Source organism: Microtus pennsylvanicus, chromosome 9, assembly GCF_037038515.1.
Source record: "Microtus pennsylvanicus isolate mMicPen1 chromosome 9, mMicPen1.hap1, whole genome shotgun sequence".
Classification (NCBI taxonomy): Eukaryota; Metazoa; Chordata; class Mammalia; order Rodentia; family Cricetidae; genus Microtus; species Microtus pennsylvanicus.
The window spans coordinates 103,597,882-103,669,970 of record NC_134587.1 but is presented as its reverse complement, the minus strand read 5'-3'; the positions used below and the strand labels follow the sequence as shown (position 1 = coordinate 103,669,970).

General features: G+C 39.6%; 1 protein-coding gene across 1 annotated transcript; it reads right to left on the bottom strand.

The window, feature by feature from the left end:
- Positions 1-35,829: 35,829 nt before the first annotated feature.
- Naf1 (nuclear assembly factor 1 ribonucleoprotein) lies at positions 35,830-67,986 on the bottom strand. Its single transcript, XM_075986898.1, has 8 exons — positions 67,606-67,986; positions 64,684-64,846; positions 50,768-50,861; positions 48,768-48,850; positions 42,414-42,574; positions 40,133-40,184; positions 37,912-38,014; positions 35,830-36,673 (listed from the first exon to the last, which is right to left on the bottom strand). Exons 1-8 carry the CDS (start codon positions 67,893-67,895, stop codon positions 36,228-36,230), a joined length of 1,392 nt encoding a protein of 463 aa, XP_075843013.1. The 5' UTR covers positions 67,896-67,986; the 3' UTR covers positions 35,830-36,227.
- Between the last annotated feature and the right edge of the window lie 4,103 nt (positions 67,987-72,089).

The window sequence follows — 72,089 nt, the reverse complement described above, 5'->3', positions numbered from 1 at the left end:
AACAATAGAAACCCTAAGTCAGTCACTCTTCTTTTACTCATTGATGGGCTCTCTCTCTCTCTCTCTCTCTCTCTCTCTCTCTCTCTCTCTCTCTTCAGGGTCTTTCTGTGTAGCTATGGCTGACCTAGAACTCACTCTGTAGACCAGGCTGGCCTCAAACTGAGAGATCCATTGCCTCTGTTTCCTGAGTGCTGGGATTAAAGGTGTGCACTTCTATGCCTGGCTTGGATTAAATATTTTCTTAAGCATGGTTACATAAGGCCATTCTGATGAGCATATAAGGTGTTTTGAGTATGTCCCCCCTCAATTCCTTCTTGCCCTTCCACCCATTTGTCCTTCACCCCCTAGAGCGTTTTGTTTCCATTTTCTAAAAAAAAAAAAATGTTATAGGGCACTGGAGAGATGGCTCAGTGGTTAAGAGCACTGACTGCTCTTCCAGAGGACCTGGGTTCAATTCCCAGCACCCACATGGCAGCTCACAACTGTCTAAAGATCCAGTTCCAGAAGATCTAACACTTCATACCAATGCACATAAAATAAAAGTTAAATAAACCATAAAAATGTTATAACATTTTCTCTCGATTATTGTGTATGTGGAATGCATATCAAAGTCAGAGAACAATTTTCAGGAGTTGAATCTCTCCTTCCAAAAGTGGGACCCTGGGACCTAGGACTGAACTCAGACCAACAACACCTTTAATGGCTAAACTGTCTTCTGGGTCTTTGCTTCTACTTTCATGTCATCTGTACATATATGATTTTATGTGTGTCCATACAAAGTCTAGGTCACATAAATGAGAGAAAACACTGAATTTTCTTTTTTGAGACTGATTTTATTCAGTTACTGTGATCTGCAGCTACATCTATTTTTCTGCAAATTATGTAACTTCATTAACGTTTGAAAACAATCCCATGGCGTATGCAAGCCCAACCTTTATCCATTCCTCTGTTGAAAGACAATTAAGTTGGTTCCATAACTTAGCTATTGTGAATAATGCCACTCTTACAAAATGATGAAAACACTTTTTAAAAAGATTTTATTCACCTAATAAAACACAAACTTATTATGCCCAAATAGTATTGAATCTGTATGTAATAAGCTGACTGATAGACTTGAGAGAAGACTTTAAAATTAGTATTGCTTCCTTCTAGTGAATCAACAACCAATTTTGAAGAAGTAAATACACGGAAAAGTTTATATTATACAGAGGCAACCACAATTTACTTTTGGTAGTTTGGAAACGTGCAATTCTCTTATGATTAGCTGTACTCCCCATGCTATGAAATAGATAGAACTTAAAGATATTTCTCCCCACTGAAACTTTTTGCCCTTAAATCCCCTTCCCTCCTCCCCAGTTCTCCCTCTGTGTGATTTCCATAACCCCCTCCGTATCTGTCGGTTTGATTATTTTTCTGTACTTCCATCTGTACCGTAACAAATGGCAGGGGCTGGCTTTTTATGTTGACCAGTATTACACATCACGTGCATACTTTTCTTTATCCACTCATGTACTGAAGGACACTTCTGCTGATCCCATAGGCTGGGTGGTGTGAGCGCTTCTAAAATGAACGGAGCACCTGACATGTCCTCAGCAGTCAGTTTGCTTTAAATTTGTTGGGCGAATAATCACCCAAATCAGTAAGTTTGTTTGATCACATAATAACTTGATATTGTTATTTTGCATATTTATTTATTTATTTATGTGTGTGTGTGTGTGTGAGAGAGAGAGAGAGAGAGAGAGAGAGAGAGAGAGAGAGAGAGAGAACTTGAAAACTTGCTGGAGTTGATTCACTCCTTCCACCGTGTGGGTCCCAGAATAGAATTCAAGTCACCAATCTTGGCAATAAGAACTTTTTACCTGCTGAACTTTATTCTGGTCCATTAATCTACTTTTAAAGATTTATTTATTTATTTATTTATTTATTTATTTATTTATTTATTTATTTATTTATTATGTATACAACATTCTGCCTCCATGTATGCCTGCATGCCAGAAGAGGGTGCCAGATCTAGTTACAGATGGTTGTGAGCCACCAGGTGGTTGCTAGGAATTGAATCCAGGACCTCTGGAAGAGCAGCCAGTGCTCTTAACCACTGAGCCCATCTCTCTAGCCCCATTAATCTAATTTTTAAGGCATTGTTGAATCTTACCAACTATTGTACATTTACTTTGTGTCCTGAGACTTTTGTTTTGTTTGTGTATTATTGCTCTCAGATTTACAGTGAGATGCCCAGGGCTTTCTACTCATGAGATTACATTATCAGCTTCACTTTTTCACCTCCTATGTGGATGTCTTTCATTTGTTTCCCTGCCCGGGTGCTGTTGCAGGGACTTCCATTATGACCCATGATAGTCCTACAGATCCTGCGGAAGCACCTTGATCAATAGCAGATGGCACCTCAGATCTCCTAGTGACCTTCTTGCCATCTTTGTGCAGGCACATTCAGTAACAACCACTTGATGATGGAATCCCTCGGTGGCGCTTTTCTGAACACACCGTCATCAGTAGCCTGCACATATCTACACACTGTGCTGAACAAAAAATGCCAGAGATGGGCATCCTTGACCCACCACAGATCTTAGCCTACCTTCAGCTTTTCGGCATTGAGGGTAGAAGACCCCCATACTTGAAAGACCCCCATGCCCATGTTAAACTTCGCTGAAATTCAGCTGGGCCCCTCAGCTCAGGCGATGCTAAAACTGGATATCTATGGGTTGCAGACTCACTGACTAGGCTAAGGAGAGAGACAGAGCGCTATATCTAGCTTTGTGGTTTTTCGGGACTAAGGAGAAGGGATACTCCACCCCCCCCCCCCAAGATATCCTATCTAAACTGTCAACTCGCTGCAGGGTGTTTTATCTGTCTTTATGGTTTTTCGGGGAAATTCGAGAATAGACATGGGGCCATTCCCAGGATGAGCTACGCCCACCAATTTGAGAGCCAATGAAATGCTTGTGCTATACTACCCTCTATGTAATCATTTTTCCCTATAAATATGGCTGTTTGAATTTGCCTGGGGTGTGCAGTTGGCGTAAGCTACTGTTACACCCACAGGCGCCTGTGTAATCAATAAAGACACCTCTTGCTGATTGCATCTGTTGGCCTGAATTATTGTGTCTGGGGGAATTTCTCCCACCGCCCTTGAAAACAAGGGTTTTTCAAGGGTAATGTTAGCCTTGGAGTTCTCATATTTGGCCTCTCTTTTGCTGACACATATTCTTCCTACACACAGTTTTTATGAGAGTTTTCACTGTAAATGGATGCTGAATTTTGCCAAAGGCTTGTTTTTTATTTTGTTTTTTTTTTTTATGTACACAATGAAATGATCCTGTAGGATTTTGTTTTTTGTTGTGTTGAAGGTTAAATCATAGGTAGAAAAAAGCCAGCCTGAGTCCAAGGGACTAGGCTGGAGGGAAGACAAACCAGGGGCCCACCTAATTGCACTGGGTGTATGTGCCCCCAATCCCCCACCCCCTTGGGGGTAAGTAAGGGTGGAGAATTGGGAGAGTTAGAGAAGCAGAATGGTTCATATGCCATGGAAAGACACATAAAGGAAGGTAGATGTAGAGATTGGGCAGATGTTGGGGTCCAGCTTGTCCCCTGGGTCCATGCTGAGAGCAGTAGTCTTCTTGCCACCTGGGACCACAGCGATATCCAGATCAGGTGGCTACCAAGGGCCATATGTGTGTCTTTGGTCCTACTGTAGCCAGGGTCTGTGTTTATATCAATGTCTCCTGTTGCCATTGAGTGCCATGCTGACTCTAGGGGACTGGGCTGTCTCCTGGGGCCAAAATCGGGTTCAAGAGCCATGCTGCCACTAGGGCCTACTGATCTTGGTGGCTTTGGGCGTCAGCTGGGGCCATGATGACAGTCAGGTCGAGGCTGCTGCCGAAGACCATGTCTGTGATCGTGATCCTAACACAGCTGATACCCATGTCCCCACGGTGCCACCAAAGGTCATATGAAATTTGGGGTCTGAGGCACATCCCGTGGCCTTGTTGGTATCCAGGGGCCATTCTGCCATTGGAGCCATCATGATCTGAGTGCAGGGAGCTATCTATCACTCAGAACAAGGATGTTGACCTAGAAAGGTGGCAAGGAAAAGGTCCCAGGGCTAAATGGGAACAGGAGGGAGCCTAGGGGCTAGCATTGCCCTTGAGTTTTAAGGCACAATAGCCGCTTGTTAAGGGAAGGATCACAAGTTCCTTTTGCCAGAGATAAGGAGGGTAACCTTTTTAAGGAGTAAGAACTTTCTTCAAGCCCCCTGAAGGAAGGGGAGCTTTATCCAAATACTTGACTTTGGAAAAAGAACTTCGTAGTATTATCTCTGTTAAGAATGAGCCTTAGAAAACAACAATTTTTCAATTGAAGTTCCTCTTAGAATCAATATAAAACATTTCTTTGACTCAACTTATCCAAATAGCTTAGGCCCTGGGAAAGCTGGCCTTACCTCTACAGCAAAGCAAGGGAGCTGACCCCTGCACTCAGGAAAGAGAGACCCCACCCCTCTCCACTGGCTTGGATGAACCTACCCTGAGGGTATGCCTATAGCGGAGTTGACTCCATCACTATAGCTGAGGAGGGTGGTCCCAGTGGCTGGATCTGACCGGCCTGGCTAACTAACACCCAGGCCCACAACTGGGCCTTGGGTTGACCCACCTTAGCATCTACCCCATCTGGGTCCTGGTGGAGCACCTGAAGGGGCTGGTCCTGAAGAACCATAGCCACAGGATCTCCAAGACACAGGATACCCTGGAAGAGCTCTGGTGAAGATCCGCTGAGGTTGGTGGACCAAAAACCAGAGGCCTTGAAGCAGACCAATGACTCACTGCAGTGAACAGTTGCCAATCAAGTTGACGGGACAAAGAGACGTACTATCTGACTCACTGAAGCCTTCAATGTTATCAGGACAGATAAAGCCGTGGTGGAGAAAAGGAGAAGCAGAGATTTTGCTGTTTTGGGTGTGGCTTTTGTTCTGTTATGGTTTATTGGGTTTTGTTTTTGTTCTTGCTTTTGTTTGTTTGCTTGCTTGCTTACTTTGTTTTATTTTCTTTCATGGAGGGGGGAATGCAACAGGGATGAGGGGGAACATGGGGGTACTGCAAAATGAACAGAATTGGGGTGCATGATGTGAAACCCCTAGAGATTCAAGAGAAGTTTTTTTAAGAAGTTAAATCAAGTTGATTAATTTGCATACACTGAGCCATTTTTGCAGGCATTTCTGTCTGCAGCTGGCTGCTGCTGGAGTTGGAGACTTCCTCTTCACTCTCTTCATGGAGCTCCAGCTCTACTTCAGTTTTCAGAAAGAGCCTGTCTTTCTGAAGTCACCTTCCAGGGAAAGCAAACTAGGAAATCTCAAAACCCGTCTGTATGGGCTAGAGAGAAGGCTCAGCAGTTAAGAACAAAAAGAGAGAAGGACCCAAACAAAGAGTTGTGTTCCCAGTACCCACATCCGATGATGTAACTACTTTTAACTCCAGTACCAAGGGATACAAGGCCCACTTCTGCCTCCTGAGGGCATTGCACAGACACGCATGGGCACATCACTAAAAAAAAAATCCTTAAAGTTGAAAACCAATAAGAAGAGTGTCCTCACTTGGCTTTTGTTTGTGTTTCTCGATGTTTACCACATTTCTTTAAAGCTTCTGAGAAATATTTCTGGCAGATCTGCAGTTCTGACCGGTCTGACCCTGCAGGAGCTTACTGACTGAGTGACTCCTTCCGGAGACAGTATGTTCCTCAGGGTTTTATTCACACTGCAGGCTGTGACTTGAAACTGTTTCTTCCTCTCAGCTCTAGCAGGGTGAACTTGGAAAGAAAAGGACTTGAATCTCTCTGATTATTTCCCTCTAGAGTCTTGCTTTCAAGGCACAATGCAAAAGGAAGAGTGAACTGAAAGACCCAGTTATGTAACTGGGTCAGGGAGACGGCTCGGTGGGTAAAGGCTCCTGCCACAAAGCCGGGCAGCCTCAGCTCTGCGCCCAGAACCCTCTGGAAGTGAAAGGAAAGAGGTGACATCCCAGCTTTGTCCTCTGACCGCCATGTGTGCACCACGGCACATGTGCCCACATGTATCACAAACTCTAACATGGTAATAATGAACAAAGAAAAATTTTAAATAAAACAAAATCTACATGACTTCTTTGATACTGAAAGGTCCAGCCATTGTAAGCCTAACCTACAATAATCTAAATTTTAAAATGACTCAACTATTTAGAACTTCGTATTTCTTTTTCTTTGGCAAAATTCTAGCTCGCTGAAGTCTTTGACAACGATTCTGCCAACAAAACAACAGCTGATCCTCTTTGACCCAACTCCGGAAGTTGTGACTTTTATAGCTTTTGTGTATTTTCTTGGAATTTTCCTCTTATCATTGCTTAGCTACTTGTTCACGAAGAGATTTTACCTTGAAGACCATGGATAAGGTCAAGCGATTTGCTCAGGACAGATAATTGAATAAGCTCCTTTGACGTAGGCGTAATTGTAAGACTTAGATATTAGTTTCTACTGCGGCCACCTTTGGTGTGCTCCGCAGTTTGCAGAAGCGTATTTTTAATGAGAGTGATGCTGTTGGAGGGTCTGGGGAAACGGCTCACTTGGTAAAGTGCCTACCATGCAAGTGCTAGGTGAGATAGATACTCAGCAGCACCCATGTGTGACAATCTGGGTGTGGTGGCACACACCTGTAGACCCAGTGCTCGGAAGGCCAGTGGAGGAGGAGGCCAGTCAGCCTTGCAAGCAAGTTCAGAGAGAGAGAAAGAGAAGGGGAGGAGGGAGGGAAGAAGGGAGGGGGAGAGAGAGAGAGAGAGAGAGAGAGAGAGAGAGAGAGAGAGAGAGAGAGAGAGAGAAGGAGGGAGAGAGACAAAGAGAGACCCTGCTTTACAAACAGAAAGTGAGATGGAGAGCTGCTAAAGATGACACCGGTTAACATGCTCATACAAATGTGTATGCACTTACATCCGCATGTGAACGCACACTTGAATATGCCCATATACCATAAACATACACAAAAGAAAAGAATGTAGAGACATCCGTGATAGCTAATTCTCCAGCATTTTGTTACATTTCATCAATGTGGTTTCATTTTGTTATAGCAAAGACAGATATAAAAGATGTTGATACTTTTATTCCTACAATTACTCACCCATACTACAGTGGCAAGGATGGATGCTTTTATTTAAGGTGATTTATTCGTCCTATATTCCAAGATCAGTGATTTATTAGCTAGAGGTAAAATGAAAGAGCACTAAGAAACAATTTGAACACAATGGAGATGAACGGTTTCCCTTTCTGAGTAACATCAGTGTGAGGGCTCCTACCAGGATGTTGGTAGGGTATACATTCCAAATTAAATAGTGATCAACAGGGACTTGTGAAGATCCTGGTGATTTGGTATAAATAACCAGGAAAGCTTTTGTATATAAAATAGATCCACTTTAATTATATCCTCAGCTAAACAAATTGTTGAGCGTTTTTTTTTTGCCTTTGTTGGGAAATTCCATGTCTAGGAGAACCAAACAACACAAAAGACAGCAGCTGGAATTTCTGTTAGGCTCAACACAAATCTGCCTTTATTCTGATATTATTAAGAATTACGCTCTTGCAGTGCTATAGGGTGTTTTCTCAGAGACACTGCTACCCCTCCCTCTAATCACTGGTTTGCAGAGTGCCCGTGGCTATTCCTGGCATGTACTGTTGCATAATGGGGAGTTCTTCAGGGTGGTTGTTCCTGAGGTTCAGATCTGAGCCATGGGATCTGGATTGAGATAAAAGCTAATGTAGGTCTCAAGTCTGCAATTTGCTAGCTGTGTGAGCACTGGCAAATTATTCACTATAAGCCACAGCTAAGAATAGCTCTTTGATAATAGCATTCTAATAAGTATTGAGAAATTCTCTATTAAATTGCAGTTAGAAGGATACCCAATGTATAGTCTTGAATGCTTACTAAATGTTACCAATAATTAAACCACTGAGGAGAAATTGAAGGAAAACAAGGATAATTACAAGCTGAAGTTTCTAGCTTTTGAACCTCTTCTCTATTATTTTTAACTGTATGCTCAATACTTAATATTAAACATATATTCTGAATATTCTTTCTCATGTTATCTCTGGACGTTAGAAGACAACCTTTTATAGTGCTATAAAGATTTGTCAGAAATAACTATTTTTCTTAGAAACCTTTTTGGTTTGCAAACAGCATTTAGTAAGACAACAAATATACTGGCTGGCAATTTTGTTTCAACATCTCCACAAAATGAAACGTGAGGAGGAAAGTAAAAAAAAAATGTTCCCCTTTATCTAGAGGTGGTCCTGGCTGAGCCCCAAATTGGAACCCTGTGTGTCCCTGCTATGGTCAGACTGTGCCCCAAGCTGGCTCCTTGAAGCTGAACCTTCCATCTGGGAGTCCAGGTACACCAAGCTCTCTCTGCAGTTTTCCATGGAGGACACAGAATCCTTCTTTCTGTCTTGGGTTTAGATCGTCCTGCAGAAATGACTGGACTTCAATTCAAACACGAGTGACCTCACTTTAGCCTAAGATCTCAGCACAAATTGTAAACAAGCTTTTACCTGAGAGCCCTGTATTGGTTCAACCACTTAAAAAATTGGTTCCCATATAGCTACTAGTTCACTACAATTTGTTCCATTAGCCAGGGCCTGGGAGAGGATAAAAATCTTTAATAAACTAAAAGCGCAAAGTACAATAGTGTTTCTGTGTTCTTCCATCATCATCATCGTTACTAGTATTGTGCCTCCCAAGAGTCTCTTCAGACATACCTTTTCCTAATCCCTCACCATAAAACTTCAATATGCCAAAAATGATGTGTGTATATTATCATTGTATTAGATGTGTGCTACACATAAAAAGATAAAGAACATTCTTCCTTACAAAAATCAAGGGTTACGTCTTCAGGAGACTTTAGGTGTCACATGGCGTTATTACACACGTCACAGCACACTTGTTTGAAGGAAAGAATCAGGAAAAATATTTTCTCTGCATACATCATAATTTGAATACACTGATAATAATAGTTTTAATTTGGAGATAGCTTTTTGGACTTTCTGAGAAATTATGGTATCTGAAGTCACTTGACCTTGATCTAGGCAAGTTCATATCATTATTTTCCAAAATTTTCATTGACACTGTTTACAATCAAGGGAGGATCATGGACAGTCACAAGAGAAAGGGAAGAAAAGGGAAGACACCGGACTACATGCATGGTACATTCTAAATTTACCAGTAGCCATTCTTTCCCAAAGCATTAGCCAACCACTTCCCCTTTCTTTTCCTTAAAAACACAACTTTCAAAGTTGGCTCTCTAGAATTATTTTTATTTTCCCAGTCTCAATGATTAAAATCTCTTACCATTTCCAAAAAAACAAAGTTCTACTTAGATGTCAAACCACTAAATTCAATATGACAGCATAAACTGTGTTTTAAAATAGTTTCTGGGGCTGCAGAGATGGTTCCATGATTCAGAGTGCTTGCTCTTGCAGAGCAGCAGAGCTCAGGTGTTGGTCCCCAGTTAAAGGAGAAGGGACACGCTCTTCTGGCCTCAGTGTGTGTGCATTCACACACACGCGCACGCACATACACACACAAATAGAATGAATCTTAAAATTATTTAAAAGAAAAAACAAATGCTAAAGGTTTATATAAACCTTTATTTTCAGTTAGTCTTAAGTTTTTCTCTTTTGATCAATCAAGAAATAGTTATAGGTAGAGAAACATGCATGCCTGTTTCATTGACATTTTGGTTAATTATGCTTCGTGTAAATAATAAAATGAGCTAATAAAAATAACTATGGGCTCATAAACTATCATGTGAGATATTCATTTCTTTTAGATTTTTCAATTTTGTGGAGTATAAGTTTTTAAAATAGGATTTAATGAGTCTCTGGATTTCCTTTTTTTTTCTGTTTGTTGTTTCTGATTTTGCTAATTTGAAGGTTCTCTCTTCATCATTAAGTTAGCTTGGATTAACATTTATCTGTCTTGTTGATTTTCTCAACGACCCAGTCCTTTTTTGTATTGATTCTTTGTATTGATTTCTTTGTTTTTATTTTGATTGATTTCAGCCCTCAGTTTGATTATTCCCTGCCATCTACTCCTATTGGGTGAGCTTGCTGCTCTTTGTTCTAGAGCTTTCAGATGTGCTGTTGAGTTGCTAGGATGGGATCTCTCCAGATTTTTTATGAGGAAACAGTGCTATGAGCTTTCCTCTTAGCGTTGCTTTCATTGTGTCCCATAAATTTGGGTACACTGTGTATTGATCTTCACTGAATTCTAGAAAGTATTTCATTGCTTTCTTTATTTCTGCCTTGACCCAGTGGTGATTCAGTAGAGAACTCCTTGGTTTCCATGAGTCTGCTGTTTCTGTTGTTGTTGAAATACAGCTTTAATCCATGATGATCTGGTAGATGTGAGAGGTTTTAATTTTATTAAATTAATTTAGATAATTTAATCAATTTTATTTAAATTTATTTTACACACATTTGTTAGTCTCTGTCTTTTTATTGGGGAATTGAGCTCATGGATATTGAGAGATATCAGTGATCAATAATTGTTACTTCATGTTATTTTGTTTGGTGGTGGTGGTATTGATTGTGTGTGTATGTGTGTGTATATTTCTTCTTTTACTTTGGTTTTGCTAGTGTGAAGTTATTTATTTCCTGTGTTTTCATGGGTGTAGTTAACCCCTTTGGGTTGGAATTTTCCTTCTAGTACCATCTGTAGGGCTGGATTTGTGGATAGATACTGTTAAATTTTACTTTATCATGGAATTATTTTCTCCATCTATGGTGACTGACAATTTTACTGGATATAGTAGTCTGGGCTGGCATCTGTGGTCTCTTAGAGGTTGCAGGACACCCTTCTAGACCTTTCTGGCTTTTAGAGTCTCTACTGAGAAGTTGGGGGTAATTCTAATAGGTCTGCCTTCATATGTCACTTGCTCTTTTTATATTGTAGCTTTTAATGTTCTTTCATTGTTCTGTTTGTTTGGTGTTTTGATTATTATGTGGCAAGAGGACATTCTTTTCTGGTTCTATCTATTTGGTGTTCTGTGAGTTTCTTGTATTTTTCTAGGCATGCCCTTTTTCATGTTATGGAAACTTTCTCTTCTGATTTTGTTAAAAATATTTTCTTCTGGGACATCAAGCTGGGATTAGTCTCCTTCTTCTATTCCTATTATTCATAAGTTTGGTCTTTTCGTAGTGTCCCAAATTTTTTTAGATTTAGCATTTTCTTTGACTGATGAATCCAGTTTTTTTCTATTGTATCTTCAATGCCTGACATTCTTTCTTCTATCTCTTGTATTCTGTTGTTGATGTTTGTATCTGCATTTCCTGTTTGCTTACCTAGATTTTCCATTTCCAGAATTCCCTCAGTTAGGGGTAGGTGTTATTGTTTGGTAGATTTTGTTGTTGGTGGTGGTTTTTTTTCTTCTTCTTCTATTTTCATTTTCAGGTATTGATCAGTTTGTTCCTTTAACTGTTCATTTGTTTTTGTTTTTTGGCTTCTTGCCTTTCATTAAGGAATTTAATAATTTCCTTCAATTTTTGCTTGTATTTTTTCTTGATTTTTTTGAAGGGATTTATTCATTTCCTCTTTAAGGACCTCTATCACCTTCATAAAGTTGGCTTTAAGGTCATTTCTTGTATTTCAGTTGTGTTGCAATATGTAGAGTTTGCTGTACTGTGATACCTGGGCTCTGGTGAGGACATATTGTCCTGGCTGTTATTTATAGTGCTCTTACATTGGCATTTAGGTGTTGATTGCCTTGGCGGGCTACTTAGTCTAGGGTTAGTAGCCCGCCTGGCAGTTCAGTTATTCCAGGGTCCCGGAGAGGCACTACCTGGAAGATATGGGCTAGGAGACAGGAAGAAGGCCATGCAAAGTTTGTCAAAGACTCCGTTTATTAGGGACGAGATACAACTTTTTATAGGGTAAGGAGTTGGGGGATGGGCACAGGGGCCTGGGCTCTTGCCGCGTGGTTCACGTTGGTCACATGGTCCGAGTTGGTCACGTAGGCAGCAGGTTATCTTCAGTCTGGTCACTGTAGGCCTGGAAGTTGACACACCTAGCTCCCTAGATAGTTTGGAATGTGGGGTGGGTTCCGCTAACAGATAGCTCTCATTAACAGCCAATTTGGGTGTGGGGTAGGCTTTGTCAATAGAACCATTCTTAACACAATTAGGGGTGTGGGGTTCTCTGCAGACTCCCCAGGGTGATGGTTCCTGTAATGATTTTAGGAGGAAATTGGCTCCTGACATCTAGGCACCTGTGTTTGGGGTAATTATAGGACTAGGTGCTGATTTCTGAATTTGTCATTGCTAGATTCCTTGGTTTCTTTTCCCTCTCTAGTCTTTTGGCAGGAGTGGCCTGTGGTTGAATAGAGGGTCTCCATTGGTGTAGGAGGTTCTTCTATTCATGTGTTGCTTTCATTGGTTAAATGAATAAAGAAACTGCTTTGGGCCTGATAGGGCAGAACTTAGGTAGGCAGAGAAGACAGAACTGAATGCTGGGAAGAAGGGCAGAGTGAGAGACGCCATGGATCTCCTGCCTGAGATGGATGCCTGTTAGAATCTTGCCCATAAGCCACAGTCAGTTGGCAATACACAGATTAATAGAAATGGGTTAAATTAATATGTAAGAATTAGCCAATAATAAACTAGAGCTAATGGGCCAACTGTACTTAATTAATACAGTTTCTGTGTGGTTATTTCAGCTGTAAGCTAGCCAGAACAAACAAAAGGCCCCTCTCCGTGCAACAAGTTGGCAGTCCAATGTGGCCAACTAACTCCACATAAAACCTAAAAGGGCTTAAAATCCACCCAAGTTAGGAGCCAAACTTTTGACAGCCTGGGTGGCCTCTAGTTAAGCAGCAGACTTTCAGTTAGGAGAAGAAGTTCTGGCAGCTGATGTGACCTCTAGTCCAGTGGGAGGTCCTCTCCAGGAGTTGGGGGTCAGGACACGGTGACAGGGAGGGGTGGGGCAATTGGAGGAAGTCTAGGTGGGCAATGAGTAGGGACAGTGCTTGGGTAAGCAGGCTACCTGTGGTACTGGGGGCTGCTGTGGCCTCTGTTCAAGCAAAGTGCCTCTGCTGGAGATGATATAACCTAACAGTGAGAGGAGGGCCAGCTTGGGGGTGGGCTGGGCAGGCACTGAGAAAAGCCTGGCATTCTGGTGGGGCAAAGGGACTCTACCAGAGTTGTGGGCCAGGATATGGTGATGAGGAGAGCAGGGATGGTTGGGATAGGCTGGGCAGCACAGATGGAGTGTTGGTGGTCTGTGGGGAGGTTCTTGGTGCCAGTGTGGTTGGTCTCTGTTGGGCAAGAGGACATGGAAGATATTCTCTTTTGTTAAGATTTATTTATTTATTGTATATACAGCATTCTGTTTACATGTATGCCTACATGCCTGAAGAGGGCACTAGATCTCATTATACGTGGTTCTCAGTCACCATGTGGCTACTTGAATTGAACTCAGGACCTCTGGAAGAGCAGTTAGTGCTCTTAACATCTGAGTCATCTCTCCAGCCCCCATGTGAGATATTCTTAATGTTTATCTAGTCAAAATAACACAGACAACACTACACTGTCTAATTTGTTCTAATATTGATTCATTCATTCAACAGTTACTCAACGTGACCTTTGGATTTTTTCCTCATTTAGGTTAGCTCATTAGGAGAGAAGGATTAGTTCCACATCTACCCCCACTAGTGTGGACCCAGGACAGTTTCCTATTTTCTCCTTTTTTTCCACATTGATGTGGGAGTCCCCTTTGTGTGCTGTCATTTTCATTAATGAATAAAGAAACTGCCTTGACCTATTGATAGGTTAGAACTTAGGTAGGCAGAGGGACTGAACTGAATGCTGGGAGAAAGAAGGGTGGAGTCAGAGAGACACCATGGATCCCCCAAAGACAGATGCTGGAAATTTTACCCGGTAAGTCACTGCCACGTGGCAACACACAGATTAATAGAAATGGGTTAAATTAAGATGTAAGAATTAGCCAATAAGTTAGAGCTAATGGGCCAAGCAGTGTTTTAATGGATACAATTTCTATGAGCTTATTTTGGGTGTAAGCTAGCCGGGAGGCTGGGAAGAACAAGTGGCACACTCCTCCCTACAAATTGGCACCCACGAGGCCAACTATATTCATATAAAAGCTGAGAAAGCTTGAAAAGAAATTCTAGACACAAACATACAGAGTTTAACACAGCTTCTTGCTGTTTGCTAGTGATGTTCTGCAGCTCCTTTAAGAGAGATTTCCCTGATTCAGCCATAGCAGAATAAAAGCCGTGCTGTTTTAAAACATGGCTTTCTGAGTCATGTTGCCAGCACAAACTCTGGCTATAGAGCATTTCAATGGTATTTGTGGGCCCAGATGTTTGTGTGCCCACTTGGGGTTGGGAGGAAAGTGGCTGAGACCATGCCAGTGACTCGGCACTCCTCACCTGATCAGGTGGTGGGATCATGTCTACTAGGTATACACAATCAAGAGAGCATGGTGGATTCCTACTGTCATACACAGAGATATGTCCAGGCCATACATGGTGGAATTTAGCTTTTACTCAGAAAAGTAAAAGGGTTTATATGCTGCATGGTGCTACCCAGAGTTTAGGTGGTGAGGATGGCTCCCACCTGGAGCTGGAGGTGAACTACTTTAACCATATTTAAAGCCTGAGAGAGGCAGAGCCAGCACCCAGGGACACTGAGACAAAGCAGTTTAGCATTTTTTAAAAGCTTCTGATCAGAAAATAATTACAAATAATGCATCAAGGACAGATTCAGACATAAAAGAACTCTAAATGAGTCATAGTGTTACATAAATGTATGTAGGCTTGGGAGAGAGAAGAATAGAGTTGGAAAAGAAGTAAGTCATTAAAAAAGTCTTTAAAGAGACAGAGTACAGATAGTCATAGATTAAAAGGAGTAAAGACAAATAAGCCACGTAAAGATGGAAAATTCACAGAGAGTCTGGATTATGTATATTATTGTGTTTTCTTTGAATTTTTTGACTGTGAAGGAGCTAACTACAGAGAGACATTTCATTGTATGGGCTGCCAAGCTAAGCCAGAATGTATATTATAAAGGTATCATGACTTCCAAATTTGTGTCTAAGGATATGTTGCTTTGGAAAAGAGATTCTTTTGTTTTCACAGAAGATGAGAACCTGTGGATTGTTTCTAGACTTGGTTTGATAGACCATCCCCCCCTGAAAGGTCACCATGAACACCCACAAAAAATTACTTTGCCCAATAAACAGCAGGAAGCAGTTTGGAGAAAAAAAACTATGCCCATATTCCCAAATATTGTCTATAAATGTTTGTTTACATTTATAGGAGAATATGATATAGATATAAATAATTTGCATTGGTATGGATCTTAGTTTATTGATACAAATATAAGGTCAATTTTGTTATCTGTATATGTTTTTCTAATCTTGATTAAGGTATTGTGTTTGTGTAGCTAATTTAAAAATGTAATATATAATTAAGAAATATAGGTTAATAGATAATCATCTATAATAGTCAAGATTGCAGTCTTGTTAGTTACATTTTCTAGATGTATAGAGATATATTTCAGATGGATAGACATTCTTCACACCTTTCAAAGATTAAAAAATATGGCACTTAAATGTTTTAAGAAGTTAGGACTTTTCATGACTATGAGATACATCTGCCCCTGGCAACACCAATTACTTCAAGAGGACGATGGGCGTTGAAGAGGCTCCTTATGGAGTTGGTTAGCCATTTGGCCAAAAAACTGCTATAGCCTGGACTGCTTAACTAGACATGCAGGATCCACAGAGTAATGACTGCTGAACATGCCTAAAGGTGAGACAATCCTTCATGGTTCCTGTTTCATGAAAGAGTCTGCTAGACATTCTACAGGACACAGATAAGTGTGACTGACAAACTGCCAATATAGGCTGAACTGTCTTTGAAATTTCCTGCTTCATAGAAAAGTCTGCTGAATGTTATGGGTCTGTAGGCTGAAGATGGATGTTTCAATGGTACAGAAGAACTTTGGGTGATTGTATAGGCAGCAAGATGTCTCTCTCAGTTCTAGAATTTTGGAAGTTGCTTACAATGAACTTATTGTTTATTTAGGTAATATTATATCCTTCTGGAGTCTTTGATGGAATTGAAGAATTTATAGTGATAGTTATAGTTTTTCTTAGTTGTGATAAAAGATGAAGTAGATATAAATATTGTAACTGTAATTCTTGCTTGATACCTGTTTTGTTTTATGTAATTTTACTATGTTAAAGTTAAAACCTTCCTTTTCATTTAAACAGAAAAGGAGAGGTGATGTGGGAGTCCCCTCTGTATACTGTGATTAGTATTAATGAATAAAGAAACTGCCTGGCCAGTTGATAGAACAGAACTTAGGTAGGTAGGAAAAACAGAACTGAATTCTGGGAGAAAGAAGGGTGGCATCAGAGAGAGACACCATGGAGCTGCCAAAGATAGACATGCTGAATATTTGCCAGTAAGCCACTGCTACATAGCAATATACGGATTAATAGAAATGAGTTGAATTAATATAAGAGTTAGCCAATAAGAATATAGAGTAATGGGCCAAACAGTGTTTTAATGAATATGGTTTCTGTGTGATTATTTCGGTTCTGGGCAGCTGGGATAAACAAGAGGCCTTCCTATAAGACTACATATCTAGCTATGCACTGACAACAAATTATTTAGAACCCCCTATCTGTACTTTTACATTTGAAGGCATTTCTGTTTTCATTAAACCAGGTCAAACTACATAAAGGAATAGGGCTTAGTACTTTCTCCCCTTTTAGCAAACTTACCTCAGTAAAAACAATCTTGACAGGCACAAGAGAATATATTCAGACGGAACTACATTCACATACAACTCAAGAACAGTCCTCTTCCCTCAACCTCTTATACCTCTGCATTATTCATGACAACACAGACTTCATAAGAAACTCATGTCACAAATTAACTCAAGATCAAATATTTAAACTCATGCTTTGAAATACAAATATAATCTGGCTTGACAAAACTGGAATGATGACCCAAAGATGAAGAAGGATGCTTAAAAGAAATCCCACACTAGCTCAGAATTGAGAAACAGATGATTATTTATTTAGGGGTAAATTCACAAATCAGAATCCTCTGCTGGAACGGAGAATAGCAACTGAATCCCACAGCCAGGAAAGAGGCCAGATGCACACTTTACATTGGTATAAATAGTAGAAGAGACCATGACCCGGTGGGCGGGTTACTTAAAGGCTACTGGCTGTATGATGTCCTACACATAGATGTTACTTACTTATTTGGAGGAAGAAGAAACAAATCGCTTTAGCTTCTCTAGGAAGAAAATGTAACCTGATTGTACTGCTAATCATTGCTTATGAGTTACTGGATAACGTGATATAGAGAAAGCATGCAGGAGGTAAAAGGAAGAAAGAGTGATGTAGTTCTGTCTTGCAGAGCCTATAAAGGCACAGTGGAATATCTTTCTGTGAAAATTATTGGAGTTATTGCTATGTTTTACCCACTAAGATTTCTAGTATGAGTCCTAGGTGGTAGCGTTTCCCCTTTTGGAAAATATACCCTTGGATGATGTTGTTAATTCACTATACTCTGTAGAATGTTTACATCTATACTGTTAAGGTAAATAAGCCTATAATTTTCCTTTTTTATAGTGTCTTAGTCAGAATTTAGTATAAGTTATATTGATCTCATGGATGACATTTTATTTTTCTACTGTCTGGTAAATTTTACACAAAAGTGAATATTTAGTCTTACAACTTATGTGTGAAGTTCTCTGGCCCTAAGTATTCTCTGTGGCAAGGGTTTTTTTATTGTTGCTTCTGCTTAAAATTTAGGGGTCTCACTGAGATTTTGCATCATTGTGCTTCCGTTTTCATATTTTGATTTTTATAAAAATTTGATATTTTTTGAAAAAGTATTAGCATGGACGGTTGTGAGGGCTAATATTTTCTTATATCTGCATATAAGAAATTACATTTTTAACTATATGAATATATTAATCATATATATTTTCTTATAACATCAATTTTAAAAATAAAATTATTGAAACCAACTGCATGAAAAAGTACATATTTTACTAAATTACTCTCTATAAATTTCAAAACTATTAGAGTTAGAGAACAGCCATTTCTGTCTTTTCTGTCAGACTCAGCATAATTATTGTTTCTCATCTATTTGTTGACCATTTAATGCTCTAAAATAACATTCTCTTTATTAACATTTTTTCAAAAGTTCTGACAAGGTGGACATTTCTGGTTAATATTCACGGGAGACAAGTAGTGTTGGTTAACATCCTATGGATTACATTTTGTACTTATTTGTTGTTTCTTTAACTGTGATAATAGGAACTGAACACAGTACCTTGCCGGTGTTGCTACTAGGTGGCATATATATATATATTGTACAGGTCTTATTTTATCATCCCCATATATTTTTTTATGAACAAAGGATATATGTCCTATGTCCTATCTAGTAACTCAAACCTTCCCATGCCCCTAAACTCCCATGATCCTTGTCACTTCCACTTAGCCACTGTGGTCAGTCTTCATCGGTGCCTCTATGAGGCTTCCGTTAATAATTTCCGACTGACCTCCTTCATTTATTCTTTTCTCTCTCATTCTCTAGGAGAGTTACATTTCTAGGCCAAGGAGTAAAACTTGTCAACAACAATGGGGTTCCTCATTCCTTCAGGATAAATTCTCACTGCTCAGCAGGGCTCCACAGAGATCCTTGTCATGTAGTTTCCAACTCTGGGTATTTGTTTTTTGCATTTCATCTTCAAACTCTTATATTCCAGTCATACTTATGTTTGTTTAGAAATTTAATGAACATTTTTGTTTCTTTTTATTCACTTATATATTTAGTTACTTACTTGTTTGCTATTTATTAGACAGAGTTTAGCTATGTACCCCAGGTTGGTTCTGAACTCACAGTTAGCCCAGGCTAGCCTTGAGCTCAAATGCATCTGCCATGGCCTCTGGAGTAGTAGGATTACATGACTGCGTAACCAAGTCTAGATGCTTAGTCTCTTGATTTCCACAATGTTTCCCCAAACTTATTTTATTTTCAGTAAGAATCCTGAGAACTAATTCCCTGCCTTCTTCCTCTTCCAGTCCTTCCCCAAGGTAGAAGTGTTCACTCTCACATCTGGTTCCCACTATAGCTTGCACAAACATGTAGCACCTGGTGTCCTTTTGTGTGTAATCCCTACTAGTGAACTCTTAAGTGTTATACCCTAGCATCAGACAATGATCACGAAACACATACTCTTTGAATCAAGGAGGTGGCGGTTCAAACACTCCAAACCATTTTCACTAGAGCAGCTTGTTAAAAGAAACACTAACAGGTTACATGTATTTCTCCAGTGCTTGCTCCAAAAGAAAGATTGGTTCTTTTAATATTTATTTTTTCATATTTTTATAAGTAAATCTAGTGCATTGCCTCCAGCTTCTTCCTCATCTGAAGCTATTGTACAAAGCAGAGAAAACCCAGAGGGAAAAAGAAATCTCTTAGAATGTATCATCTTATCCTTTAAACTCCCCCAGAAACCTAATATATATATACAGCATCCATAATTCTTTGCCAACTATAAAGGTCAGTGCTCTAGATGGCATTGTTAAAGGTCAACTGTCCCAGAGGTGTCCTTACAAATAGAACAGCTTGGATACTATTACTGGAATATCAACTTAGAGAACTGAAAATGTCCAGACTTTCATCTTCTTTTGGTAGAGCTTGGTAGTCTTGCCTTGACAGAGACCATCTGTGGCGGATGAATGAGAACGGCCCCAAGGGACTCATGTGTTTGAATGTTTTGGTCCACAATTGGTGAACTGCTAGGAAAGGTTGGGAGTGTGTCAGTGGTGACAGTGTTGAAGTCTCAACATTTAGTCCTCGCTCTCTGATTTCAACTTTTGGGTCAGGATGCTTAGAGTTGTTAGCTAGTTCTCCAGTACCATGGCTGCCTATCTGCTGCCTGAATTCCTGAACTCACCCACTTAAACTGTAAGCCCCCAAATAAACACTTCCTTTTATAACTTGCCTTGGCCGTGGTGTTTTGTCATAGCGATGGGATAAGACATCAACTGAACGCTTTTCAAGCAAAGTTTACCATGATGAAAAGGGTAAAAAATCCATTGATTATGATGTAGTGATTCTATGTCAGAGTCATAAAGTCTTCTCAAAATCAGATCCAGTCCATTACAGTAAGCAAAAAAAACCAAATACACTGTGAAAAAAAAATAACATTGACCTCAAAAGAGCTGAGAGTAGAATAGTGGGTCCAGAAGCTGGGGTAAGTAAGGGGTAGGCTGAAAGGATAGGTTGGTCACCTTGACCTAGAATATGGACAGGGGCAAGAATTTCTAGTGTGCTTATAGGTAACTATTGTATGTTGTGTAAAGGGTGGCAGAAAGGAGCCCAAATGCTCTTTCATCATAAACAATGTGTAAGGAGATAATCTGAACCAGGGAATTCAGCCATTACACAAAAAATATAAATATGTTGATATAGCACCCTGTCCTCTATAAACTTTCATATGTAATTTAAAAGCAAATTTAAACTTTCAGAGTAGAAAAGAACAAGAAGAAAGTGAAACCATTTTCTATTGATCTACGCCAGTTTTGAGAAACCACTGACCTGAATTCTATACTAAAATAGGTTTATGATGCCCTAGAAATAACATCCAATCACTAACGAGACTCCACCCATGCTTCTGGTAATGTTCTGGAATCAGCACATGTAAAGTTCTGTATTTAGAAACACAAAGTTCTGTATTTAGAAACACAAATGAGACTCCCAGGGTGACAGTCAGCAAATGATGCCTAGAAACTGGAGTCCAGTGGCTATCTAGGCCTAGGAATAGATATTTACTAACAATGCTGGCCCTGGAGAAGACTCCAGAAAAGAAGGTCAGTACTAACCCCTGGTTCTCAGATGAAGACAACAGTGGAAGGTCAGCACATCAGCAGAATTGGTCTTGTCTTATGGCACATCATATAGAAACGAAACTTTTGTAACAGGTTGTGTGTCCACATTGGAGATAGCCATGGTGCCTTACCAAGTTCAGATGGCTTCTTGTAAAAAGGTTTGCCTAGCTGTGTTGGCTAGCACACTTGAATACACTTTTTTGTAAGGAAATCTGCCTATGCTGCCTTCCCATAATACATGCTTTGCTACTGTATGAGTTGTATATAATCATGTAGGTCTGTGGGAAAGGCTGTTATCAGAGATGCTGCTTGTAGTTTGTCTTAATCCAACAAACTTGACTATGCTGCGACCAAGTTAATGCTATTCTTGGAGATCATTTACAGAATGTTTTCTGCTTTCATATTGTGAACTTGGCCTGACCTTGATGACAACCAGTGTAACTATACTTTGGATTTCCAATGTTATTAATTCCTAGTAGCTAAGCTGAAACCATAGCTTTGATTCAATACCTTCCTCTTCATGCCTGATTCGGAACAACGTATCTGTGTGTAAAGATTTGTTGATTATTGACTCAAAGCACCAAGTGACAATGCCCTCCCCCATCCCCAGAATTTTGAATTCAGGTTGATATCTGCTTGTGTCTTTTTGTGCTGTTCTGAGTCAATATGGTGAGAACAATTTCCTCCCATCTGAAATTCCTGTAAGACACATTAAGACAAATATTCCTCATTCCTTTTGATACTGTATTTTCTGGGTTATTCAGCAGAGATGATGCCTTTGTTGAGATCAGAGCAGAGAAACCAGAGCTCTTCTGAACAACTGGGTAATGTGGGATGCCCTTCTGTAAGCTGTGAAGGAGTTGCTTTTTTTTTTTATTGAGAAAAGGAGAAAAAAAAACCAAGTTTCCACCTCCTCCCAGACTCCCATTTCCCTCCCCCTCCTCCCACTCTTTTCCCCCTCCCCCCACTCCTTTCCCCCTCCCTCTCCAGTCCAAAGAGCAGTCAGGGTTTTCTGCCCTGTGGTAAGTCCTAGGTCCTCCCCCCTGCGTCCCTATCTAGGAAGGTGAACATCCAAACTGGCTAGGCTCCCACAAAGCCAGCACATTACGTAGGATCAAAACCCAGTGCCATTGTCCTTTGCGTCTCATCAGCCCTCATTGTTCGCCATGTTCAGAGAGTCCAGTTTTATCCCATGCTTTTTTAGTCACAGTCCAGCTGGCCTTGGTGAGCTCCCAGTAGATCAGCCCCACTGTCTCAGTGGGTGGGTGCACCCCTCGTGGTCCCGACTTCTTTGCTCATGTTCTCCCTCCTTCTGCTCCTCATTGGGACCTTGGGAGCTCAGTCCAGTGCTCCATGTGGGTCTCTGTCTCTATCTCCATCCATCACCAGATGAAGGTTCTATGGTGATATGCAAGATACTCGTCAGTATTGCTCTAGGATAGGGTCATTTCAGGTTCCCTATTCTCAGCTGCCCAAGGAACTAACTGGGGACCTCGGCTTGGGTACCTGGGAGCCCCTCTAGGGTCAGGTCTCTTGCCAAACCTAAAGTGGCTCCCTTAACTAAGAATTGTGGTTCCATGCTCCCCTGTCCAACCTTCCTTTATCCCAATCCTCCTGTTTCCCCAAGGCCCCACCTCCTTCCCTTCTAACTTTTCTCTCCCCATCTCCCCTTACCCCCATCCCACCCCACCCCCAAGATCCCAATTTTCTCCCCGGCAATTTTGTCTACTTCCCTTAGCCAAGAGGATAACTATATGTTTTTCCTTGGGTTCACCTTCTTAGCTTCTTTAGATTCACCTACTGTAGACTCTGTGACCCTTATTTATGGCTAGAAACCAATTATGAGTGAGTACATCCCATGTTCATCTTTTTGGGTCTGGGATACCTCACTCAGGATAGTGTTTTCTATTTCCATCCATTTGCATGCAAAATTCGAGAAGTCATTGTTTTTTACCGCAGCGTAGTACTCTAATGTGTATATATTCCATACTTTCTTCATCCATTCTTCCATTGAAGGGCATCTAGGTTGTTTCCAGGTTCTGGCTATTACAAATAATACTGCTATGAACATAGTTGAACAAATGCTTTTGTCATATGATAGGGCATCTCTTGGGTATATTCCCAAGAGTGGTATTGCTGGGTCCAGGGGTAGGGTGATCCCGAATTTCCTGAGAAACCGAAACACGACTTCCACAGTGGTTGCACAAGATTGCATTCCCACCAGCAATGGATGAGGGTACCCCTTCCTCCACAGCCTCTCCAGCAAAGGCTACCCTTGGTGTTTTTGACTTTAGCCATTCTGACAGGTGTAAGATGATATCTCAAAGTTGTTTTGATTTGCATTTCCCTGATTGCTAAGGAAGTTGAGCACTACCTTAAGTGTCTTTTGGCTATTTGAACTTCTTCTGTTGAGAATTCTCTGTTCAGTTCAGTGCCCCATTTTTTAATTGGGTTAATTAGCATTTTAAAGTTTAGTTTCTTGAGTTCTCTATATATTTTGGAGATCAGACCTTTGTCTGTTGCGGGGTTGGTGAAGGTCTTCTCCCAGTCAGTAGGTTGCCTTTGTGTCTTAGTGACAGTGTCCTTTGCTTTACAGAAGCTTCTCAGTTTTAGTAGGTCCCATTTATTCAATGTTGCCCTTAATGTCTGTGCTTCTGGGATTATACATAGGAAGCGATCTCCTGTGCCCATCTGTTGTAGGGTATTTCCCACTTTCTCTTCTATCATTTTCAGTGTGTTCGGGCTGATATTGAGGTCTTTAATCCATTTGGACTTGAGTTTTGTGCACGGTGATAGATATGGGTCTATTTCCATTCTTCTACAGGTTGACATCCAGTTGTGCCAGCACCATTTGTTGAAGATGCTTTCTTTCTTCCATTGTATACTTTTAGCTGAAGGAGTTGCTTTTACTTGGTTGATGAATGAAGCTGCTATGGCAGGGCAGACTATAGCTAGGTAGGAAATTCAAGTAGTCAGACAGGGAGAAAAAAGGCAGAGTCAGGGAGACACCAGCATCCAGCAGAGAAGCAAGAAGTAATGTTAGACCCCAACTCTGGGATGCTAACTCCTCAGGAGGGTCGCCCCATGGAACCACTCACCAGTCCAGTTGACGCAAAAGCAAAAGGAATTTTATTCTCGTTTGCGCAAACGGGCTCCTCAGCTAGGCGAGGGAGAGAAGCCCTGGCTAGGCTATTACAGGCTACTTTTAAAGGCAAAAAAAAAAAAAAAATACATATTCAGGGAGGGTGTACAGTGGGTTGTTTGTTAAATGCAGGGATTGGCTCATTTTAAGGGTATTTACTATGATTGGTTATGTCAAATACGGGACCGATGGTTGCTGGGTCAGGCGAAGGACAGGGAAGCACCTGCAGGCTGTTGGAAAACACCTAACATTCTAGTCAACAGGCAGTTGGGGTCACAACTAGTTCACAGAAACATGTTTTCTTCAGTAAAGTAACAAGCCATGATCCTCATGGTAAAATATAGAATAGGAATGGGTTAAATTGTAAGAGCTAGTTAATAACATGCCTGAGTAATAGGCCAGTTTGTAATTAATATTAAGCCTCAGAGTGGTTACTCGGGAACTGGTGGGCAGGAGAGAAAGCTCCAGTTGCAGCCAGCCTCACTCTTGGGTGAATGACAGCAAGGGTAATTGTTTTTAGGTGGCAGCACTTCACGCATCCTCTAGGCAAAGGTCACCATACCTTGGTCAGTCAGCCTCAACCAGCCCTCACCTCCATTTCTGTCCTAGAAATTTCCTGATTTCCTGCATCCCAAATTGTTCTTCCTTTTTTTTTTTTCAATCTGTAAATGTTCATAAACTTTGGGAAACTGCATGAATTTCATCCTTTACCACAGCTTCCCTGGGATAAGTTCTGAACATAAGTTTTCCCTGGGATAAATGGAGAAAGGCAACTAAATGTATCAAGCTGAAGCTGGTATCCCTTTCTTGTAATGTAAGAATGAATTCCCATTTGCAGTCTAAACTTCAGTTCCTCTCAGGAAGAAAAACATGCATGCTGGGCATTCTTAGACATCTGAGATGTCAAATATTCTGCTTCTGGCTATATATGTTCAAAAAATCCATTTTTCTCTTTCTCTCTGCCCATTTGAAACCCAGCCTTGTTTCTTAATGTTTCTAAAGTATTCTCCTCTCTTTCCTTTTCCTCTCTTTCTGTCTATGTCAATGTCTCTCTATCCATCCATATAGAATTTTAGTTCCTTTAAGAAAAGGACAGAAAAGTGTGTGTGTGTGTGTGTGTGTGTGTGTGTGTGTGTGTGTGTGTGTGTGTCGGGGAGATCTGGGAGGAGTTAGGGAGGGGGAGAAGTAGAGAGTGAATATAATCAAGATACAATATATGAAATTCTTTAAGAACAAAAAATAATTTTAACAGGTTTTAAAATTCAGTTGTTTCCCAAATGGTTTCATAGACAATCTGGTATCCATAACAGTTATTTTTAAATTATTATTGTATAAAAGTGGCAAAACTTTTAGAGAAAAGGCAGGTTCTTTAATAAATGGTGTTAGGAAAACTGAGTATGCACAGATAGTTCAAAATTAGATACCTTTCATTCTGTATGAAAATCACCTCAAAATGGAACAAATGCCTTCATACAAAACTTTAAGTTGGTAGGAGAACCCCAAGGGAAATGCTTCAAGATACCTGCATAGCCTATGATTTCCTGAGTAGGACACTTAACAGCTCAGAAGATAAATGTAAGAACTGACATTTAGAACTGCATCAAAGTAAAAATGTTTGCATGGCAAAAGAACACAGGGCAGAGAATTCCACAGAATGGTATCTTGGCCAGTAGAGGGCTAGCATGAAGAATCTCTCAAGAACTCAAACTGGAAGTGTGGCTCAGTGGTAGAGAGTTTGCTTGGCACTCTGAAGGCCTTGGGTGAGAATTTGCTACCCCCAACACAGATGCGGGACTTAGGGGAGGGAAGGAAAAAGGAGCGAAGAATGAATAAAGAAAATTGTACAACCTAGGAACAGACTGTCGAACATGCACAAAAGGCCAACAGCTAATACAAAAATGCTGAACATCTTCATTTAGCTGTTGTAAAAGGCTGCTTGATTATTCCCAGCAGCCCAGACTTGGAATATCCACACAGAACAATGTTTGGCCTATTAGCTCTAGATTCTTATTGGCTAGCTCTTACATCTAATTTAACCAATTTCTATTAATCTGTGTATTGCCACATGACTGTGGCTTACCATCAAGGTTCCAATTGTGCCTGTCTCTGGCGGGACTACATGGCTTCTCGTGACTCCGCCTTCTTTCTCCCAGCATTCAGCTTAGTTTTCACTCTGCTCTAGCATAGGCCAAGGCAGTTTCTTTATTCATTAACCAATAAAAGCAAAATAAATATGGAAGGGCCTCCCACATCATTTAGCTATGAGAGAAAAACCACAAAGGGAATGCAAAAATGAGGTCCATCTCAGTCCTGTCAGAATAGCTTCATCAGAAAGCAAAAAGACAGGCCAAGAGGATGGTTCAATGAGTTAAGATCCTTCCAAAACAAGCCAAGAAACCCAAGTTCAGTTCCTGGTACCCACATAAAGGTGGAAGGACAGATGTGACTCCATAAATTTGTCTTCTGATCGCCACATATGTATACACACAGTAGTAAGTAATTTCTTTAATATTATCAATTTTTTAAAAAAGAAACCACCCCCCAAAACCCCAAAACAAATGAAAAATGATGACAAGGATGTAAGGGCATAAAAGAAATCCATATGAATTTGTGGGGGTGGGGTAGGGAAGAGGGAGAAGAGAGAATGTACATTAACGTGGCTACGATGGAAAACAATATAGCTTCATCACTACAATAAAATAGAAGCACAATATGATTTACCTATGGCACTCACAGGTAGAGATTCAAAGGAAACAATGTCAGGGTACTAGGAACACTTGTGCATGCAAGGCTTATTGAAACACTATTCCCAGCAGCCACACCATGAAATCAGCCTGTGTTTATCAACTGATAAAAGGATACAGAAAATAGCGCACACTTATATATGTTTATGTGTGTATATATACATATACATGTGTGTATATATTACTATATATATCATAATAGATATCAGTGTTATTAAGCTTAAAATAATCAGTTCATTTGCAGGGAAATGTAGTAAAGTAGGGGTCACCATGTTAAGCTAAAGGCAGTTTTTTTTCCCCTTCAGTGTGAAGCTAGGGAAACCACGAAAAGACCTGAAAAGAAGTAGATTAGAGAAGGGTAAGAAGTCACAAGGGAAAAAGGGGGGAAGGGTAAAACAGACTTGGGAGAGTACAAATTATCACTATGTAAAAGTTAATATGGATAACTGACAATCACAATTGTAACGATGATCTGTAGTTAGATTTAGAAACATCTATGTCACTCCTGCGCTAAACACCTTGTGGATTCTGTTTCTTGTCCTCTCCTGAAACAAGAGGAGCCACAGACCTTGCTAGAAAGTTTGCAGGGATTAAAGGAGTTCTTAAAAGATTGGGTAAAAACCATAAGTTTGAACCTATAGACTCCACCAAAGAATTATGGTTGCCTGGGATCTAATAATTACCTTCTTAGCAGGATGAGGCAACTCTGAGACACACATGTTTTATTACTGTTCTATTGCTGTGAAAAAGATGCCATGACCAACACAACTATTATAAAAGAAATCATTTAGTTGGGGTTTGCTTACATCTCTGAAAGCAGAAAGAGATAGGGAGAGAGTACACGGGGATGGAGAGATCCAACAAGGTTATACCTACCCCAACAAAGGCATTTCTCCTAATCCTTCCCAAATAGTTCCACTAACCAGAACATACACATTCAAACATATAAGTCTATGAGGGCCATTCTCATTCAGACCACAACATCCTACCATGAGTTTCTGCCAAACATCCTGATGGCAGTTTCCAATCTGTGGGGCATTGAGACAGGGAACGTTCTATGAAGAAAAAAAATCTATACAGAAAGCAACACACCCCACAACCTACACTTGAAGCCTATGCAACTGCCACCTTGTAGCTAGTTTTGTATGGCTCAAAGTAACAGAACTAGAATACATTAATACCTTCAGCCATTTTTTTAATCCATTGCTTCCCCAACATGTGAACTGAATTCATTTGAACTTGTTACCAACAAATAAACTAAAAATTACTCATAGTCAAATCCAAAACATTAAAATTATCAACACCAAATGATATCAAATGTCTCAGCTTCCATAATTGAGTCTGATGGTGCCAAATCATGTCTGAAACAAAACACTGCATGTGACACATCATCAAACAGGTATTTTCAAGAGCTGTTGAGGGAAAGAACAAATGTCCCCAGCACTGCTGAATGTCATGGGAGCACGGCATAAAAGCTTTAGAGAGTTATGTTAAAAAGTTTTACCCAATGACTGGCAATTAGTACTGAGAACATTTTAGTCCATCTCTACCATAGCCACACTAGATTGCCATCATCTATTTGCCAAATTTCAACGGGCAGTACCTGATAATAGATTCCATCCCTTTGTATCTTTGAGATTGTATCTCTTGTTAGAAAAAACATCTGGCTCCTCTGTCCTCAATATAAATAAAAGCTTTTACCATATGAACAAGGTCAATCTGTTCTATTTGGGAGATTAAAGTAATGAGACCAACTATAAGGTACTTTAGTGCAAAATCTATCTGCCTTCTGTCAACCTTAAAAAAGAGGAGAGGCAATACACAACTTAGCAGTGAGCAGTATGTCAGTGACACTTTTCACACTACCTTTCAAATAATAAACATACATAGCAACATAGAAAGAGTATACAATGGTATTTTATTAAACTTGCAGAAAAGAATATTATTTTTCTTCATTTTTATTACTCCTTAACCGATATACAAATTCACACCTTGTACAACACTAAATGGCTAGTTGTACATGTCTAATTTACTACAGCTTAGGGACATAGCCAAAAATATGATCTGATGTTATTGCTGTTAGAAGCTTAAAACAAGTATCTGATAGAAAATATCCAACTTTGTTTTCAACTATAGTGTGTTCTTAACATCCCAGGATACAACTGCATAGAATCCTGTCTGTTATATGTTAACTTATACTCACATATGTGATTCAGAGAAGATGCAAAAGTCACATACTACTTTTTCCTTTCCTTTAGAATCCTGTGTAGCAATATGGAGCGGCGGGGCTGCGTCCCCAACACCCCAGCCGCCTGCCCAGCTAGCTTATGCCCCAAAATAATTACACAGACACTGTATTCATTTAAACACTGCTTGGCTCATTTCTACCTAGCATCTTCTAGGCTAACTCTCCCACCTGGACTAGCCCATTTCTTATCATCTGTATAGCACCGGTCTTACCGGGAAGATTCTAGCCTAAGTCCATCCTGGGTCGGAGCTTCATAGCGTGCGTCTTCCCTGGAGCAGGTAGCAAAATGGTGCCCACGTGATGGACTAAACCCACTTAAAAAACCTGAGAAGGCTTAAAAATAAGGGAGAGAGAGTTTAACACAGATTTTTGCTGTTTGTTGGTGGCGTGCTGTAGAGAGATTTCCTGATTCGGCAACAGCAGCAGAAAAAACGCCGTGTCATTTCAAAGCGTGGCTTCCTGGGGCTGTGCCACCAGTGAAAACTCTGGCTTTATGTTTATGTTCCCGCTTGGGATCGGAAGGAGAGTGCTCTGAGACCTTGACGATGACTCAGAGCTCCCCGCCTGCTCCTGGGCAGAAGGCAGAATCAGGCTTAGGCAGGCGGAAGAGCATGGCGGATTCCTGCCGCCATACAGGGACGTGTTTTCAGACTGCGCAGTGCTCTGCGTGTCAGATTTGGATGTAACTTGGATGAAAAGAATTTCTGTGCTGCACGCTCAGTCTCAGAATTAAAGTGCTGAGTGCCGCTCCTACCTGGTGGCCCCAGAGCTAGCACAAAATGGTACGTCCTCCATTTTGAAATTTTCCTGACTCAGCAGCAGGAACAAACCTGTGTTGTTTAAAAATGCCGGCTTTCTGGGCCATCCTGCCAGGGCAAACTCTGACTGTTTGAGGCAGGAGGGCCGGCTACTGAGAGAGGATTTGAGTGTTGTCTGTTGTAGCTCACTGGCTGGCAGGGACCTTGAAACGCCATAGAGGTGTGGCTACAAACATGGCTGCAGCCTGTATATCCGCCATGAGGCTGGAAAGCTAAGGAATGGGCTGGATCCAGCCGTCAAAGCCACGCCTTTAGTCCTACTGAGATTGCTTGGCAAATTAAAGACTCATGTGGTCAGAAAAAGAGAGATATATAGTAAAGAGAGATTCAAAGACAGAGAAAATTTCTGAATGGTTTAAAGTGTGTTAAAAATATATGCAGACTAAAAGTTAAAATTCTTAAAGTAAACCTCTGTGACTTCAAGGTGTGGTGGCACACGCCTTTAATCCCAGTGCCTAGAAGGCAGAGACAAACAGATCTCTGTGAGTTCAAGGTGTAGTAGTGTACGCCTTTAATCCCAATGCCTGGGAGGCAGAGACAGGCGGATCTCTGAGAGTTCAAACACAGCTTGGTCTACAGGGTTATTCCAGGTCAAAGATACACGCTCAAAAAGCAAAAAGTTAACCTAGGAATGTCACAGCTTAGATTCTTAAGCGCCTAGTGATTTAAAGGCGCAAATCAAAAGTGCTCCTGGATAGTAAAAAATTGCAGATTCAACAATAGGACAGATTCAGACCACTAAATGAATCACACTGTTGGATGAATGTACGTTGGCTTGGAAGAGAGAAGAAAAAGAATATAGAGAATAAAGTTAATGGTTTAAAAAGAAAAAAGTAAAAGTAAAGTCTTTAAAGAGACAGAGTACAGATAGTTAAGAGATTAAAAGAAATAAAGAAAAATAAGCTACATAAAAATGGAAAATTCACAGAGAGTCTGGATTATGTACATTGTGTTTTCTTTAAAATTTTTGACTGTGAAGGAGCTAAGTACAGAGAGACATTTTATTATATAGGCTGCCAAGTGGAACCAGAACGGATATCATGAGGGTATGATTTCAGAATTTGGATCTAAGGATATGATACTTTGGAAAAGAGATTCTTATTTTGTTTTCACAGAGGATGAGACCCTGTTCATTTCTTCTATTCCGATTTGGTATGATGGACCACGCCCTCCTGAAGGGTTGTTGTGAACATCTTCAGAAAATTACTTCGCTCAACTGCCAACTGAGATGACTCTGGTACACAGGTTATACCATGAAAGACCTAATTAACGATGCCCCCATTCAGCAGGAAGCAGTTTGGAGAGAAAAAAACTGCGCCCATATTCCCAAATATGGTTTATAAACGTTCTTTTACATTTAAAGGGGGATATGATATAGACATGAATAATTTGCATTAGTATAGATTTTGCTTTATTGGTAGAAATTTACGGTCAATTTTGTTATATGTATAAATGTTTCTGATGTAACTTTTACTTGATAACTGTTTTGTTATATGTAATTTTGCTATGTTAAAGTTAAAGCCTTTTTTTGTTTAAACCGAAAAAGGGGAAATGATGGAGGAAGGTCATTGGTTAAATTAAAAGAAACTGCTTGGCTCTCATTGGTTAGAAGATAGGTGGGAGGAGTAAACAGAACAGAACGCTGGGAGGAAGAGGAAGTGAGGTCAGACTCGACAGCTCTCCGCTGGGGAGCAGAAGCTTCAGAGAGAGACGCCATGCTACCTGCTCCAGGGAAGATGCACGCTATGAAGCTCCGACCCAGGATGGACTTAGGCTAGAATCTTCCCGGTAAGACCGGTGCTATACAGATAAGAAATGGGCTAGTCCAGGTGGGAGAGTTAGCCTAGAAGATGCTAGGTAGAAATGAGCCAAGCAGTGTTTAAATGAATACAGTGTCTGTGTAATTATTTTGGGGCATAAGCTAGCCGGGCAGGCGGCTGGGGTGTTGGGGACGCAGCCCCGCCGCTCCATATTACTACAATCCTGAAGGCCTTAAATCATAAATAACTCAGCTTTAACATTACTTGAACAGTTTTTCTAAGATTTTCAGTATTTTACATTTTCAGTTCATACTGCACTGAAGTTAAGTGTGTGCGTACACACATGGGCATGATCAGGCCTCAGGTTTTCTGATGTCAAACAAGCAGTGTCTGACCATTTATTGTAGAAAGGCTCATTGCATGAATACAAGATTAATTCATTTTGCAAATGTTGTTTCATATTTTAAGGATTCTTATTTAAGAAAGCTTGAGTTTATTGACCCTAGCACATAATTATAGCAGTACTTGACTATTATAAAGAGTTCTAAGCACCCCAATACTGTGGGGAAAAGGTCTTGCTTGTATTGCTTTAATAAAACTGATTGACCAGTAGCCAAGCATAAAATAGAGGCAGAGTGACAAGAACAGAATTCTGGGAAGAGGAAAGGGTCAGTTTGCAGTTGTCACCCAGGCACAGAGGAAGCAAGATGAGAATGCTTCACTGATAAAAGGTAACAAGCCACGTGGCTGAAAAGACAAGAATTCTGGACTAATATGTAAGAGTTAAATAAGCCTGAGCTACTGGCCAACCAGTTATGATTAATGTGGACCTCTGTATGCTTCTTTGGGACTGAAGGGCTGCGGGACTGGGTGGGACAGAAACCTCCGCCAACAACCCGAGTACGTAATGATAGCACCCATGGAAAGGATTTGCTCAAATTTTAGTATCTTACCTAAGATGGGAAAAATGAAGAACAGAGTTTTAAAAGCTCTTACTTCTCTCAGTTTATATTCCCTGATTTTAGTCATTTGGAGGCGAGGGAGACCTTATGTAACAGGAAAGCACTCCATAGTGGAAGCTCAACAAGTTTTGTTATGTGAAAGAATGAAAATATTCAAACCAGTCAAACATTAATGTATGAATCCATAAGCTCAAATAAAAGACCAGTCATTCCTATTGAAAGGAAACATAAATGATGCACTATGCCTGAGCTTGTGTCCTCCAAACACAGTGCTTGAAAATATTGCTTACATGAAGTAAGCACTTTAAACACTGGGGTCTTAAATCCCTCTTCACATCAGAAGTTAAAAAGACCTCAGATTCTTATCAAATGGTGTTAATTAGCAAAAAGCAGTTAACATATAACAGTAATGAATAAAAAGGAAATAAAGTGGGGTTGTGCCGCCTGGAAAAGAAGCAATACTGCTCCTAGCAGTCTGTCCCCTCTCCACCTAGCACTGTTAACTAGCAAGTGTCACTATCTTACTGTGACATGGACACATTTTGGTACTTTGTCACTTTTATAGAATGTTTTGCTATGGTCTGACTGTCCCCTATCAAACTCATGCTGAAATTTGTTATTGGTACAGTTCTAGGAAGTGGAATCTTTAAAGATGGGCTCAAGACTATGGTAGAAAGTGTACCTGCGCAAAATAAATGCAATGCAGATATCAAAGAATATTTACCACTTTAATGATAAACTTACAGAACCAAAGTTCCAGCGTAGTACAGGTAGGGAGGAAAAGAGAGCGAGCCGCCTCTCCGCGCACCTATTTATTGGCAGGCATTCGCCTGAGGCAAACCCCGCCCTCTAAAGGGGGCTGTCTTAACCCTACAGAAAGTGGTATGATAACAAAGGACCCTATTCTCCCCAACCGCTTTCACCATGTGATAAAGCAGAAAGCTCTTGCCAGATGTTGGCACCTGACACTGGGCTCCTGATGAGTTACCTAGTCTGTAGTAGTCCATTATAGCAGTACATTGCCAAATAATACATGTCTCTTGGTAAATTTTCAAAGTGCTTTTTATTCCAGATGTTGAAAAGCCAGCCTCACCTCAGTTCTTTCAAGATACATGTTCAAAACCATGTGTTTGTGGATGTCAAAACAGGCCAGAAGAGGGCATCGGTTCCCCTACAGAAGCAATGCATAAGAGTTCCAATTGGTTGAGAGCAGCAAACATGGGTTCTGCTCAAACTCTGGTCCTCTAAAAGAGCAGCAAGTGTTATCAGCCCTCATGGCCTACCTATTATTTCTCATCAGTACACTATGAACAGCACTATATTTTTTTTCTAAAACAGAATTCAGCTTAATACAACAAACATAGTAGCTTAGTCAACACCAGTACTTTCATTCAACTACATTTACTAACTATAGACTGCAGAGACAATTATCTGCATGTTACCCTGTAACTGTCCTGATTTAGTGCAGGAAACGATTAAGGATTTTCTATTTGAAGAAAGAATGAATACATTTACATTCTTTTCAGGTTGGAGTTTAGACACAGGGCCAAGGTAATTTTGAATGCACTCTTAAGATTAATGTGAGAATAGCAATCCTGCATCATTTTTCTCTCCCAAAAGACTGTTGTTCTGTACACTGCTCCAAAATCCACGGACTGGATAATTTATAAACAATATAAATTAATGTTTTTGTTTTGGATGCAAGAAAATGCATCAACTTCTTTGGTGTTTGCCTATTTCTGTGCCCAAACCAGTACCTGTTCCCAACTCTTCCAAGGGAAGAGACTTAACTCCTCACACAGTGGAGGAGTAGAAGACTTCGCAGCCTAAAGCAGTATCCCCCAGTCACATTCCAGGGCACCCATCCACCAACAGGCAGCCTCTTTCATGAGGAATCACGTCTCCAAGGCCCCACACCTCTTACTACCACCCACAGCTGACTGTAACTAACCACATGCATTGGAAGAACAGTAAACCACTAGCAGTCGGCTTCCACTCCAAAGATGAACTCTTGATGACAAAACAAATACTTTGAGATTTCAATACATACTGAAATACTTAAGGATATGGAATTTGTAGCTAGGTTTTCTCCCTGGCACAACCTCACTTCCACTGCTACCCAAACTAGCTTACTCAAGTTCAAGTGTACTGTCAAAAAAAAAAAAAAAAAAAAAGAAAAGAAAAAGAAAAAAAGAAAAAGAAAGAAAGAAAAGGCTGTAGTTAATGTGTTTGCCCTGAAATACTTGCAGATTAAGATTAAATTCTTCTGCCAGAACAGCATGCATTCTTAACTGCTGGGCCATCTCTCCAGTGCAAATACAATGTTTTTCTTAATTCTATCAACCAGAAACATTCTACAAACCAGAAATACATCACTTCCAACTATAAAAATCATTCCTAAAGAGAAATCTTCAGAGAACAATGAAGAAACTCCAACATAATAAAGTTGACACGTACACTTTTACAGACTTCAAGCCAAGTCTCACAAGTTTCATGCCAAGACAGACTGCAGCTATCACCCACAAACGCTGCAGCTGTCTTAGCCTGTAGGGAGCAAAGTAGGACCTCAATACAATTACAGAGTGGACAAGCTTGGAATTAGTGATCTCTAAATTTCCCATTGTGCTGCACAAGCACAGTATTGTAAGAATATCAGGGAACGAAAGACTAAGCACCAACTGAGCAGAAAGTACTGAAGGGAAAAGCACCTTGATTCAACTCTGCCACTGTAACAGTTAAGCGACCTCAGTTAAATTAGGAGCATCGACTGAGCGTGCAGGCTTCTGTTAATAAATGAGAATGGAGAGACTTTGATGAAGGTCTACACAAGACCCCAAATTCCTTGATTCCTCTTAGCATTTACACTGTGCTGGAAAACAAAACTCATTCAGTTAAAAACTCTAAATTGATTTGGTCATTCGCTATGCATCCATTAGACAAGTTCAGATACCAGAAAGCCTGGGAACAGAAGATATATATACACCCCCAGACCTTAATTTCTCAGCGACTCAATGGTAGAGCTTTCTACACACGCATAAGCAATGAAGACCTACAAGGGCAGAGTGTTTGTCAACACGGTTAATATTTGCCAGCTAACGAAGCTTCTGCTTACGGTGTCTTCCTTCTTCACGCACTGAACTTGCTTACAGAAATCAAGTTTAAAGAATTCTTGCACTCACAATCAATTCCAAAAGTGTCAAGTTTATAAAAATACTTTATTTTAAAGACACTTAGTAGGACTTGAACATCTTACTTTATGGTTATACTAAGAAGACAGTGTTCAGCACATTAGAGGCATATTTAACAGCCATGACAACGCATACTGTTTGGTGGATGGGTAGTGGAGGACATGATTCAACATTTTACTTAAATATTATATAAACTGGATTTTTCTCTAAGAATGAGATGAACAGCATTTCACAAAGGTCACAAATATATATGAACTTACAAGTCAGTCATTTAAAATATATGAACATATGAGTCATTTTACAATGTCTTTTTAAAAATCTAGTTCCATGATAGATTTTCCTTTTAAAAAAAGTCTTTAACATATAATCTTAACAGTCCATATTTTTCTGAACTACAAGCATATACCTAATAGTAAGGTCCAAAATGAGAAGAATTACTCTCTCCAGGAGAAGGAGGGGGAGGAGGTGGGGGAGGGGGTGGTGGTGGTAGGGAGTATGGTAAATTAAGTAAGGGATGAGAGGCCATATTAGGTGCAGCCCACCCCATACTTACAGAAGGAGGTGGGGGTGGGGGAGGGAGTGAAAAGTTATGCATATCAAACATGGGAGGGGGAAAGGGATAGTGGGGCATAACAGGATTATCTTGTCTCTGAGGTGGAAATCCCAAAGTCTCTTGAGATGCCATTTGATCTGAGTTATACAACTGCTGAGGGGGAGGCCTGCTGTGGCTTCCTCGGGAATATCTTCCCCTCGAAAAGCCTCTTGTGAATTCCCTGTTGTGATATCCCCTCGAATATTCTGAAGAAGAGCCATAAGCATTCCAATTCTGATGCACTTCACCAAAATCTTCACCTGCAATGGCAGAAACACATAAAAGCAAATTTAAAGTTCAGTTTAATACATCAAGATAATTGCTTAAAGAATAATTTCTATTCCTTAAGTTACTAACACCACTGAAAACTCAATTTTAAATGAATTTAAAAGGCACAACTTAATGCTTAAGGATTAGGAAAGGCAAGACAAAATATTTAACAATAACTGCATCCAACCACAAAACAAAACAACAAAAGCACCAATCCCCCCACACACTCAAGGCTGAGAAAGAAGGCTGTGTTCCTGCTTAGCATTTGTCCCGAGAAATACAAATTTATTAAAAAAAAAACCCAAATATTCTTATATAAGATTTATTCCTGACCAAAAAATGGAAATAAGCCAGATGCTCCTTAACAGATTAGCAGTTAAACAATTATAGTCTAATTCACCCAACGGGACAGGACTCTGGAAAGAAAGGAACAATCTACAAATATAGAAACTTGAATGGATTTCCAAGAAAGTATGATGAGCAGCAAAGCAAATGTGTGATTTCAAACGCTTGTGTGATACACTAGGATCTCACTTATGTAACACTCCCGAAATGATCACATTGAAGACATGGAAAACAGCACTGGTAACGCAACCAGGAGCTGAGCACTTGCACGGGCAAGGCCATGAATTTCATCTCTAGTACTACAAGGCAGACAAAGGAGGAAGGAGCAGAGAAACACAGACAGACAAACAGATGCTTGTCATGAACTGAGGTGAAAATGATTTAAATTGTCACTACTAGAAAGCAAATGAAGAACTAAGGAACATTCTGTTCTGGTCACAGTATTATTAAACCTTGAGGATATTACCTCAGCACTAACTCTAGATGTGATACAGCAAGTTTTACGAGATGTTGCAACTGAAAGAAGTAGCGTGAGGGGCATATAATAAATATATGTGAATCTACAATTATCTCAAAAAGTTCAATTTCAAAAAAGAAAAAGTCAAAATAAAGAATCTGATTTGGGTGCCACACCACTGAATTCTAAACATGGGCAAATCTATCCCTTAAGAAAACCACACTATAAGCACAGTTGCCTCTAAGGCTTGATATCCTAAAAGATAACTTCAGATTGAGCTCAAACAACGCAAGTATTCCTGGGGCTCTCAACATAGCCCATGCTGTGTAATGCCTGCAATGTGAGGGGCGCCAGGAGAACCCAGATATTCTATTTTATTTTAGTTTACATATTTGTAGAAGGCCAAAATAGAAACAATATACTCACCTGACTCATTCAATTCAGATTTGAGTTTTTTCCGCCCTTGAATCTGAGACTTTTTCCTTTGTTTGGCTTCTTTTTCTTTTTCATCATCACTAAAATCCAAAGCCTTACAGATAAAAGTAGAAATTCAAGTATCACGTCTTTGCCAACAAAACAGGTGCTTGTAGATGAGGCTCAAACTGCTATTTAACCACTAACCATGAGAGAAGGTTGCTCATTTGAACTTAATACTACCTATTAATATGTGGATTAACATCTAAAGTAGTAACAAAAAAGAAATCATGTTTTTTATGTTTGTTTTTAAGCCCTAAAGAGTTTAATAAGCTGAGTATTTGAAATTTGCCTTTTTAAAAAAATTGTCTATTGAATTCCTAGAAAGCTTTAGATAGATAACTTTAAAATGCCAAAAATCAGCAATTAAGATATGAAAGACATATTCCCTGGCCAGAAGTCTAACTTCCTGCTTAGATTTAAGATTCATCATCATGCCAGCTGCCAAAGAAAACAGTAAGAAGATTAAACTATTTTTACACACCACCAGATCCAGAACATCATCATTCCATGATTTGGTCAATCAAAACCAGACAAGTACCTTTCCATCAATCTTGTCATGATCTCAAATTTCATTCTTTACAACAAGCAATAAAACAAATTCTATGATTTCGTGTTAAGAGTACGGGGCTGCGTTAAAAAAAAAAAAGTAGAAAAAGGAAGACTTGTTGCCAGAACAGGAAATGGGAATAATATGCACACGGCCAAAAGCACAGAGAATGTAAAAGTAAAGATGTTCTGAAAGCAAACCAAAGCTGTTCTTCCTACTACAGAATCGGTAACTGTCAAGTAACTCAAGAGGGAGAGGAAGGAAAGTTCATTGAAGCAGCTTTAGAGATTGCTTTGAATAAAGTTTTGCTATCATCTCCTAAAACCATTTTTCTTATAAAAAAATCAATTTTGTAGACATGAAATATTTAAGTCAACTATAATTTTTTTCATTTATACATTAGAATTGTATAAAGATGAGATTTAAGAAATCTCCACGTCTTTTATGTATGTTCAGCAATTTACCATAATGTAAAATTAATTCAGGGCTGGAGATGGCTCAGCAGTTAAGAGCACTGGCTGCTCTTCTAGAAGTCCTGAGTTAGATTCCCAGCAACCACATGGTGGCTCACAGCCATCTATAATGAGATCTGGTGCCCTCTTCTGGCCTGCAGGCACACATGGAAGGAATGTTGTATACATAATAAGTAAATCTTTTAAAAAAAATTGGAGAATTCATTTGGACTATAAAATATCATTAACAAATATATAAAATTAAATTCCAACATTTTTTTGAACTAGACTGCCACACCCGGCCCCTGGAACCCCACAAACACAATCATACAGCACATGGGATTTCATTCTGTAAAAACCAAATCAAATCAAACCAATCCAATTTCACAAGAACTTAACATTACCAAAATTATTAACTTCAATCCTCAGGCCTAAAATGAGGAGTTTAACACGACCAATCTCAAGACTCACATGAACGTCTAAACACTTTAAAACATGCAATTTCATTATGAAGACGCCCTGAGCACAACAGAGAATGTGAATAAGTACCAACATCAACATCATGAGATAACATTTTGGTAGATATCAGATAGATTATTCCCTGAGCTAAGCGATTCATTCCTGTAAAATCTCTGTAAGTGGGCACAAACCTGACTCATATCAGGATCTTCAGCACTGTTTGAAATAATTGAAGTATTCAGAAATTAAATCTTCAATTAACCCAAAGCCACAACACTAAAATCTTTAACACAAACTTTGCATCACCTAGAGTGGGACCAAATAATGACACATCCGCATGCATGTGATTCCTAAATGACATCTGGACAGATTAAATTACTAGCACACCTTAGGAGATAAAACTAAGGTCCCAGTGACATGGACACAAAACATAAAATCAAGATGGAGATGGACATTAGGAAGAGTAAGCAGCTGCTCATGACTCTACCCCACCCCCAAAGGTTGACATACTAAAGGCATCACAGCAAATGCCATCAGGTACCACACATTCACTAAACTGAAGAACAAACTCAATTGTAAGTAATAACATTTTTTGTCTACCAGTTGATAAAAATGAGAATTACAAGGTAAATAAGTCAGAATTAGTTAACAATGTGTATGACTAAGGCATGTGCTGCTTTGTGAAATATTAAGTAAAAAGGCTCATACTAACTTCTGGAGGTGGTTCCTGATCATTCTTCCAAGAGGCATCTGATCCTCTGTCCCTAGAAAAGATCAGATTTTGTTGAGAACTTACAGAACCTAACACCTTGGGAAATTAAATGAGTTCCACCTGTACTTTTATATGGAAATGGGAAAAAGCTAAAAGAATATCTTTTGTTTTCACATAACATGTTCATCTTATAAGAAACACACACACACAAAGAAAAAACAGGGCACATGCAAGTGTCAGCACTGGGGAACTGAGATCTCGTCTATACTGTGAAGAGTAAGTGATTTTGCACTTTTGATTTTCACTTTTTAAGATGCCTGATCTTTATACAAAATTCTGTTCCACACCCACACACAAAAGATGCTTTAGCTGCTGCAGACATGAAAAACAGAGCAATTCCCTTTCTAAGGATTCACAGGAACAGGCAGAGGCAAAGACACAAGTTCTTGCTCCCTACTTCACCTAAAAAAAAATACCAAGAATTCTCCATGAGTGGTTCTCAAATCAAAAAGATAAAAAAAAGATCGATGAGTTTGGGGAGGAGGAGGAAGACCGAATACTCTGAAGGACAGTGTAGTGTAGCAGACGCCTATATGAAATGAGTCATTAGAGATGGAATTAGTAACTTCGGGTAGGAAGTTTTACAATGTGAAAAAAGTATCAGTATAATTATAACTTCTGAAACCTCATTTTTTAAAATGTTTAATCTTAACCATTTCATTGTTTCAGCCATCTTTGTTACTCAACTACTAGATGTTCTCAGTACTTTAAATTAGATCTTAAAAATAAATGAGATTCTCTGGAATTAATGCCACTAAAATACATTTGCCAACGACAAAATTTTATTTGTCACAAAATAAAAACTAAATTGCTTTAAATTTTTCACTGAGATCTTTGACATTCTATAAGTGTATTATAAACGACTACTGTATCATCTGGCCAGCTGTCATTAACCTGTTAACCTCACATAAATCCAGTGCTTCTTTTGAATATAGTCAGTCTAAGAAATGATATACAAGATCCTTGGTATGGAGCTTACAGAGCTAACAGGAAAGCTCATTAGCTAGAATGTCTACTGCAAGAAACCTACATTCGACGAAGAAAAATCAAGCAACAAGACAGCAAGTGGAGAGAAGCTAATTAAACTGGTCTTGCCAGGCCTGGAACTGCCAAGGGGCTGAACTACCATACTCCAAAAGCCAAGTCCTACAAAAGGTAGGAACAAGGAGATATCAAAATGAAGGGATGGGTAGGGTTGCTACAGTTCAGCCTCACTACACACTTCTCTGGTTTATTCATATTTCTTTTCAGAATTGAAAAATCAAGAATAAAAAGTTGCTTTTATTTAACTATATTTGTAAGCATTTTCAGAAAACCTTTTTGAGCACATACATCTTATTATTCAAAGAAGAATGAGATGGCTATTGCTCAAGCATTATCTAAAATATAAACCTTTATGACTTAGTATCCGTTTAATTCACTTATCCCATCACCAGTTCATGTAGAAAATTAACCACACAGCTAGAAAAATAATGAAGGCCAAATGGTTCTACTTTACATTCTTATACATGACTTGTCCATATGAAGATAAAACTTTTACCTCTGTAGTAGTGAATGAATTTTAGAAACCTGACTTAAGACAAAAATGGTACAGAGAACTTCTTACAAGGAAGAGTTCAGAGTATTTTGTATAAGGCTATGGTGGAATAAACTTGTAAACTCAGCACTTGGGAAATGGAGGCAGGAGGACAAAGATGAGTCCAGCTAAGGATACATGACACCTCGCCTTAAACAACCAAAACAAACCAAACAAAACAGTTCTTTAAATTTTTACTTATATTGGGAATAATTATATAGTAATGCTAATATTGAAGTAGTTTGACAGGAAAAAAAACTGCAGTGAACTAGAGCTCAAAAGATGTCTATGTTCGTTGAATGCTGTGATCCTCATGGCTTCTTTGGATAAAGTATAAATATACACATTTTCTGCGTGTTATCAGTGATGAGAAATCACAGCTCTCAAAGGTGTTATAGAAAGAAAAATATGGTGTCTAGAATACAGCCATCATTTAACTATAAGAAACTATCATCTAAGGCAGTGGTTCTCAACCTCCCTAATGCTGCAACCGTTCCTTATGTTGTATGATTCTCTGCATGACCACTTCATAACTATTAATTTTGCTGCTGTTATGAATTGTAATGCAAATATCCGATGTGATCATTAAGGATCAGATTCTTAAAATATAAATGACAATGAAGAACATAGCAATGGAGCACTTACTGTTTGAGTTTTTCTGGGAAAATATACTGAGTGAAGTCTTTCATAGATGGAGCAAAATACATAGTATCCTTTATTTTGATGCCTTTACTCTCAATGTGGTCTGAAGAATTAAACCGTAACACATAAAATGGATGGGCAACAGGTCCAAAGATCTCAAATATCTATAAAACAGATGACACAGAATATGTACCTTTCAATAATGGTTTGAAAAGATAGCAAGATTTTTAAAATATAATTGCTAAAACAAGGCAATTCTATGTTACAACAAATAAATCATTTTACTTTTTACACTCAGAGTTCTTATATTTTGATTATAAATGTAATAGTTTTATTAAACATTTCTTTTCTTAAATAAGTATAAGTTTATTTTTTGCCAATTCAAATAATTTTGGTGGTACTTGTTAGATGTAAGTAATGAACTTTTCTATTAATGTTCACGAGTTACATGCTACACTGAATTACAGGATGGAGTCAAAAATTGAAATCATATGATGGAAAATATAAAAGCAAGCTTCTGAATCAAAAGATAAAATGTCAATGTTGTTTTCATAAAATGCTGGCATTTTTGTAAAATGAAGCCCTGGTTTTCCTTAGCTTAAAAAGCAGAGCAGCTGGCACAGTGCTGCAAGGAGCTGGAGAACTGCTGCAAGCCAGAGACTGACTGTCCTGTTCAGTCACAAAGATCCTCCTTTGTGATCCAGCTCACTTCAGTAACCTGTTCTGTTTAAGGCAGTCTCAGGGAGATGCAAATAGTTGAGCATCACATGTAGCGCCATGATGGAATTTTGGAAGAGGCTCAACAGCCGGAGCCGAAAGCATGATAATTAAAGATATACATTACTTCCTTCACCAACCCTTGGATACTTGCTTTCGTTATGTGGTCTCATTTCGTGAGTCAATCTTTTATTTGCCTTCATTAAAGAGCAAAACTAATAACCTAGCAAGGTAAGACTACTCTTAAGTTTACAAATACTTGAAAAATAAAGTTTCAATTAAAGTAATAAAAATAAAAACATTATGAAATATGTTAATACTTCTTTTAATTAAAAATAATTTAACACCCAGCAGTGGTGGTGCTCACCTTTAATCCCAGCACTCGAGAGGCAGAAGCAGGCAGATCTCTGTGAGCTGGAAACGAGCCTGGGCTAAAACAAACAGACAGACAACAACCCAGGATAGCCAAAACAATCCTATACAATAAAGGAACTTCCGGAGGCATTACCATCCCTGACTTTAAACTCTATTACAGAGCTACAATAATGGAAACAGTTTGGTATTAACATAAAAACAGAGACGTTGACCAATGGAATCAAATTGAAGATAGGGATATTAATCCACAAACCTATGAACACTTGATTTTTGACAAAGGAGCTAAAATATTACATAGAAGAAAGAAAGCATCTTTAACAAATGGTGCTGGCATAACTGGATGTCAACCTGTAGAAGAATGAAAATAGATCCATATTTGTCACCATGTACAAAACTCAAGTCCAAACGGATTCAAGACCTCAATATAAATCTGAACACACTGACCCTGATAGAAGAAAAAGTGGGAAATAGACTGCAACACGTGGGCACAGGAGACCACTACCCCAGTAGCAGACAATAAGAGCAACAATGAATAAATGGGACCTCCTGAAACTAAGAAGCTTCTGTAAAGCAAAGGACACTGTCATTAAGACAAAAAGGCAACCTACTGAATGGGAGATCTTCACCAACCCCACATTAGACAAAGGACTGATCTCTAAAATATATAAAAAACTCAAGAAACTAGACACTAAAATTCTAAATAACCCAATTAAAAAATGGGGTACTGAACTGAACAGAGAATTCTCAACAGACGAAGTTCAAATGGCCAAGAGACAATTAAGGTCATGTTCAACTTCCTTAGCAGGGGAAAATGCAAATCAAAACAACTTTGAGATACTATCTTACACCTGTCAGAATGACTAAATGCAAAAACACCAAGGGTAGCCTTTGCTGGAGAGGCTGTGGAGGAAGGGGTACCCTCATCCATTGCTGGTGGGAATGCAATCTTGTGCAACCACTGTGGAAGTCGTGTTTCGGTTTCTCAGGAAATTCGGGATCAACCTACCCCTGGACCCAGCAATACCACTCTTGGGAATATACCCAAGAGATGCCCTATCATATGACAAAAGCATTTGTTCAACTATGTTCATAGCAGTATTATTTGTAATAGCCAGAACCTGGAAACAACCTAGATGCCCTTCAATGGAAGAATGGATGAAGAAAGTATGGAATATATACACATTAGAGTACTACGCTGCGGTAAAAAAATGACATCTTGAATTTTGCATGCAAATGGATGGAAATAGAAAACACTATCCTGAGTGAGATAACCCAGACCCAAAAAGATGAATATGGTATGCACTCACTCATTAGTGGATTCTAGCCATAAACAAAGGACATTGAGCCTATAGTTCACAATCCTAGAGAAGCTAAATAATAAGGTAAACCCAAAGAAAAACATACATAGATCCTCCTGGAAACTGGAAGCAGACAAGATCGCCAGGCAATAGTTGGGAGCATGGAGGTGGGGAGAAGGGGAGAGGGGGAGAGAGAAGGGAGAAGGGGAGGATTGGGGAGAGCTTGGGGGAGTGGGATGGTTGAGATGGAGGAAGGGTAGATATGGGAGCAGGAAAGAAGATATCTTAATTAAGGGAGCCATTTTAGGGTTGGCAATAGACTTGGCTCTAGAGGGGTTCCCAGGTGTCCATGGGGATGTTGTGCCAGCTAGGTCCTTGGGTAGTAGAGGAGAGGGTGGCCTTGTCCATAGTTACACTGATGAATATCTTTAATTTCACTACAGAACCTTTGTCTGGCGATGGATGGAGATAGAGACAGAGACCCACATTGGAGCACTGGACTGAGCTTCCAAGGTCCAGTTGAAGAACAGAAGGAGGGAGAAGATGAGCAAGGAAGTCAGGACCACCAGGGGTTGGTCCACCCACTGAGACAGTATGCCTGATCTAATGGGAGCTCACTAAAGCCAGCTGGACTGGGACTGAACGAGAATGTGATCAAACTGGACTCTCTGAATGTGGGTGACAATGGGGGCTGACTGAGAAGCCAGTGGTAATGGCACTGAGATTTGTCTCTACTGCACGTACTGGCTTTTTTGGGATTCTAGTCTGTTTGTATGTACACCTACCTAGGCCTGGATGGGAGGAGGGCCTTTGACTTCTCACAGGGCAGGGTACCCTGCCCTCTCTTAGGACTGGAGGGTGAGGATGAGCGGGGGGGGGGGGGGGAAGGAAGTGGAAATGGTATTATTTATAAAGCAATAAAAAAAATTCACAAAATAGCAAGATAAATGCTTTGAAAAGGTTTGGAAAAACAGCAGACTCCGTCCAATGAGAGCGGCATGGGATGGGACTGTCAGCACTACCACTCTTACTGGCCTAAACTTAAGTAATTATGTTACCCTCTTTAGTAATTAAACAAACTTAACTTCTTGAATAAACATGTTTAAGAGAGCAATAATCTGTGACTTCAGTACTACATGGTAGCCACTATATTATAGCTCCCATGTAATACATGGTACGCAAGGCTCATTCCCAGGATCTCATTCCCTGGATAGTGTGATTCCATTTCTTAACTGTGGGAATGATTTTCCCAGAGGATCACTATGACAACTTCTGGCATGGTTTGCACTAAAACTGTAACACTGAAATTCCTGAACACATTTTAATTAACTCTTTCCTTGGGATCTCAAATGTTTGTTCTTCACAGCTACATTTAAACCATTATAAAATTTTAGGTAAAAAATATATCATGTAGCAAGTGAAAGAAAGATTATGACAGATTTAGTATCCAGAAGTACTGGTAGCTACCTGGTCCTACCTTAATCACAGAAAAACTGGGTTGAATTCAAATTAAGTAATTTACCTAATCAAGATTATTACAAAGAAGGATGTAGTAAGATTATTTTAAAACAAAACAAATGAAAAAAAAACCTTATGATCCTCAAGAGTGCAGATCTGAAGCTGAACATCTGGGGGTCAAACTGGGAAGCAGCTCTACACACAGGGCTCTGGGTAATATTCCTTCTCATACTATCTCCTAGGAGTCCTGTACCCTGCCCTGACATTCTGACTTCTGAAAGTGTGTAACTGCAGATCACCTAATGTGAAATTAAAACAATGGGAATTTTACTCTGTGAGAAAAGCACAAAAAGTCCTGTTTACAGACTGGGAGCGGACGTCGACTTTGAGCCACCACAAAGCATCTTTACACATAGACTAAGGGAGTGAACATATCTAGAATGCAAGGCCCAACAGTGGGTGAGACCTCTGGCCCAGCAGGACCACACAGATTCTAGTGGAGGATGAGCTACACCACCCCTTCTACCTGGGGTCTGAGTTCTACTTCTACTTTCTCTAAATAGAAATCTATCAGGAAACAGACCTAAAACAGTTTGTATTTCCTATTCTGGGCACTGGTTTGCTTCACAAATATCTTTACCTTCCTTTGCTCCAACCCTATTATGGAGAAAGGGTGTTAGAGTTGTAATTATATTCTACCTTCTTCTTTGTTTGAGGTAGGGTCTCATCCAATCCAGCTCAGACTGTTGAACTTACCTTCCCCCTTTCAAATTTACAAAGTAATCTAAGTAAAATTTAAACCCAGATGTAATTTTTGCCTCCATGTATAACTTTCATCTAATGTATAACAATGTTTATTAGTCTCACTTATAAGTCTAAAAATTCACATTATTTGGGATATAAAAACGTTATTTTAAAAGACTGAATTAGCAAAGCATGTATTCTAAAAATAAAATTGCCCAAGACCTTGAGAAAAAAGATGTCATAAAAACAATAATCAGAATTGGAGAAACAATCACTTTTCATAATTTTATTTCTAATTAAAAGAAAAACCAAGAAATGAAATTTCCCTGCTTCTTCCTTCTCCATTCTGTTACCACTTCCTTGAGGATGCCAGCACGCATTCTGTTCTTGCTGGGGCAAAATTATTTTCTTCTGCAATAGCACAGCAGGCATGGAAAACTACCCACAGACAGTCATGTGGCCTCTCCCACTCCTTCCCTCTTTCCAGTCGAAGGCTTTCCCTCAAGTGTACTGAGATGTGCACTGGCACCATAAATGTCCAGCCTAAGTTCTCAAGGGAGGAAAAGAACAGCATCATTCTACACTCAGAAATCTTCCTCCCTTCATCGTGTTTCCCACAAATAAAAAAAGTTTTCAATGCCAATAAATCCTGCCAACTGCTTTGTAATTAGTTGTGGGTATCTAGTCAGCCAAATTAAACATAATGTGTGTGGTGAAAGGTAAAACTCGATCCTTTCTAAGCTGTTTTAAAATTAAAACAGTGGGGACAGCAGAGAACCAAGAAAGGTATAGGAGCTTGCCCAATAATAATTCCTTCTTACTGACTCAGTGTAACTTACTTTGATCTCCCGAATCAAAACAAAACAAACAAACAAGCCGGGCGATGGTGGCGCACGCCTTTAATCCCAGCACTGGGGAGGCAGAGGCAGGCGGATCTCTGTGAGTTCGAGACCAGCCTGGTCTACAGAGCTAGTTCCAAGACAGGCTCCAAAGCCACAGAGAAACCCTGTCTCGAAAAACCAAAAACAACAACAACAACAACAAAAAAAAAACAAACAAACAAAACAAAAAAATCATCTTGGAAGAACTAAATTCCAAAAGCATGTTGCAGAGTGCCACAGGGTTCTTACTCATGTTTTCAAGGAAATATACAAATACCCAACACATTTAATTTTTAAATTAATACCTGTTTAGTACTTACAACCTTGAATTTAAGAGGTCCAGAATCACCTTACTTACAGAGCAAAGTGTATGTTTTCAGATTAAGTACGGACATGCATGCTTACCAGTAAGAGAGAAAAATGGCTCCAGTGGACCTGGTTATCTATATTGATAACCGACTTTGAGCATAGAGCAACATTGAATTTATTGCTAAAATATTTTCCATTTAAAAGATTCCACTCTGCACTTGGACCTGAAGAAACCAAAATCTGAAGAGTTTCAAAGCCACTAACTTAGAAAACAAGAATGACAGCTATGACTACCCTGTGGGAATCCTAACTCAGCTCTGAGTACCTGTGAGGACAACAGCAATGTCATATTCAGTGTTTAGAACTTCTGCCCTTGAAGTCTCTGACAGACACTGAGGAAAAAAAACTTCACATGTGAATTCACTGATCCATGTAGCAGAGAATTCTGAGGGATAGTAAGCCAATTTACAAAATACACGAATGAGAATGAATTGCAATTTGATGATTTGTCTACTTAAATTAACAAACAGGAGACACCAGAAAACAATAAATTTGTAAGATGAGATTTAACCAACCTTTCCTGCCGCTTGTCGATCACTTCTGAAAATTATAGTATCCTCATTAACTGGAGGCATGTTAGTCAGAGACTCAATTATTACTAGAAAACAAACAAAGAACAGGTTATGATTTACAAAGAAGATCTATCAGCATCTAGCCACAAACTTCCACTACGGAGAACGTCTGCGTTCACTGACAAACAAAAAGCTGAGTGATGCGTGAACGCATCTTCCTGAGTAAATGAGAAAGGTGACAACAGGCCCACTGTAATTTCTAGTATAGACCTTTCTTCCCCAAATCCACACACACAGTATCCTGAGGGCTGAGCATAACCCCCAATTCTTGTAAATGTTACAGTAATGTGCAACACACATACACCACAGTAACACAGAATATCATACTATACAGATAGTCATGTTCACTGGAAGCTCATATTATGAAAAGTAACTCAATTTTTTTATATTTCAATTTAGTACTGAAATTAGTTCTACATTCTAAATATAAATCCATGATGTCAAATTCAGGAGACCCCACATATACACACAGTAAATAAAATGTAAAAATATACCATGGAGTAAATGTAAAAGCAGTAAATGTAGCAACAGAAGTTTTAGAATTACTTTTATAAAAATAAAGATTTTTACTTTAATCCAAATTTAAATCAAAATTTTACAAAATTATGGTAAATACTAACTTTTACAAATATTGGTATAGCTATTGTTTAGAAACAGGTCAAAAGGTAAAGTTTCATTACAGTTCCTTATACAACTGATCAGGAGTAAGACTTGAATTTGTGTTACCTAGGTTTCATAAATTAAGAGGGCTTATAATTTAGTTTTCTTTCCCAAATTCAAAATCCCTATGGCTTCCTTAGCTCATAACTGTAGTCTCAGATTTATCTTATTGTAAGACGCAGTAGTTGTTCTTGGTTGATTACCATAACTTTACTGTAACTAGACGCTGAGATCCAATTATCAAAGACTCTACATTCTATGGTTGTGGGACAGAAAAACTGAGCCATATTTAGTGGGTTGTAGAGGGAAAATTTCTTGCTTGGCCCAGGTCCTCGTAGGGTCAAGCACTTTATCCTTTGGTTGTTAATCTTTCTATGAAAATCTGCTAACTTCTGTCCTCAGCCAATCCAGGGTTAATGGGAGAGGATGGAGTTCATATTCTTGAAGGCAAATCTCTATATTCTTCACACATAACACGCATTTACAAAGAACAGCTCCATTGCTTTCCCACAGTCCAAGACAAGAGGCATGGTGTGAATGAGGGGCTTCCCCATCCTCAGGAGTTAATACTGACTGCACTGTCTTGGCTGACTGTGGAGGGAACCTTTCCAAAAGATAGGCAAAAAAGATGTAATGGTGGTGAAAGGTCACACAGAAAATAAATCCCTGGCTTTAAGAATGAAGATGCTGGGTGGTATTGACACTTGCCTTTAATCCCAGCATTCCACAGACAGAAGCAAGTGGATTTCTGATTTGAGGCTAGCCTGATCTACAGAGATTTCCAGGACAGAGCTACACAGAGAAACCATGTCTCAAAAAAAACAAAAAACACAAAAACAAAAAAGAATGAGGAAGAGACATGAAATAGGAAAACATGGGAGCGGAGTCTAGAAACCAAAAAGAACAGCAAAAAAAGGATTCCTCCAAAGAGCCTAAGAATGGGGCTCAGCATTCTTGGACATCTGGTTTTAGCTACCAAGACCAGACCTGTATCAGACTACGTGTCCACAAAGCTGTTAAATAGGAAATTTATGCTGTTTTACATCTCTAAATTTTTGTCAACTTGTTACAGCCAATAAAGTAAACCAAATCAGAGCAAACTCTCAAAAAATGTCAGCAAGAAGAAGAAAAAATATATTTACCTCAAAACTGAGCATTATTCTTTCCAGTTTAATGACCAGGATAAACCGTATGTTTCAAAGAAAATTTACAACATCAATTCCTTAAGCTATTGTCACTGTGTGCTTGGACATAAATTTTGTTAATAAAATTTACTTACACACCTAATTGTTCAATAATGCTTGAAACATTCCCAAGAGGCTTTAGTTCAATATCTTCGGGCAAAATAACAGTCACTTCTTCAACAGAAGGCAGTTCCTGTAATGCGGGGAAAAGCATTGATCATCTTACTGCTTCAGTAACTTTAAAAAAGAGAGAAATATTTTCCATTTCCAGTGTGACACAGATTGTAAAAGACGTAACATTAAGAGTTTAAAGCACTCCTTTGTATAGATGACTGGACTTCTGACTGCATTTCTGCCACTTATGTGGCTCAGTAACTCTAACTGTAAGTCCAGTGAGATGAAGAATATAGACTTAAGTACCATCAATCACAGTCGACAAGAGATGACCTCTTTAAAGAAAAGCTTTATTATCCAGAGACATTCCATTGAAGAGTTCTACTAAGAACTACAATTCTTCCGCAGCAGGAGGGATCTCTCTTCAAGCTATTTTGTTAATTTGTCTCATTAATTAATTATAGTGGAATTAACAATCAGCAACCTTTCCTGGCGTGAGGTGAAGAGTGAGGCCTGACAATGACATCAATCAAATGCAGTATTCTTAGAAACAGACGTGGCCTGTAAAAGCTGAAAAGGTGTTACCTCATCATACCTTCTTTTCCCAGTTGAAAAGATAAGTTTCTTAACACCTACAGATTTCTTTTTTGACCCAACTGTAAAGTATACCTCAGTTGTTATAGAAACTAAATACTGAAATAGATGAAGCAAAACCTAAGAATAAAATTGACCCCAGCTTTCACATTAAATAAACAGAGCTCTTTGCTCTTGACCCTTAACCAAATGATATCCCTCCCGAAGGAGACTTCAAAGCACAAAGGCCCTGTCAATGACGTTAGTGGCAGGATAATGCTTGAAGAAAAGCTGAGAAAGAAGAGAAAAACCTAAATAATACCAAGTACATTGCAAAAAAAGTGAATTATGGGTGATCATTTTTCCCTGAGGGAACTTAAGTTTTTAAAAGAATCATTCATAGCAATTTTATTTATGGTACCCAGAAAAAGAAAACATAGATGTCCCTCAACCAAAAAATGGATAAAGAAAATGTACATTTACACAATGGAGTTGTGCCAACGCAGCTGTTAAAAAAATTTAAAATTTACATCAGGAAATTTGCAGGCAAATGGATGGAACTACTAAAACAAACATCACCCCGAGTGAGGTAACCCAGACCCAAAAAGACAAATGTAATATGTACTCATTTATAAGTGAATATTAGCTGTTAATTAAAGGATAACCATGCTATAATCCACAGACCCAGAGAGGCTAAGTAACAAGGAGGACTCAAGAGGGGACACATGGATCTTCCCCTGGGAAGGAGAAATAGAATACATTTCACAGGTGAACTGAGGGGAATAGAATGAGACTTTGGAATTAGAGGAGGGAAATTTTGAGGCTATATGGAAACCTATGCAATGCAAACTTTCTGGCATCTACAAAAGTAAGCCCAGTGAAGACTTAGTAATAGGGGATATGGAGCCTAACCCAGACATCTTCTCTAACTAAGACAAAGCTTCCAGTGGTAAGACTGGGATATCAAGCCAGCCACAAAACCTTCAACCTATAACTTGTCCTGCCTGGCAAAGTGCACTAGGGTTAACACAGAACTTGAGGGAGTAGCCAACCAATGATTGGTTCAGCTTGAGAACCATGAAAGGGAGACCACACGACACTGCCTTAAGGGCTAGAAACTACAGTCTGAATAACCCAGAGATCTAGGATAGAACCAAACATAACTAGCAAAAAAGGAAAGATGGATGGATGGATGGATGGATGGATGGAAGGAAGGAAGGAAGGAAGGAAGGAAGGAAGGAAGGAAGGAAGGAAGGAAGGGGTCAATGAAATGATTCCTAATGAATGATACTCTGCTACTCTTATAAACTATGGAGTAGCCCAATCATCAGAGATCCACAGCCAAGCATTAGGCGGAGCTTAGGAAATACTATGGAAGAAGGGAGAAAGAACTGTAGTAATCAGAGGGGTCAAGGACACCCTAAGAACACAGCCCACAGAATCAACAAGCAGGGCCCATGGGGCTCACAGAGACTAAAGTGATAATCAGGGAGTCTGCATGGGTCTGCTCTAGGTCCTTTACATACACACTGTATTTGTGTAGCTACGTGTGGGGTTGTCCCAGACTCTTGTCTGCTCTAGGGACTCTTTTCCTACTGGGTTGGCTCACCCAGCCTTACTATGAGAGTATATGCTTGGTCTTTTTGTAACTTGTGCTGTGGTGCATATGTGATATGCCGCATTATCGACTGGTATCCCCCGAGGGCTGCTCTTTTCTGAAGGGCAATGGAGGAGGAGTGGATCTAGGAGAGAAGAGAGGCAAAAGTGGAGGTAGGGGAGAACTGCAGTGGGGATGTAATATATAAGAAAAGAATAAACAAATTATATATAAAAAAGAATCATTTAACCATATATCTAAAATACACTTTCCTTCTGGGATACACTATTAATTTTTTTTTACTTACAAAGAGATGTAAAGGGTTTCAGCCAACTCAATGCAGTAATAATTTGCCACAGAATGGTTAAAACACGCTTAGGATTAAAGAAAATAATTTTGTTTCAATTATCAGATTTCTTCTGAGTATTTTTGGGAGAAGACAACCACCCGTCATTTTTGAAATTTACTATTTTTTTTAGTAGTTATAGGTTTTCCCTACATGTATATCTGTAAACAGTGTGTATACTTGGCACCCAAGGAGGCCAGAAGTGAGTATGAAGTCCCTGGAACTTGAGACACAGATAGTAGTGAGTCACCAGGTGGGTGCTGGGAATTCAAACTCTTTAGGGCCAAGCAATCTCTCCAGCCCCCATTTGCCATCTTAACACAATAAAGACAAAGAAGGTTTTCTGGTAAAATCCTGCTTTCAAAGTATCAGTATGTATAACAGACACCAAAAAGTCTTTCAAAGTTCTAGTTGTAAAATATAGGTTCATGCTAAAAAAACAAAACAAAACAAAACAAAACAAATCACTCTCTGGTAGCACAGAACACAAAGTAGAAAACAACCCCATGATCGCCAACAAAGCACACCAGTTACTGTCACAAGGCCATACTTCCTTCAATACATTCACTATGCAAACACAGGCTTCATTTAACATGATGCTCAGCACTCTCCTGAAATGCCCTTGTTGCATACCAGCTATTTCCTTTACAGCCTGAATATCTTCCTATACCAAAATATAAGTATCTACCCAACTGCACTGTCCTGTGGAGGTGTGCCATAATCACCACAGTAACATGCTCTCTAAAAACCTTTGTCACATGATTTTACACATCTTTGTATGACTTTTGTTGTAAGTAGACTTCCTATATTAAAAAGTATTTCATATTTTGACATATACTTGCTAAATTTCTTCTAAAAAACACTATCGTTTCACACTTCCTACATTGTGCCATTACTGAGAAGCAAATTTAAAAATCACTGCCAGCTGATATAAAATAGTATCTTGTTTTAAAACTTTTTGTTTTGAACATGACTGAATATCCTTTCCATATTTCTTGGCAATCTGCATGTGCTTAAAAATTGCACATATAAGTAATTTCTAGTTTTCTTCTTCTTCTTTTTTTTTTAGTTTTTCGAGACAGGGTTTCTCTGTAGCTTTGGAGCCTGACCTGGCACTAGCTCTTGTAGACCAGGCTGGCCTCAAACTCAGAGATCCGCGCGCGCCTCCCAAGTGCTGGGATTAAAGGCGTGCGCCACCACCGGCTCTAGTTTTCTTTTGGAGGATTTCTCTTTTACTGACTTTTATGAAAACTGTGGACTTTCTAAGGATATTTTCTTTGTTTCAAATATGTGGCAAATTAGTTATGTAGTACCAGACTTTTCTAAGGCAAGCACTATTCTTGCTGTCAGAAGGGCAGAGGTCCAAAGAGGCCAAAGGTCAGAGTGTTTTGGGACTTGTTTTTAGTTTGAGATTATTGTGCTTCTAACTCAAACAAAGGTCCCACCTAGTTGCTAATCAGAGTTCCGCTCTCTCAAGGCTACTGTAAAGAGGTGTGGCTAGTTGACAGACCTCTTGGTCCTGAAACAGGGAAGTAGCTAGTTGGTTCCTACCTAAAAACAAAAGTCTAAGGATCCAACTAGGTTCTTGTACCCTTTATGGAAATTCCACCAATGAAGTGTTTGCCTACAGGGTGTTTAGTCTAGGGCAGCAGTTAAGGACTTGAATGCACCCCATGACTTTCAATTTGTACGCAAATGTAGACCTTTTGTTCTACTCCTAACTTTTGAAATCAGGGATATATTAAGTTGTTAGAAATTAAACAGGGATGAATTTTCAGTACTCACTGAAATTCCCTCCCGATACTGTCTTATGTGTTTCTGCATTTTATTATTTTAGTTCGCAACTTGGTATTCCTTACTGTAATTCACGCCTCCACTCTGGAAGAAAGGTAATCTGTCGAGGCTGGCCCCTGACAATTATAACAATGAGAAGTTCCAGCTAAACATGTTCAAGGCATCTGATTTCCTGTAGAAACACAGAGAAAAAAATATTGATATCTGTGACTGTCACCACACTTCCAACTTCAGTTGAGTAGTTCTGAGGGGCCTATTCCATGGAAATGTATATTTCCTCAGCATTAAATTACTTTTATTCATGCATTAATTAGTTTATATGCATGTGTGTGTGTGTGTGTGTGTGTGTGTGTGTGTGTGTGTGCAGGTGTGTATAGAAGCCAGGGACTGAAATTGTCTTTTATCATTTTCACCTTGTTTTATGAAATATAAAATGATGAATATAAAGCTACACTGACCAGTCTGTAAGTTCCAGACCTGTAGTCAAACCCTCCCTCCCCAGTGGTGGAGTAAGTAACAGAACCAGTGAACCCTTTCTAGACAGCAGAACACCTACCTATATAGTTCTGTATATAAAGTCTCTATTCTCAATACTCAACAGAACACAGAGCATACACAATGAACTGAATATTGCACACAAAGTGCAAGAGGTAAGTAATGGAACTAGCACCACAAGATTCCAGTGTGAACTTATTACAAAGTATGCCTTTGAAAGTTAGCTAAATTAAGCTGTTTGAAGTCACTTTCAGAATGGCAGACACTTTTCAGACAAAAATCAAGGAAAGATGGATGTTTATTTCCTACAAATAAACAGACTAGGAGACAGAAAAGAGAAAAAGAATATTTCAAGTTCTATCAGCTAGATTTCATCCAACAGATATTCTTTCCATGAAAATTCTTAGTGGTTTAAGGAAGCAGAACTTTGAAAGGGTAGTTTGGGATAGGTCACTAGAGAATTTAACGGGAAGTTCTTTGGATTGCCATATCCAATAGAGCACTATTAAGATTCTGTCTTAATGTATGTATTCCAAGGGCAACCATCTCTTCCCTAACTACTGAACCTAAAGAACACCATTACCAAGGCTAGCTATTCTTTACCAAGTTACTCTATCCTTTTCCCCCTTCAAAACATACTAATATTCCATTTATCACGCTCCTAATGAGAACACAAACCCAGTAAGTAGGATGCAGCTGGAGCACACAGAATGATGCCTAGCACAGTCACTAGAAATTAATTAAATGAACTGATCCATATTACCACTCCAAGCTAATAAAAGATCTCAGAAGTCAAGGTTCATTTTAGTCACAGCAAAAGTCAGAAAATGAATATCTAATTTAATATACAACCCTCAAGAAAGGAAAAACACCTGAACCAAACCACCTCAAAATAAAATAAAGCTGCTTAGAAAACCTGACTGCCAAAAATGATGCATAGATACCTCTAGCTTGCAGTAGCAAGCATTACTACAATTAAATTAACACCTGGCTTCCCTGGTAACATAGCAGCTGCCCTGGGCAGATAATACGTAAATCTCCTCAGAGGCACATTATCCTCATTAAAGGAAACAGAGGCGAATCATTTTATTTTTTTTTTTTGTAGGTGAGAAAAAGATACATAGTGCCAAGAAATAAAAATACACAAATGTCAACAATAGAGGAAAACCAAACTGGAATACACACTGATGGGTATGGCTATTTTGATTACAGACACAATTTAAATATTTGGAAAGGATCTCTGCAATAGATAATACAGAAATAATAAAAGGGAAAGAGGGTAGAAAGATCTTCAAGTAATGAACAAAACCCAGGACAGTAAAAAGAAAGAAGGGTACTTAACTGCAGATTACGAAAATTAAATGAGCTGATAGTGCCCTATAGCCACTGTGAACAACTATAAACAATCTCTTTCATTCTGCATACCCAAATAGAAAGAAACTAACCATATGTGGTTAAGTTTAAATGTAACTGATTAAACTTAAATTTAATTATGAGCCAATCTCAAGTCAGAATGACAACATTTAAGATGTACGACGGCTTTAGTGTTAAGATGACATGGACAAGTCCATCAACGCAGTCTTCTGCACAACCTCACTTTACTTTCTCACACAGAAAGAGTCCACAACTGCAAGGCACATACATATACAGGCATTAACATGGGTTTACTTCCAGCCACTAACACAGGTAAAAATCTAAAATTACATCACAATAGCATGTACCTAATATTAATGAAATGTCATAATACTAACCTAAATATTCCACTTGTGAAATCAAGATTTGTGGTTAAACTATACTTTAAAAAACTTGTTTTAAATGAACATTATCTGCAATTAAAAAGTTATGTTGTCACTTACCTAAAACATGGTATAAAATGTCCACTGCCTCAAAATTAAAGAATAGCAAAAATATTTTCCTTAGACACAGTCCTTATTTCTTTATTTGATAATAAAGAATAAGTAAAGACTGACATTGTCAGTCAAAAGGCTACCTGAACATACAATACACCAGGCACTTCTGGTAAAGGAATGACTAAAATTTAACATACTAAATAAGTTCAAGTCATTCATTTCCTACACACTCCCCAGCTAATCAAAGGGCTTTCTGAAGCAAAGGTGATACAAACTCAATTTAAGAAAGCTGACATGCAACGTAGATCCTTTATCACAACAAAATAATCTACTATTATTCAAAAGTTAAGTAGTATTAGCTAACCTAGAGCAGATGTCAACATGGCTAGGCACTTTGCTATTAATCTTATCACTTAACAGATTCTCAGCAAAGTCTCCTTCTGGCACCAGTGTTTTTCCATGAGCAATGCAGAAACTGAGCGAAAGTTTAGCACAAATCTTACAACATGCTGAGGGGTCATCATCAAAGCAGCAGCATAATAAATTTGGAGACTACATACTAGACTAGAACAAAATTGCTATGAGCTTATCAGGAAGTCATAAGAAAATTATAAGACTCAGGGACATTGTGATGACACCTGCCATTAATACCTTAAGAGGCAGAGGCAGGCGGTTCTCTTGTGAGTTCTAGCTCAGCATGGTCTAAAACTAAAAGTTCCAGGCTAGCCAAAGCTAAACAATGAGGCTGTCCCATAGCAAATCAAATTAGACCCTAACAACACTTCTGAAACAACAGATGTTAGAACATCCGAGTTACACAACAAGACAAAGAATGAGCAACACACGACATTCAAAATGTGCCCTATTAAAAACGAAACTTCAAGAACAAAACTGTAAGGAGCTAGTCCCAAAAACATGCCCTGACAAGATAACATTCATCCTTTACAAATGGCTTTGACTTCTCTAGCTTTTTTAAAGGTTTACTGCTAGAAAAGCAAAAAAAAAAAAAAAAAGGGCAAAATTATCTAGACCATTACTTGTGTTTTACTCACAAAAATGGAGTAAAAGCAGAGAGGGTTCTGGGAAAAAGCAGCAAACATTCCAAATAGAAGCCAATCCCTTCTGGTACTAGTTTGGGCATTAGTGAGAAAAGCCGGGAAAGTGGGATAAATTATGTAACCACTTTCCTCTCATTACCCAAAAGAATGCATGCACACGGCCAACAATTACCTGGTGCTCTTAGGTGAGCCTTCACTTTTCAGATATAGTTGTAAAGTAGGATCCAATCTCTGGAGTCCTGAGAGCCATGACTGAAATTTTATTTTTCCTATATCTGGTGAAACATATTGGAAAAAGAATGGATTAGGTCCTTACAGCTTGTATCCACTATAACCAATTTAATATTTCATTTATTATCTTTCAACTTCTCTAGGAGAAGCTCCAGAGATTTCTGTAGAATTCAGCCATTTCTGTATTGTACCATTTGTGCCTTCATTCATTATTTTTATATGATACAAAACAGTCTCAGGTCAGCATATTAAATAGTTACAACTAAGAAAGTCAATGATTCTTGGAAATGTCTTTTAGTTTTCCTTTTCCAATGTTTTCGTCTTATTTTTCTCTAAAATGACTGTCAACAAAAACAAAGCCAAAGAGTGTGCACCATGGCACACACCTTTAATCTCGTGGAGGGGCAGCAGATCTCTGAGAATTCAAGGCCAGCCTGAGGCTAGCCAGGGCTACATAGTCAGACCCTGTCTCAAAAACAAACAAAAATCAATCTAGCAAGCAAGCAAGCAAAACCTACAAGCTCAGACTTCATTAAAAACTGCAAAAGACTCAAATACAAAACTGAATTAAAATTATACTTCAGTATAGAAAATCTTAAACACTGCTACCTCAGGATTATATATTTAGTTTATCTAAAGTTTATGTTAAACTAAGAGAAAAGGCACTGTCAAATAACTGCATGCAATAGTTTATGCTTCTGAAACACTTAAAGGCAAAAAAGGTTCAGTTTAGAATGAACATTAGCCTTGAGTACAACAAATAAACAAACTGTGTCATCTTCTGAGTTCCTACTGACTCTGAGCGTGCAACTGGTCTGTGACAGAACCATTCTTCCTTGGGCAAGTTCAAGGGATCTTCACCTCATTACTCCCGTCCGACACAGTCCTACTACACACAGCGCTCCCCTGACATTCTGTCACTATCCCCACACTTCAGTTAGACAAACTTCCTTATTCAAGTCTACCAGAAAAACAAGACTATGGAATGGGTCTGTGTAGTTATATTCATACAGGAGATACACTGGAAATGTATGCCTACTCCAGTGCATAAAATCTTCATTTGAAGCCTAACAAATCATTCACTCATTGAATAACTATCTGTACATGGTGCTAGACGGAACCCAGAACACTGGGTATGAAGGCAGGTGCTTTAGCAGAGTGCATTATGCTGCATATGGGCTTTATGCAATCATTTGTATAGTGAAAGACAAAAGCCTCTTATCAAATACTAATAAAAACTACATCTTCCTCTAAGTGTATAAAACACTACTTAAACACCAGGCATTGTGTCAAGTTTCATTAGTATCCAGGTTAGAATGTAGTAAATCCTAATCTACCCAGTCATAAAAAGCTTAAACTTAAAAAGAACCTTCCCCTATATTTAGGACAAAATGACAAATAAGTCAGTCCTTGAGAAACAACATATTCAATTAGTAATGATTAGTGCACACTATAGTATACCAGTTTCACAGGAACTGGGACATCAAGCAGGTATGAAATATTCCAGTGAAGCTTCTAACCACCTGAAGTAGCCTGGGTATTTCCTTCCTTCATGTACATGTTTTGTGTCTGCCTTAGCATATTAGGTGAGGAAGTGTCCTCAACCCACTCTTTCTTTTTTTCTTTTTTTAAACAAAGGCAGTCTTGATGAGAAAGTTAAATTTCTCATGAGCAGCAATTAACATTTTCTTGGTCATACTGTATCACAATCATAAATACACACGGTTATCCCTATTGAGCACTGTTCACTTTTTATACCCACGAGCACCAAAATCACAATTTTAAAATGTTAAAGTCTTTCAGGTTTTTGGACAAGAAAATAAACAATAATTTATAAAGCTCATTTCTAGTTCAGATTGGAACACCGCCATCCCTAATGTTTTTAAAAATTCAAATTTTCAATGACATTTGCTTTATTTTAACGAAGAACTCTGAGCATAAATTTCTGAGAAATTTTTCAAAAGGCATCTAATTTTCCAATTCAGCGACGCACAACACGATGGGCTTAACATAACTGCAAGGCTGCAGTGCACACGGTGCTCTACATCGTGCAGGCTCTATAGAAACTGCTCAGCACTCAAAGGTTTACGCTCAAGAAATGCAATTCATTAAATCACACATCAGAGTCTGTAACTGATACATCATCAAGAGACCCAACTGGACTCCTTTTTCAGTTCCTTTATGGCTCATTATTAATCTCGCTTTCCGTGTTCCTTTGACCCCCTCTTCCCCCTCCAGTTTCTGTTTTTGAGACAGAGTATCTATACAATTCATGCTGACTTTTGGGATTCAAGCATGTACTACTACGCATGGCTTCCTTTACTTTTAATTTTCTTTGAGTGATAAGATTTGGCTATAATCAAAAAACAAAACAAAACACAGCAAACTAAAACTGCCCATAAAGTTTACTTTTGGAAGAATAATCTCCAAACTACTTCAATGTAATTCCCAGATACCTGTAACTAATAAGCCACAAAGTAAATACTCAGTGTCCCTCACAAGAAACTCCTGGCACAGAAACACCCTGGCTTTCTGATTTGACAATTTGCATACACATAATGAGATATCCTGGGGATGGAACTAAAGCCTAAATGTGAAATTCATTTGTTTAATGCATACCTTATACACACTAACTGAATGTAATCTTATACAATATTTTAAATAATTTTGTGGATGAAACAAAAGTTCATGTCGATACTGAAGTTTCACATTTCAGATTTCCACAGTAAATGCTCAAACTATAGCCAGAGCACAGCGTTCAAGTTTTCAAATAGGAAGACTTAAGAAGATTGAGTCAGAGGCAATATTCTTGCTTAAAAGTAGACTAAGAGAAAGTAAAGAGGAAGCTCTCTGCACATCTAAAGAGATCATTCCTAAAAGATGAAATACATCAAAAGCAGATAGGACATAACATTGCAAGAAAGAAGGCATGTCCATCATCCAGATATCCATAAGTCCTACACAAACTGAAAGCTGCCATTAACAGTTTAGAGCACTTAGCAAAAACAAGTGATTTTCTTCAGAATCTCATTAGGTATTAAATTAATAAATAAACTGCATATATCCAGCAGCTTCACATTAAGACATGCAATTAACACTGCCTAAGAGTACAAGTGACTCATTCAAGGTTTTAACAAAACAGCCCATAGCACATGGAATTAGTGGTAATAAAGAGGGGACAGTTCCCAGAAGAATGAACTGTTATTTAATAAAGTAAGTAAAAGAAAACAAAACCCTAATAGTACTGTCCCAAAAAAAGAAATAAAACACTAGCTAGTTCAAGGGGATCTGCAAGAAAATGCTGTATTTAGAGACAGGGATAGAGAAGTTCATAAAGCTAGAAAGAAAAAGTTCAATCCAGAGGTGAACCTGGGAAATCAGTATGGAAGGACAAAAAAATCACATGACATTCACTGAAACTGAAATATTCAAGAGACATGCAAAATAATGACCTAACAGCTGCCTTAGCACCCATGACTTTCCACCTAAAGTTTACATTAAATCTTTTTGTTGTCCGGATACCCGAATCTTTTCTTCTCACTATACTGAGTTTGACTTTAAGCCAGGCACCACACTCACTTCCAAGAACCTGCCTCTATCAGTTAATACTGATACTCCAAATGGTCAGCATTTGTCAGAAAAACCATCCCACATGGCACAATAACCCCATCCCCACCCTCCTCAAAATACACATTTGTACCCCTCTTGCCAACTGGCTCAAGGCCACCCCCACTATCATCACCACTAGTCCAGGTGTTTTTTCAAGCTTTCACTTCCCACACATTCTCACCTCCTACAGACTTGCCCACATGAACAGGAATACCATGAGGCTCTGACCCAAACAAATTCAATATGCATCCCATTGGCTCCACTGTTTGTTCAAGGCTGTGTAACAAGATACAGGTTGCAGGCTAGTCCTTCATATAAAAATGCATACCGTTGGCCACCCCTAAAAAGCAACACAAAGGCAGAGCAGGATGGACACGGAGGTTATACTATCCTTGAAATTCAGAATCAAGCTACCCGCCCCCCCCCGGCTTCTCCCTCTCCCCTTTTCCAAGCTACTCTTATGTCCTGAACTTAATGAATCCTTTGAGAGAATCATAATAGATCATTCCAGAGTAAGGGCTTTAGGAAAAACCAGAGAAATTACAATGTCTCCACTATCTCTAGGAACAAAATGGTAGTGTTGTTTCCCTAATACTGTTAATATAAAAACAAGTTAATATCTAACCATGAATCCATTAACTTTAAAATTAAAAAACTGCTGTGTGTAATGGGGTCCACCTTTAATTCCAGCACCAGGGAGGCAGAGGCAGGTGGATCAATGTGAATTTGAGACCAGTCTGGTCTACATAATAAGTTCCAGAACAGCTAGGGCTATGCACAGAAACCCTGTCTCAAAACCCCAAATGAATAGAAGATGGAGAGACGGCAAGTGGCTGTTCTTCCAAAGAACTAAGATTCAATTCCCAGCACCCACACGGTAGCTCACATCTGTCAATAATTCGAGTTCTGAGGCTTTTGACACCCTCACACAGATATACTTGCAGACAAAACACCAATAAACATAAAAGAACCTATAATTGCTTCTTCTGTCTTTCCCAAAACATCCCTTAGAAAAAGCATAACAAGGACTTTAGTTATTGTTCTGAGTTTTAAACGACAACAATGTACTTTCCAAAAAATTCAATTTTCTTTTGAGCCAAACACACACACTTCAACAGCACACTGATTGGTTTTGTTTGAAGTACCTGGCATGTTACAGATGTGTTACAATTACTTAAAAGAACAAATGAAGAAAAGACATCTATTCACACATTCATTTTGTAATCATCACTACTGCTGACTATGAACCTACCACCAGAGTCAATTACTTCACTGAATACCAGGGAGAAGCAAAATCAGTTATGAACCCAGTCCTCAAATATGACTCCTGACCTGTCTAGTCAAAGACTATCAGATTTCTCACGAATGCCTGGGTATTCTATTTAGAAAAAAAAAAAACCCACCATAATACAGTAAGATTTGGTGATAAATTTCAAAGGACTCCCAATGTTAAGAAATCCAGACTCAATATGGCAAATAAAATACGGAAATGGGTAAATTTCTAAAATTTGTTGGTTTTATAATGAGAGCTTGAGAGATGATCAGTGTGGTGGTTTGAATGCAACTGGTCCCCCTATCTTATAGGATTTTTTTAAAATGATACAAGGTTTCAAGTGATTAGGTATCCTAAAAAGCTTAAAATCCATTAAAGCCAGTGAATTTTTCACTCTACTGCTCTAAAAGCAATCAATTAAAAAGGTTTCAATGACTATGGAAGAAAGTTTCTGATCTGTGCATAGAACAGCAATAAACAAATGAAAGAAGGCCACCAATTGACAAAGGTCATTTTTCTCATATTTCTGTAGCATTGAGAATGAACACAGGTCCCAGGTTTTTCCACGCATGCTAAGCAAGGGGCCTAAAACTGACTGATCTGTGTCCAGCTTGGGCGGTGGTGCACGCCTTTAATCTCAGCACTTGGGAGCCAGAGATAGGTGGATCTCTGTGAGTTCGAGGCCAGCCTGGTCTAGAAGTGCTAGTTCCAGGACAGGCTCCAAAACTACAAAGAAACCCTGACTTAAAAAAACCAAAAACCAACCAACCAAAACAAAACAGCCAAACATACAAAAAAAAAAAAAAAAAAAAAAAAACTCCCACCCCCTCAAAAAAAAGAAAAGAAAACATAGAAGTCACTAAAGTGAAGGCAATGCCTCTATAAGATTATGAGTTAAGTATCAAGTGTCAGGGTTAGCAGCAACCTTGGAAATTTTTTGTATGACTCTTTGTGAAAGCACGGCAGAAGTCTGCACAAAAAGCTGAGAAGAGGCACTAAGTTTATGGAGCAATCAGAATAAATAATAGAAATAACAAATATAAGTAATCAATAAGTAACAATCCCAAGCACTTACATTAAGCAGCAACTCATCTTTTGTTTTAAGAGGAAAATTCTTGTTTTCCTTTTCAACCTGTACATCTTCCTCTCCATCCGAGAGCACTGGAGGAAGTGATACACAGGAAGAAGATGAAGATGAGGATGAAGAAGAGGAGCTTGAACTATCCGAATCCGTTTCACTGTAGAGGCAGAGTTGAAAACCTGGTCAGGTACCATCATAATTAAAATCTTGTTTCAAGTAGGAAACAATTTACTTCCTCTTGCTTGTCTAATTCAAAAGCTAACATTTCAAAATGACTTTGTTGTTGTTGTTTGAGACAGGGTTTCTCTTTGTAGCTCCGGCTGTCTTAGAACTCAATCGGTAGACCAGGCTGATCTTGAACCAGAGATCCTCCTGCCAGTCTCCCTGGCATTAAGGGTGTGCCTCTACACTGGGTTCATTCTGTCCATGTTAAAATCCAGTGGGATGAAGAACAGTTGTGGGGAGAGGCCATTTTTGACATTGGATATATACTATTACAGACATATGGACCCTCTCTGGGCTAAGAGTGTTACGTGTTATAAATCTCTATGACTGCAATTATGCACGTGGCAATCAGTGACTAATGGTAATTCTACGTAAAGCACCTGTCTGAGACCACTTAATTCAATTGAGTTTATTTTCAATCATCACTTTGGGATTCTTCAAAGTTGCCATGGTGACCATTAACTCTAAAAACTTCTTTGGTTCTAGAAGATTCAAGAAACTAGTAAAACCTCCCCTTCCCTAAGGTTGTAAGAGCAGCGAACTGCTGGGTAGAGATTTCTAGAGCTGCTGCCACAGCAAGAAGCTCCAGGGACACAGTTTGTCACCGAGGTGGCATGGGATTTTCCATGAGACAGCTGCCTTTGCTCCTATAAATACAATGTCTCACTACACTAGACTTGGGAGGAACTGTTTCTTGTGGGCTTGTTACTGGTGTACTACCTGAGATCAAGACACGTCTGCTTGGGGGCTGGAGAGATGGCTCAGTGGTTAAGAGCATTGCCTGCTCTTCCAAAGGTCCTGAGTTCAATTCCCAGCAACCACATGATGGCTCACAACCATCTGTAATGAGGTCTGGTGCCCTCTTCTGGCCTGCAGACACACACACAGACAGAATATTGTATAAATAAATAAATATATAATAAAAAAGACACGTCTGCTCCTGTCTCCTCGGAAAAACTTGAAATCAATGATCTAGTAAAAAATATTATTTACGCTGGAACTTAATCCCAGCAGAGGCAGGCGAATCTCTGAGTTTGAGGTCAGCCTGGTCTACAAAGAGTATTCCAGGACAGCCAAGAATACACAGAGAAACCCTGACTAAAAAAACAAAAACAAAACAGTAAACAAACAAACCATTATCTACCTAGCACACAGGAAAAGAGTTGCATTTTTTTCAATTTCTTTTTTCATTTCTTCAAACATTTGAACCCTCTGCCACAAAAGATCAGAAACCATTTCCCAGCACTAAGCTCTGCTATGCTTCTCTTTCAGTCTGGCTCCTGATCAGCCTCTTGTTATCAGTCTCCCAGCAGCTCAGGCTCTCATTACAAGATGACCACCATCTTAGATCTTCGACTGTCCCAAGCTCTTCATACCCAGTTCAGCTCCCTCCTCAACTTTTAGCACCTCTCCCTCAACTGGAAACTGTGGAATGTGGGGGCCAGCCATGATAATCTAAATCTGGGCAGGTCACCCAAAGGAAGTTCTTTACTTCCAACCATTATCACCTGGGACTGGCCATGGATGAACTGAAATGGAGTCTGGGGTCTCAATAGTTTACCCTGAGACAAGGCCTGGCTGCAGGTGGAACCGCAGGCCAAGACTGCCCAACCCCCAACCAAGAGCAGACCATTCAAAGAAAATGCCTGACGTTCCAAGAGCTGTAGACAGACACCTGCCAGCACACCTCAACAGGGCACCCCTAGGCAAATGTCAGCCAATCAGGGGTCCTACACCTCAGAGACCCCTAACCCCCACCTCTATTACTATAAAAACCCTATTTTAATTGAGCTCGGGGCTCTCCTGTTATTCCAATATTTTGGACCTGATTAAAATAAAAGCTCTTCGCTTTTACACATGGGGCTCGGTCTCCTTGTTGGCTTTTGTGGGGACCCCACGGATTTGGGCATAACAGAAACCACTCTCCCTGGTCTCAGTCAGTGGTTTTTCTAAAAATGCCACATCTCCCCATCATGTGCCTATCTTGTCCACCTCTCAGAACCCCCTCGCCCTGTGGTCAAGGTATTTGGAAAACATTCTATATTTTGGCTCTTCTTCCATCAAGAAGAGCACAGAGAGTAAATTTCTCTGGAAAGCATAGAGCTCCAAATACCAAGAAACTTTGTGAGCAAATTTTAACATTATCAAGCAGCTATGAGAGGAGCAAGGTGGTGGGCGCGTGTACAATCCTGCACTTGGGACCAAGGAGAGGCAGAAGTTCACCATCATCCTCGCAGGCTACAGTGTGAGACCAGTCAGGCCTCCATGAGACCTTTTCCGGAAGATAAGTCAACTTTGAAACATACAGCAATCCTTTTCCTGTCTGCCAACTCTTAAGATTTGAAAAAAGTGGACTCGATGAAAAAAACAAAGTGGCAATTCCAAACTGAAACAAAATTCATGTCGTAACTCTGAAGTACATGCTAAGCTGGATGTTATGAGAACAATCTACAAACACCGGGTTTTCTATACGGAGAACAGGTTACTCCTTCTACTTGTGCCTTTGCGTACTGTCAAGTCGGGGAGGGACGTGGGAAGGCGATGCTGCCAGCCGGGGTACCGGATCCCGGAGCGCACGTGCGCACCCAGCATCAGCAGCGCCGCCCCGCAGAGCGCGCGCGCCGACCACGACCTAGGCCCCTGGCCCCCCACCCCCCGTCCCGGCAGCCCCGGGGCGCGCGTGCACTCGACCTGTCCGAATCCGAGTCCGAATCCGATGAATCCGAGGCCTGCAGGGCTGGCGGCGGCTCCGCGGGGTCCGGGCCGGTGACGCAGGCCTCGCTTAGGGGCGACCGGTCGAGCTGCGGCGGGTTTCCGTCGGCGTCGGCGCTCGGGACTGGCGGCTGCTCCCCTGCCGGCGGGGCCTGCTCCGCTTGCTCGGCTTCCCGGGGCTCCTCAGGTGCCGCCGGTGCCGCGGGCCCCTGGCCGGAGCTGCCGAACTTGAGCGTCTGCAGCTGCGCGGCGGCCTCCACCACCTCCATGGCGCCGCGCGGGCCTCCTCGGCGGACGCGCTCGCCTCCTCGGCGGGGGCTGCGGCGGCGGCAACGGCAGCGGCGACACCAAAACTCGCGCGTCTCTCAGGTAACAGCACGCGGAGGGGATGGACACGCCCCCGGCGCAAGCGCGGGACTTCCGGAAGTCGGGTGACGTCACGCGGTGAGGGGCGGGTTCCGGGAGCTGGAGGGTTGTAAGTACTTAGACAGCTTGGCTTCCGCGCGGTCCTAAGTCCGCCGGTTTCCAGCTCTGCTGCTCATGAGCTCGCGCTAAAGCTTGGATTTCCAGGCATAGGTATGAACCAAGGATTATAGCACTAGTTTCTGTACATAACAATCTTCGCCAGAGAGTCTTGAAAAGTCACTCTTAGTGAGTTCTTGAAAGTTAAATGAACATGAAAACCACTTTACATTCTCACCATAAAAGAAAGAAAAATTACTATTTTCCTCTAAAAGGACACAGCAGCAGTGAAGGTATTTTTCTGTTTATGTTATGGTAATGTCTTTATCATACTGGATGCCGCTTCAAAGAAAGGGTAGGATGTAGCGTTCAAACCTGGTGTCCTCTAGACAGATAGGCACTAGAAGCAGGAGGATCTTCAATCTGATGCGTTAATAATAATATTGTAACAATTTACTAGGCATGCATATTATGAAAGACTATATAAAAGTTTATATATTATTTACAGGCAATTTCTTGGGGAGTTCCATAGTAGACTCTCAGTTAAATTAAAGGAAGATGTAACCCAGGCGTCCCTACAATTCAGTAGAAAATTTAAAAACAGAGGGAAATCTCTAGGAGATAATTGAGGTACGGCATTGAAGATTCAAGAGCACAACAATGGGAAGTCATGATTGGTGGGCTGTGTTCCTACCATTTTCTTCTTAAAATATACAACCTGTTGTAACTAAATCTCAGTTTTCTTATCTGTAAAATGCAGACAAAAATACTATCTCATTTAGTCTATGGAACATTAAATATGGTTGTATGGAAAAGAATGACTTGTCTAACATGCATTCAGTGTGCAGAAATTCCTTCAAGGTTCATCAAAACATAACTTTATGAATAAGATGTATCATTGATAATGATTAATATTGAAGATATATACAGCTGAATTTTAGAAGGAAAATTTTACTCAGAATAATCCTCTAGACAGAAAAAAAATGTCATATTTTTTCAGAAATTAGATATTGGCAGTCTAAACTAGGGTTTAAGTTAATAAGGTAGAGTAAATGGCAATTCAAAATATTAATACTGTAACAAGGTGCTGTAAAATCTGTGACTTAGGAAAGAACAAAGAAGTTGGTAAGTTGATATCGTCAGCCTAGCAGTGGTGGTGCATGCCTTTAATCCCAGCACTCGGGAGGTAGAGGCGGGCGGATCTCTGTGAGTTCGAGACCAGCCTGGTCTACAAGAGCTAGTTCCAGGACAGGCTCCAAAGCTACACAGAAACCATGTCTTGGAAAAAAACAAACAAGCAAAGTTGGCATTGTTTAAAAAACTGGAGAGGTTGGAAAAGGCTAATGAGTGTGTGAACCTGAATCTGAGGAAAAACAGCAAAGCCAACTGAGAAAGACAGAAGAATGTAAACATAGGAGACTGCCATTCACTAGAGAGGTTAGGACGGTTCCAGAACTCATCTGTGCGATCCAGGCTTGTTTCCTTAGCATCGGTGAGCAATGCACACTCTGTAACCTGTGTGTGCACGAAGATGGAGGACACAAGATGATGAATTCATGGTTCAGTTGGAAAGATAAGTGGCAAAGCAAGATACTCATACATGTAGTAGAGGAAGGGACTGTAGAAGCGCATACTGTGGCAGAGAGATGCAGAGATGGGGAAACTGAGACTAGAGAAGAAGTATTCAGTCCGGGAAATACTGTGACAGGAAGATTCACGGGAGCCAGAAACCTGGCTCAGGCATCTGTGAAGATCCTTGTTACAGATCACTTTGACATTGCTGGCCTCAGGGATTTCCAGAAAACAAGACCTCTTCTACAAAGATGCAACTTTCTTGACCCTTAGAAGAACAGTTTCAACTTGTCTCTGTGAAGCCACCGTTTTGTAACTGACCCCATCAAATTTAAAAGTAAGAAAAGGGAGAGAGGATCAAAGAGCCTGGGCGTGGTCTCCAGGTGGGGCTTGGCTAATCCGTAGCTCACACATCTGACTATATGTGCCTTTCTGGCCTTCCAGTGTCCTGTGCAGTGCTGGAGCGTGACTACAGGACCTCGGATAGTTGCTTAACTCATTTATTCTTCTGCTGAGCCGTGCGCCCAGCCTTACCCTGTCCATCTTGTCAGACCAGGGGAAGATGGGTGAGTTCCTATCAGTGCCTAAGATCATCTTTGACAGAAATGAAAGCTAAGTGAAGAGTTGGCCCCCAGGATAGCTAGGGAGCCCCAGGACCTCCCAATACCCACCCAGTATTGCAGACTGCTTTTCCACGAATTTGGTGGTGAGATAGACCTTTAAAGAGATCCATGGCTATGTTAATCTGGGATAATTTAACAAAAGAGAATTGAAAAGAATCAAACAATTTCCTGCTGAAGCAAATATCTAGGACTTCAAAGTCCTAGATATTTGCACTAACATTTAAAAACAATATCTGAATGTCCAGCTTGGGTTTCAGGCTCCGTGTGATCTAGATGCTACTTCTCTAATTTTCATCTTCCACTTCCCCCGCTCCTTGTGCCCCATGGTTTCTAGTTGGGAAGCCCTTCAGCCTAGCAGATTTATTCTCCACTTATGACAAAATTTTTCATTTGCTGCTATCTCTTCTCTGCATAATAACAAGAATTGGTTACTCAATTTATCCAGGTAAATGGAATATCCAGAAGAGATGACTGGTCTTTCAGCCTTACTACTCAAGTATCAGCTACTGCCTAAATTATTGTTCATTATTTTCTACCAAATCGTACTTATCTTCAAGTTGTACATATGAGATTATATATTATTTATTATATTTATTATTCTTTATTGTCTCTTTTTTGCTTAAGAATGAAGTCTCATGAATCTAAGAACTTCTTGTCCACATTATAACAAATATTATGAAGATCTTTTTTTGGGGAGTGGTCTTATAAGACAGGATTTCTCTGAGTAACAATCATGGCTCTCCTGAAACTTGTTTTGTATACCAGGTTGGTCTTAAACTCACAGAGATCTGCTTGCCTCTACCTCCCAAGTGCTGAAATTAAAGGCATGAACTACCATGCCTGGCATTTTAAAAATGTCTGTCTTGTGTGTGCACATGTATGCAGGTAGGTGCCTACGGAGGGCAGAGGAAAATGTGAAAGAACCCATTCTCTTCTCCCACTGTGGATTCTGGGCATTGAACTCAACTCAATAGGCTTGACAATGAGGGAGTTTATCCACTGTGCCATCTTTCCAGTCCCCAAAAGACTTTTGAATGGAAGAATGAAAAAGAAACATAAAATGTTGTTAGGCAATCACAGTAAGAACAGTGGCTCACAGATAACACCAGAAAGCAGACCACAGTCAGCCATTCACATTAAATTAATAAAGCAGTATCTAAGAAAGCCACTATTGCTGATAAAAACAAAACAAAACAAAAAAACCTCTCTAGTTTCTGATAGGGACAGTCTGGGTTTTAGTAAAAGAGTAGCTATCTGTACCTGTGCCTGTCTTTGAAATAGGTCACTCTTTCTTAATTAGTACTTTTTCTAGGTGCTTGAATGTTTCAAAATGTCCTGAATTTACCTCCAGTACTTCCGGAAACTTCCTGACTACTGCATTACTTCTAATAGCTGCTAAACTTAGTCTGAAGTGCTTAGCCCGAAGGCTAACTCTAACTTTTTAGAGTCTGAGTACCTGACAGTAAAATTTAGAGAAGAGAATTTTTCTTGTGTTGAATTACAGGTCAAAGACCAAATCCTGTTTCAAAATGACACATTTTTTTAATATGTGAAAATAAAATTTAGGAAAACAATTTATCAGATATGTCATTCTTTCTACACTGTTTAGACTGAAAAATTGCATTATAAAGAAAACAAACACAGGCAAAACAACCCTAACTAGTTTTAAAGGCCATTTCCCTGCACTGTGTATGTTGCTGTTCAAAATGTAGAAGGAGGTTGGCACTTGTCCCAGGACACTGCTAGAAACTTGGGCCTTGCCCCAGACCTTCTGCCTTAAATCTGTCTTTTAATTGCATGTGGTGG

What these genes read in the sequence shown, in the direction of transcription:
- Naf1 (XM_075986898.1), bottom strand. Translation starts at nt 67,895, where the DNA reads ATGGAGGTGGTGGAGGCCGCCGCGCAGCTGCAGACGCTCAAGTTCGGC. An exon ending in ATCGACAAGCGGCAGGAAAG is followed by an intron (nt 42,575 to 48,767) that starts GTTGGTTAAATC and finishes TCTGTTTTATAG; the next exon opens with ATATTTGAGATCTTTGGACC. An exon ending in ATCTGAATTGAATGAGTCAG is followed by an intron (nt 36,674 to 37,911) that starts GTGAGTATATTG and finishes CTGCCATTGCAG; the next exon opens with GTGAAGATTTTGGTGAAGTG.